Here is a 70,357-nt window from a genome sequence, read left to right on the forward strand (position 1 = left end):
GTTTCCTTGTCTCCAGTTTCTTCTCCTTCCCTCCGTCTCTGAAAAAAACCAGTTGTTGCAGACATGCTGCAATTCAGCCCTTTCCCTCTGCTTGCATATTCCCCGCAGGCAGCCAGAAGCCAGAAGCCAGAAGCTAGCTGACATGAACAGACCTCTAGCTCCCGTGCTCTCCTGAGAGGCCTCAGTTCATCCCAACATACTGTTCAGCCCTTTCTGTTAGGAATCAGTCACACAGGCACCAACTCCCAGGCTCCCAGGAGAGAGACACCACTCACCTCAGGTACAGCCTTGCTCCTGTGGCAAGGGGAGAGGCAGGAGAGGAGGAGCAGGGAGGAGAGTAAAAATATGTCAGTGTGGAGAGAAACCCCCCCCCCCCATGTTCTGATGTAAGACCAGCGGGAGCAAAAGGGAAGGCTTAGGGACTGGCTGAAGTTGCCCCAAGTAGACAAACAGTTATCAGTGCCTGTTAGCCAAAGACCACCAGGGACACACCTGAAGTTGAATAGGTAGACTTACTGCTCTTTGGAGAGAGGAAAAGCTTGTACCTTGGGAAACTGGGGCATCTCGGTAAAAGGGTGAGGGAAGGACTTATTACAGATTTTTATTTTTATTTATTTATTTATTTTAGGTGATGTGGGAGGAAGGTTCGAGGAAGCAGGGCTTAGCTCTCGATTGGGTGTTCTGAGGAAGTAGGTGTAATTCTGACTGAACATCTGTAATAGCTTGCTCAGGTTCCCATAACAAAATACCACAGACTTGGTTGCTTAAACAATAGATTTTCTCACAGGTCTGAAGGCCAGAAGTTCAAAATCAAGGTGTCAGCTGGTGTGTTTTCTCCGGAGGCCTCTTTCCTGGCTGGCAGAAGGCTGCCTTCTTGTGGTGTCCTCACACAGCTGTCCCTCTGGGCCTGCATGCCCCTGGTTCTCTGTTGTGTGCCCAAATTTTCTCCCCTTACAAGGACAGCTGTCAGGCTGGATTTGAGCCTACAGTCACCATCTCATTTTCATCACTTCTTTAAAGACCCTGTCTTCAAATACAATCACATTCTAAAGTACCGGGGTATGGGTTTCAACATTTGATTTATCGGGGGATGCATTTCAGCCCAGAACAGTATCTTAAAATCTCTTGTCTATAAGGTGGGGGAAATCATAAAGGCTGAAGCCCAGACTGGGGGAGAAGCAGCAGTCACTCATTAGCCAGGTCAGGGACTGTCTGTTCCTTTTTTGTGGTTTGGACAAGGTTCATGTCTTGTCTGTGTGGAGACATGATAATGAAGTCATCTGGTTTTTGTCTTCTTCCACCACAGTCTCAGAGTGGCCTTGTCAGTTGTTGATATACTGTGAAATTGTTTACGTTCAATAAATAACATTCAGTAGGAAACCACCATGGCCTGGCTGTGGATATTGCCATCTTGTAGCAACACCAAGGCCTCACAGATAAAGGTAGACCACTCCCTGCGCCAGGGGAGGTTCTCTCCTTCCCAGGATCTAGGTACAGCGTACTTGCTAAGTGAAAGCACCTGTGGAATGATTACTACCCTTTCCCACTTACAAATTCTGGTGCCAATACTGGGTGACCAAGAGACTGTGGCAGAACTCTGGTGGCCCTTTGGGAATGCCTAGAGCCCGTAGACCTAGACATGCCGGAAGTGGGTCTTTAGTGACTCCCTTTGAGCATACACACTGATGCTATAACTCCCGGCTGGAACACCTGGGAATTCCTGGCCCTCTGTTTCACCTGGTGTATGAGTTTTCTGTTGCTGTGTAACTAATCACGAACCCAGTGGGTTAGAACTGCACCCATTTAGTGACTCACAGCCTCCCTGGGTCAGGAGTTCAGGTGTGGCTTAACTGGGTCGTCTGTGTAGGGAAACACAAGGCTGCATGCAGGCCTAGTGCTGCCCAGGATGGGGCTCTCACCAGAGGTTCTACTTGGGGGAAGGATCCACTCCTGAGCTCCCTCAGGTTGCTGGCAGAATTCATTTCCTCACGGCTGTAGGATTAATGACAGCTTGCTTCATCAAAGATGGCAATGGAGAGACTCTAGCAAGACTGGTGCCACGTGCTTGTGTAAGCTCATCCAAGAATCATGTACATTCCATCATCTTTGTCACCTTCCATGGGTGAGAAGCAAGTCATAGGTCCTGCTCACACTCAAAGGGAGGCAATTCAACAAGGGTGTGAATACCAGGAGGCAGGATCTAGGGGCCTACCCTCCACACCTGGGCTGTTCTGAGCACCTTGGGAAGTGTGCAGTGTGTTAAGTGATCAGGAGTTCGATGGCTGCAGGTCAGTCAAAGCAGGCTGGCCAGGTGAGGCCAAACAAAGGCACAGAAGTGTGGTGGAAGCCACAGAAAATCCTCTGTGTACCCTGAAAACTTTGTTTCTGAGGGAAGATCTGATTTTGGGGAAAAAATGAATAGGCGTCTAGCATATAATTTCCTCAGGTGACTGTTGTGAAGGGAACAAGCCTCACAGATTTGTGTAAATTCAAGAATCCATTGCTAGGGGCACAAAAAGAACTTACAACTAGGTGGACATAGGAAGGACATATCAACTGTATATGAAGGAGAAACAGAAGCAGGGAACAGTTTAGGAACATCCAGGTTGCTGGCAATGGGATACAAGAACAACACTGAAGTGAGGAATTGAAAGGACACAGAAACACCGTGGATAGGCAGCAAGGAGGCTAGGGGGACGTTTAGCGTCTCCTTCCTAACCACCAAGGGGAAGCCAGGAAGGCCAATCAGCCTAGAAGGTAGGTGGGGACCCGGTCACACCCACCTGCCTGTCACCAGGCCTGGGCCTCACTGTGAAGTCATAGGCACTCAGGAACATCTGTATAGACAATGTATATAAAGTAGATGTGATTCTATTGAATGTATGGACATTGAGTATCTTACAGAATAAATTTCACTTAATAATGAATCTGACTAAATAGGAAAAAATAGTCTCTCTGGTTGTGAGATGAAAGCATCAAGAACTGTTACTGTTTCATACTCTTGCCTCCACTGTACAGCCCCCCCAATATTAGAACCAAACAAAATTGTACATACACTAGACATTTTCAAATTCAGTGTATGATCATATCCTGGGCCATAAACAAGTCCCAATTAATATAAAGTAATTGCAATCATACAAGGTATGTTCTCAGATTATAGTGGAGTTAGATCAGAAATCAATAACAAGGTATCAGGAAAAATCTATAATTTGAAAATTAAGCAACATACTTTTAAACTACCCATGGTCAAAGAAAAAAGTCACCAGGGAGATTAGAAAGTATTCCATGGGTGTTTGAGGCTCAGTTGGTTAAGTGTCTGCCTTTGGCTCAGGTCATGATATTAGGGGTCCTGAGACTGAACCCCCCCAGCAGGCTCCCTGCTCAGTGGGGAGTCTGCTTCTCCCTCTCCCTCTGCTGCTCCCTCTGCCTGCACTCTCTCCCTCAAACTCTTTCTCAAATAAATAAATAAATAAATAAATAAAATCTAAAAAAGGAAAGTTTTCCAAACTGAATGATAATCAAATTACAATTTTTCAAAAATCTGGCCAAAGCAGCTAAAGCAGTGGTTAGAGGGAAATTTATAGCTTTAACATGCTTATATTAGAAAAGAAAGGTTTAAAGTTAAGGACCTACATTGCTCCCTAAGAAGCTAGAAAAAGAAGAGCCAAATAAATTAAAAAAAAAAAAAAAGGACATTATAAAAAGCAGGAATCAGGGAAGAGGGAAGAGGCAAACAGGAGAAAATTAACAAACTCAGTCTCATTTTGCCACACGTTTTCTCTCCCTCTGTTCCCTCTAGCCCCAGTTGATGGGTGGAGACCTCATCTGTAGTGGAGGCAAGAGTATGAAACAGTAACAGTTCTTGATGCTTTCATCTCACAACCAGAGAGACTATTTTTGCCAGTAGGTGGCAGTGCTGGTAATCTGAAAACCAGGACAGGCTGTACTTTCCAAGGTTTGCTGCGTGGCTGAAAGGGGGCCGTTTGAGGACCTGAGAGTCAACTCCAGAAAGCAAATCCCCCTTGAGACTTCAAACAGTAAAGATTTAGCGATTTCACAAAAACACCTGAGACTTAGACGCCTGTGGAACAAAAGCTCGAAGAAGTTGGCTTTTTTAAAGCCAGGGGTTTTTCACGGGAGTGCTATAGATGGGCATCTGCGGTTCAGAACACTCCTCCCATCGTGTGTAAATCTGGGCCACTGAGCCTCCCTCCAAAACCCCCCAACCCCTCCCCGCCTTTGCTTCCAGTTTCTATCCGAGTCTCAAAATGGAGCAACTTGGAATTAAGAACCCCCGCTACACCCCTCAGAAGGCGATCCCGTGCAAGTCTGGGCTGTACAGAAGGGCTGGTACAGTGCACTCAGGCCTGGGGAAGGAGGTGGCAGAGGCTGGGGACCGCTAGGTGCTTTGATAATCCCCCCCCGCCCCCGAAGGATCAGTGCTGTGAAAAGGCCCTTGATTTTGGGGCAGAAAGGGAGCAAATAACATTTTGGAGGCCTCCTATGTGCATCAAACATGATGTTTTCCATCAATGTTTCTCATCTAATTTGTGAAGTAATCCGAGTTTGGTGTTCACATCCTTAATATTATTACCCTAAATCCCTTAAGAGGATACCTAATGGAGGGCCGGCTTTTGCGGTTCCGGACTTTTAAGCGTATAAGCACATACTGACTATTCCTCTCTTTTGCAGACAAAACTTCTGTGCCATTTCCTTTGTTTAAATGAGTTTTCTTTTAAAAACAGCCTATCGTTTGTTTCTTCGGACTGTCTCCTTCAACCCGGGGCCACCCTCAGAGCTGGAAGCCTAAATACAGACGCGGGGGTAGGAGCCGATAGGATTTCGGCGTGAGGCTGGGAGACGGCGCTGCAACTTCACTTTTCCCCTCTGGCCGCCGCACCCGGTGGCCCGCGGCCTGGGCCGGGTTTGGGCGGGAGCAGCGCGGCGGCGACTCCCGCGGCCGCCTCCGCGCGGGGCTGAAGGGCAGGGGAGAGGAGTGGGGGTGGGAGGTCAGGGCCCCGCCCCACGTGGCTGCCAGGGCCCGGCTCGCCCCAGCCCCGCCCGCCGGCGGCCGCGAGAACTGCAGGGGGAGGCCGGCGCTCCCGGTCCCCCGAGCCCCCGAGCCCCGCGCGCTATGGCGGGCGCCCCGCTAGTCCGCAGCTCCGCGGCCGCCGGCTAGCCGGGCTGCGCGGTCCCTGCTGCCCTACTCCTTCCCCCCGCGTCCCGGGCCTCGGAGCCGCGCTGGGGAGGATGAGTCCCTGGAGCTGGTTCCTGCTGCCGACCCTCTGCCTCCTGCCCACGGGCGCAGACCCGCGGCGCGGCGCGCCTGCCTCCGCCAACTGCGAGCTCAAGCCTCAGGTAAGGCGCGCGTCTCGAGCGGGAGAGGCGGCTTCCCCGCGTTAGCCCCGCAGGCCCGCGAAGAACCGCGCGCTCGGATCCCTAGCCACCTCCCCCGGCCGCGCCTTCTTGCTGGGTTCCCCTTTCTGGCGGGGGTGCAAGCCCCCCGGCCGCATGAGACCCTGTTCCCAGCCCTCTCCATTGGGCAGGGCAGCCAAAGAGAGTCCCAGCGGGGTCTCCTGGGTCTCTCCCGTCTGCTTTGCGGGCTTTCGGGAACGTCGGGCGGAGGAGTCTTCGAAGCCCGAGGTGTGCAGGGACTGTGGCACATTGACTTTGGAAGTTTGTTCTGCCCGCTCTTCCCCGGCGTTTATTTCTCCTGCGCTTATCGAGATGGTAAAAGCGGCCTGCAGCTGCTTGACTTAACCGTCATATATTCAGTACCCGAGTTAGAAGGGATTTGGGGGAGCTGAAGTCAGTCCCCTTGTTTTACCGATGTGGGAGACTGGGGTAACTGAGGCTCAGAGAGGGACCTTTGCGCCCCAGGTCACACAGCGCATTCGCGAAGTAACCGCATCTGACAGCCTCTGGTTCACGCACAGGCGCTTCCATAGATATTCTCATCGGCGCCTTGCAGGTGAGGGGATCCCCGGCGAGGGAGTCCCGGTGACCTACCCGGGTTCACCCAGCCCTCCAGGAGCAGAAGCCGAGCGGCAATCGGACAGGTCTAGCGTCTCCGAGGCTGGCCCGCCTTTAGAGATGAATGTTTCCTTCTTCCGATTTAGTTTTCTTAGGCTCAAATTTTCTGTCGTTCTCCAGTTCTTTCGAGCTCCGTGAAGGCTGTGTTTGTTTCGGTGGGTCTGATCTCCGGATCTCTGGAGTTGAGGAGGGTGATACTAGACCCTCGGACCTGAGGTCGGCCCACCTTCGGTGACACCTGCGGAGCATCGTGGGCCCTGTCACCGTGGTAATTTTATTCATCGTCCTAACCACACCAAAGGAGAGGGAGACCTAATTGAGCCTTTCTGGCTCGCGGGGCTGAGCGGGAAGTCACACTGAGGTCCCTGACGCGTCCTGGGCTGCGGACTTGCGGAGGGTCTCCCTTTAGGAAGGCGGGAGGCACAGTGGCAGGAGAGGAAGTCGCAGCAGGGAGAAAGTTTCAAACACCGCAGGACAGCTGCGCCCGTGGTCTACAAAACAGTCTATCCTTTCCTGTGAAAGCAAACGTTTTTCACTGCTGCAAATCCACTCGTAATTATAGTCTGACGAGTGAGTTGGTAAAGTCTCTGTTTCTCTTGATTCTTGAACCCCTCTCCATGGCCTTTTTACTCTCGCAGTTCTCAAACATTTGGTCCCAGGACCGCTCTACGATCTAAAAAAGTGCTGAGGACTCCAAAGAGCCTTTATGCATGTGGGTTAATGGAAGTTTTAGTAAGGACACACGCTCTTCATCTTCAAAGCAGTGATATTATCCCACACATGTAGCCTCTAGAAAAGTCTGTATATGCTTGTGAGAGAATGAGAGCATGAGAGGAAAATATCTTAGCATTATTGTTGAAATAGTTCTGACCTTGCACACTGCTTGGAGGGGTCTTGGGGACAGCCACAGGTCCCTGGACCACATTTGAGAAATCTCTGTTCTTTTCCGTGGGCAAACTGTCTTATCCCCTGCCGAGGTCAGATCAGTCAGCCACAGGACTGTATGACCTGCTCTGTGGGGGACGCTGGGGGTGGGTGCCCCCCCCCCCCCAGGCTGGGGTCTTGAGATTGTAGAGTGAAGCTCGGGAATCCAGCCTCCAATCCAGTGCAGCAGCTTACTGGGTAGCATTCTGCGATTTGAGAACTGGTTTGGTGTCCACTTTCGTTAATCATTACAGAGAGGTCTTCTAAGCTGATCTGTCTGCAGATACTGCAGATTTTGCGCTGAGCATCATGGGGGTCATCTCTTCCTTATCTACACTCAAACAGAACTCAGTGAGTGTTCTTTATTATTCCTGCCTCTGTTCTTTCACCTGTGCTGTTTCTTCCCACAAATATCCACATGCTTGCTCCTATACTTCTATCCGGTCTTTGCTCAAACTCTTTGAAAGAGACCTTTCCTGATTGTCTGTTGAAGATTATGTCAACCCCTGACCCACCTGCACTCCTATCTGCCTTTCCTGCTTTATTTTTTTCCGGAGCACTTAACTGATAAAAATTTGTTTGCTGCTGCTCTCCTACTCACTCCACACTCCCCGCCCCCCTCCCCCGCCCCACACACCATGTAATCTTCATAACGGTAGGAATTTTTGTTTGTTTGGCTTGCTTTGTCCCCAGTGCTTAGAAGAGCGCTTGGGCACAGTAGATGCTCAATAAATATTTGTTGAATGAGGGCTGTTAACGGAAGCTAACTCACTTTGGTATCATTCTAATTGGTCTGCCGAAGAGTACTTTTGGAAGAGTGCCGTTATCACAGGCCCCAGGAGGCTGGGATGGAAGGAGCTCAGGGGTGCAGCCGCTAAGGGACTTAGCCCACATTGCACAAGTTGCCATTGAGCTCCTTTGTTTCATTGCATGGATTAAAGATACATGGTTTAAAATCGCCAGTGACTTAGCGGACAGAGCTTGTAGCTTCTTGCGCTTGTCATCCATGGCTGTGTCTTTTTTCTTCCAGGCCAGTTGCAGCAAGGTTCAGAAGGACGTGTGTTTATGGTATTAAGTTTTTATTCTAATCAGTCATAATGGTTTTTTTTTAAAGTTTTTTTTTTTTTTTTAATCTATTTGACAAACAGAGAGAGCAAGCATAAGCAGGGGGAGCGTCAGGCAGAGGGGGAAGCCGGGTCCCTGCTAAGCAAGGAGCCCAATGCAGGACTCGATTCCAGGACCCCAGGATCATAACCCGAGTCGAAGGCAGATGCTTAACCCACTGAGCCACCCAGGTGCCCATCCTTCAGTGAAATATTAAAACACGAGGCTTCAACTAGTAGCTTGTGGTAGCCGCAGTTACACTGAAATGGGGGTGGTAGAACAATTTTGTTCTTTTCCTTTTGTGGAGACGAAACAGCCCCATCCCTGAGTATAAGGGTGGGGGGGGCAGTTGCACCCCTAGGACCAATGCAGCGGCCTGGGGGCTTGCTGGTGGGCAGGGCAAGGGGAGAGGTCCCAGATCAGAAGCCCTGAAGACTTTCTTCCAGTTGATGCTCTCCCCAAAGCACCCCTGCCTGAGAGGGCACTGTCAGTGGCCCCAGGAAGGGACTGCTGGTACTGTGAGGGATGAGCAGAGCTCCATTTATTGAAGAAGCTAGCTCTCCAAGATGAGGAACACTTCTTTAAAAACTCTTTAAGACCCCTGGCTTAAAAAAGTGGGAAGCTTCCCCAAATTGTGTTATTTTGAAAAGACAGAGTGGGAAAAGGTGGAATTTTGGAGATTTAAAAACGGTGTGGGGGCGCTTGGGTAGCTCAGTCAGTTATAGAGTCCGACTCTTGAGTTCAGCTCAAGTCGTGATCTCAGGGTCGTGAAATTGAGCCCTGTCAGGTTTCATGCTCAGCGCAGAGCTGGCTTGAGGTTCTCTCTTTCTCTCTCTCCCTCTGCCTCCCCTCTACGACCCTTGGCTCATTTTCTTTCTCTCAAATAAGTAAATAAATAAATAAAATCTTAAAAAAAAAAAGAGTGGTGGTGTGGATTTATTTGGGGGGGTGGGTGGGTCATGGGGCAAAGGGAAGGGGACCTGGACAGAGCCTTTTCTTCAGAGTTAGGAAGCGCTCCTAAGCAGCCGCATGCCTACTAGCCTATCCATGGAAAGAGGACGCTGAGTCAGGAGTATAGTGTGTTCCATCTTAAGGTGGCATCTTGTGGTGTTTTAAACCCAAGATTCAGGGCACCTGGGTGGCTCAGTGGGTTAAGCCTCTGCCTTCGGCTCAGGTCATGATCCCGGGGTCCTGGGATGCAGTCCCACATCGTGCTCTCTGCTCGACAGGGGCCCTACTTCCCTCTTTTTCTCTCTCTCCCTCTGCCTCTCTGCCTACTTGTGATCTCTCTCTGTCAAATAAATAAATAAAAATATTAAAAAAAAAAACAAAACCCAGGATTCAGGAGCCAGCCTGCCTGGCTTCAAACCCACTCAGCAGTTCTGGGACCTTGGATCACATCATAATCCTCTCAAGGTCTCAATTTCCGCATGTGGAAATGGCCAGCGTCTTAATTAATGGTGTATCTTCTCAACTGCCTTTCTTCTGATTCTGTCCTGAATGGGGGGGGGGGGGGGTGGTGCCTGGCAGGCTTTCGTCCCCAGCATGCCACCGAAACTCTTCTTGTTTCGGTCCCTAGTGTCCTCAGTATTGCTCCATCCAGAAGCCAGTTCTCAAATCCTTGTGTGGCACCAGCCACACTGAGCCCCTTGCTCAAGTTCTCCTCCTTGAAGCACTGTCTTCACTTGGCTTCCTACCCTTTCGATTTTCTCTGCGACCACGACTGTCACTTCTCTCATTCTCTTTCGCTGACTGCTCTTCTTTCCCTTGACTTTGCAAGGTGAGATCATTTCTAGACCTTTTCTTTCCTAATTGATACATAGTCCCTTGGAAATCTTATTCAGTCCCTTGACTCTAAATAACATCTAAATGGTGGCCGTACCTCGTGTTTATCTGTGGCCCAGGCCTCTCCCAAAGTCCGGACTCCTGCAGCTCAGCTTCCCCACTTGGTGGCTTACTGGACATCTCCACTCAGCAGGGCCCAAGCCAGACTTCTGACCTTCCCCTCTGCTCCTGTTCCACCACCCCCCTCCTTTCTCTCAGTCGATGGCAACTTCTTCCTCCTTTTAATTAACCAATTCATCAGCAAGTCCTATTAACTCTAGCTTCTAAAATACACCCAGAACCTGATCACATCTCAATTCTGTCACTACAACTCAGTTTTCTCTCTTGGATCCTTTTGGTAACTTCCTAACTGACTTTCTTGCATCTGTCCTCATCCCTCCATAGTCTGTTGACGGCCGTCAGAGCAGTCCTGTTCACGCATTTGGTTGGCTTGTGTTGCTCTTCTCACAGAAACCTGCTGTAGCTCCAGTGTGGCCTGGCCATGCTCACCTCTCTGACCTTTCTTCCTGCTTTCCTCTTCACTCATCCTTGCAGTAGTTAGGATGGCATCCTTGCTGGAACCTTTCTGCCTTGGGGCCTTTGCACTGCTCTTCCTTCTGCCTGGATGGAATACTTTTTCAGATATCCCCCTGGTTTGCTCTTTCACCTGCCTTCACAGCAAGGCCTAAATCTTCTACCAGACGTTCCGTGATCTCGTTCACCTTATTTAAGGCTGAATCTTTCCTTCACCAGAATTCCCTGTTCCCTTGTCTGCTTTCATATTTTTTACAACAGATATCACTGACATACCTGAGGCGGGGGTCTGTTTTTTATTTGCTTATACTTCTAGTGCCCTAGAATACCCCAGTATCTCATGCCTACAACAGTCCCTGACACCCAGTAAATAGTTGTGGGATAAATGCAAATTGAACAAATGAAGTAGGAGCATTCGTGTGCAATGCTTGAATGGTCCCTGGTGCACAGTGAACATTTCAGAACAGCTGGCTGTTCTTAGTGTCATTACTGTTATTACGTGGCTGGATGTCAGGACGTGAGTCTTGTTATTTTTGTGTGTGTGTGTGTTTTTTTTTAAAATATGAGCAGTTTTCAGCAAAAAGACTGTAAAACAACTCCATTGCTAGACTAATACTAATTGAAAAGGAAGAAATAAGTAATTAAATAAAAATGGATACATACAGTTGAACAGATTTTGTTTAAAGGCAGTGTAAAGATGAGCCTGGGGGGCTCAGTGGGTTAAGCCTCTGTCTTTGGCTCAGGTCATGATCCTGGGGTCCTGGGATCAAGTCTCTTATCGGGCTTCCTGCTTGGTGGGGAGTCTGCTTCTTCCTCTCCTCTGCCCCTTCCCCTGCTTGTTCTCACTCTCTCGCTGTCTCTGAAATAAATAAATAAATAAATATTAAAAAACTAAAGAGAAGTATAGGTATTTTGAGATAGGATGAGAGTTTAGGATGATTAAGAGTATTGGGGAAAAACAAACCCAAATCCAAGTGAAAGGAAACCACACCTCCTGCTCTGCCCATCCCCCAACCCTTGACCACAACCCTGCAGTAGGGGTTGCCTTTTCCTGGGAATATATTAGTCTGATATCACAGTCTCCTGGTAGATGACTACAGTTAGGTGCCCATGGGTTTAATAATAGCATTTTAGCTCTTTGCCATGTCTCCCAGTTGGAGGCTGTGGAGTCCCAGTTGGTGGACTATGTGGAACGTGTGTGAGCAGATCCTGTCCATTGGTCTGGGGTGCCCCGTCATAGCACTCCCCAGGGCCCTTCAGTGAGCAACTCTTCCCCATAAAATGAATAAACCAAACTCAACCTGTGCCTCAAAGACCACCTCGACCGAATGAGTTGCCTTTACAGGTACTCATTTTGTGACCCATTTTAAACGAACCAAAGTGTAACTGTCAGTCTCAGCTTTTGAGTAGCATCTGTTAACCAGTGTTTTTCTACCAGCTCAATTTAATTTTAACAATGAGGCATTTGACTGCTTAATTAGCCTTGGCAACCATTGTTTTAGACAGAGTTTCAGTTTGGCTTTTTGATGTATTTAAATAACCCTGGGGACAGTCATTACTCCCTAAAAGGATGCCAGAGGGCTGGCTAGAGACCTTGGACTTGATTCATCTCTTAATATCAATTCAATCGTTAATAAGTTTAAAAAATACATTCTTACTTTCATTTTTCATTCATTTAACAATTACCTGCCTAGTTTGTTTATTCCCATAGCCTGTGGCAGATATTATCTAACTTTTAAAGATGGGGAATCTATATTTAAAAAAAGAAAAGAAAAGAAAAGAAAAAAGGGTGCCTGGGTGGCTCAGTGGGTTAAAGCCTCTACCTTTGGCTCAGGTCATGATCCTGAGGTTCTGGAATCGAGCCCCGCATCAGGCTCTCTGCTCCGCAGGGAGCCAGCTTCCTCCTCTCTCTATGCCTGCCTCTATGCCTAGTTGTATTTCTCTCTGTCAAATAAATAAAATATTAAAAAAAATAAAGATGGGGAGTCTGAGGTACAGAGAAATGAAGTGGCTTTTAAAAATCTCAGGGAGGTCACTGAGACAAGCAGAATTTAGACTCTTGTTACCAGTTAGTGCAGTCTTGAAAAGGTGTGTGTGTGAGCAGAACTGTAACTTAAATACTTAAAAAAACAACCAACCAACCAAGGTCACAGGCTGGGGACTAGGGTTAGTGAGATATGTTCTGTTTGGCTTGGATGGCATTTAAGAAAATGGGGGCAACATACTCCAACTGGATTTTTTTATTATTTTTTTTTTTTTTGAGTGAGTGTGGAAGCTGGGAGGGGCAGAGGGAGAGAGAATCTTTTTTCTTCTTCTTCTTTTTTTAAGGTTTTATTAATTTATGGTGGGGGAAGATCAGAATCCAGGGGGAGCAGTAGAGGGAGAAGCACACTTCCTGCTGAGCAGGGAGCTGGATGCGTGACTCCGTACCAGGACCCCAAGATCATGATCTGAACTGAAGGCAGATGCTTCATCAACTGAGCCACCCAGGCACCCCTTCAACTGGAATCTTTTATTTAAACTGAAGATTTTTAGTTGCTTTTGAAAAACCTGTTCTGGAGCGCTAGGCCTGCTCCCCGTGTGGCCATGACTGGCTCAGGCTGCTTAGGCAATAGTGTTTATCCAGAGCTGTGAGCCTGTTTGCTGCCAACTGTCCCCCACTGTTACCTCATGCCCAGCCCTTGCGTCCTCTGTCCTCGTCTGAGTGGTCAGAAGGTTTTTTTGTGGAGGGTGGCCAGAGGGCAGGAGAAGAAAAGGTTAAAGACTGTGAGAATGAGGCCCCTGCGTCAGCCAGCTTTTGTCTTAGATTTTGAGATTCTTTGTAACTCTTCACTGGAAAATAGGTAGCTGCCTCTTACTGAAACCATTAACACACAAATGCAAATATTGCTGATCCTCATTCTTTGTGGATTTCGAAACCATTTGTGAATTGGCCTGCCTGCTAAAATTGATTTGTAACCCCAATGCTTGTGGCATGGTCATGGTCATGTGTAGCCATTTCCAGGACTGGAAAAATTTGAGGCCCCCAATGCATGCATACACTCTCAGCTGGGGTCAAATAAATCAATGCCGCACTTTGTTTCAGCTCTCAACAAATAACAGGTGAACAAGTGTTCTTTCAGTGGTCTGCTGAATACTATGTTTTTTGCATTTTTGTGCTGCTTATGGGTGATCTCACTGTTTAAAACAACCAAGCCCAGGTACCACCTAGTGTTCCTAAGCGCAAGGAGGCTGTGACGTGCCTTAGGGAGAAAATGATTGGGTTGAACGAGCTTTGTTCAGGCATGAGTTGTAGCGCTGTTGGCCATGAGTTCAGTGTTCGTGAATTAGCCACATGTATACAATATGAGCTTTTCTTTTCTTTTCTTTTTAAAGATTTTATTTGTTTGTCAGAGAGAGAGAGAACACAAGCAGGCAGAGTGGCACTCGGAGGCAGAGGCAGAGAAGCAGGCTCCTCACTGAGCAAGGAGCCCGATTCAGGACTCAGTTCCAGAACCCTGGATCATGACCTGAGCCGAAGGCAGCAGCTTAACCCACTGAGCCATCCATGCGTCTCAGTACGGTGCTTTTCAACAGAAGCATTGCTCTGTCAATGAAAATTTTATGTTCAGGGGCACCTGGGTGGCTCAGTGGGTTAAGCTGGTGCCTTTGGCTCGGGTCATGGTCTCGGAGTCCTGGGATCGAGCCCCGCATCGGGCTCTCTGCTCAGCGGAGAGCCTGCTTCCTCCTCTATCTCTCTCTGCCTGCCTGTCTGCCTGCTTGTGGTCTCTCTCTGTCAAATAAATAAATAAAATCTTTAAAAAAAAAATGTTATAACCAGAGGCTTTTAGGAACCTAGCCCTTGCATTTCTCCTAGGAGCATTATTTGGTAATTCAGTGTTTGTGGTGACATTATAGAACATAACTATGACAATAATGATAATAATGAGAGACAATAATAATGTAAGTTGAAATTCTGCAATCCAGGAAAGCATATTATTTAAAGGGCTGCTAAAATTAAAGCTTTTTTTTGTAAAGAAATGTCTTTTCTGTAAACCTGGACTATCACATTTTTGGGCTGCTTGATGCATGGTTCACCTCAGGAGTCTGACCTTGAGAAGTTCTGGAGGGCTGCCTTGTGCACATCTTTGTACGGGGTCTCTTAATAAACAGACACTTCCTAAATGCCTGCTGTTGAAACTGAGACCCTCAGGGTACTGTGGTTTGCCGTTGGGTGAATGGGTACCGTGGCTCAGCCTGTAGCTGTTGGGAGACAATGCGTGGCCCTTGAGAGCCACTGCTTCTGGGAATGTTGGATTCGAGATCTGAAGATGCAGACACCATCAGTCTTCCTGCCTGGGAAGTACCAGTGGTCTCCAGAGGCGTCCCCTCATCTCTATCAGGTGTGTCATTGCGAGTCCCTTGAGAGTCCCTGCTTTGCCTGAGGCCCAGTTCATTACTAGGGCAAACTCAAGGGCTGCTATTACTTTTTTCACTTCAATCAGCATTTTGGTGGAAAAGGGGAAAATGCTGCCTCAAGGACTCCTGCTGCTGTCAGGTGAATCTACCTGGACTCAGAAGTCTAAATCGTACTTTAATCATCTTTCTCCTGCAGTGTGGCCTGTCTGTCCTCTTCGTTTTCTCCTGTCAGGTTTCTGACCCTCCATATAATACCTTAATGTCCTTTCTCTTCCTTTTAGCAAACTGAATTGAATTCCTTCTTGTGGACCATAAAGCGAGACCCGCCATCTTACTTCTTTGGCACGATCCACGTTCCGTACACGCGGGTTTGGGACTTCATCCCGGACAACTCCAAGGAAGCTTTTCAGCAGAGCAGCATTGTGTACTTCGAGCTGGACCTCACTGACCCCTACACAATCTCAGCCCTCACTAGCTGTCAGATGCTGCCACAGGGAGAGAACCTCCAGGACGTGCTCCCCCGGGACATCTACTGCCGCCTCAAGCGGCACCTAGAGTATGTCAAGCTCATGATGCCCTCGTGGATGACACCGGACCAGCGTGGCAAAGGCCTCTATGCCGACTACCTCTTCAATGCCATTGCGGGGAACTGGGAGCGGAAGAGGCCCATCTGGGTGATGCTTATGGTCAACTCCCTGACGGAAGTGGACATTAAGTCCCGTGGGGTGCCTGTCTTAGACCTGTACCTTGCGCAGGAGGCTGAGCGGCTGAGGAAGCAGACTGGGGCTGTGGAAAAGGTAGAAGAGCAGTGTCATCCACTGAATGGGCTGAACTTTTCACAGGTAAGACCCTCTTTGTGTGAAGGACTTGGCCTTTGATTATGTGTAAATCTACTGAAGTATAATTAGGAGGTAGACCAGAAGCATCATTTATCCAAAAATTGTCTTTGCTCGAGAATGTTATTCTGAAGATTAAAAAATAAGCCCAAGAGTTAGTTATATCACTTAACATGTATATTACTAAGAGAGAAAAAGTTTTTTTCTCTTGTCATCCCAACAAGTATTGGCATACATTTGTCACTTGTTTTAACTTAGGTTATTTATTAATAAGCTGCATTGAGAGGATGGACAATGTGAAAGTCAGACTGACTATCAGAGGGTATGGCCTGCTTTGAAAATGATACAGCCATGGCTATTTTAGGTCATCCTGGTCCCTTTCAGATCAGTGTTGTGCCTCTTCAGGACACTCTCCCTAGGAAATCCCTTTGTGAGGCAGAGGTATGTTTCTCTTTTCCATAGGTTTTTTTTTTTTTTTTTTTTTAAAGATTTTATTTAGTTTTTTGACAAAGAGAGATCACAAGTAGGCAGAGGCAGGCAGAGAGAGAGAGAGAGGGAAGCAGGCTCCCTGCTGAGCAGAGAGCCTGATGTGGGACTTGATTCCAGGACCCTGAGATCATGACCTGAGCTGAAGGCAGTGGCTTAACCCACTGAGCCACCCAGGTGCCCCTTTTTTCCATAGTTTTTAACCCCCTCCCTCAGGACACTGGAATTTAGGTTCATGTTCAAGAAGTTCTTCATTTCTCATAAGACAAGTGCCACTTTATTAAAGTGCCATTGTTTAATTGGTTTGGTGAAATTTGTTGTTGTTAATATTTTAAAGTACGTTAGATGCCTCTGGGGGCCAATGGGAATTTTACAGTATGAAATAAACAGTTTTTTACTTTTTAAAAATGTTTAATTGACGTATAGTTGACATATAATACTACATTAATTTCAGGTATACAACGTAGTGATTTGACAATGACATACATTATGAAATGTTCACCACAATAAGTATGGTGACCATATAAAGTTGTTGCTATTATTGACTGTACTGAAATAACTATTCTTGTTTTGCAGATATTCTCAGTGGTTGGCCTTGGGAGGCTGGACCTCAGAATAAAAGTCAACCCTCTAGGCCTTAGCAGATCTCAGCAAGGCTGGACTGGGGCTGTTACTTAAAGAACTTAAGGGCATTTAACAGCCTAAAAAATAGTGTTTCTGAGTTGATAAAAAATTTATAGGGTATTTAATTTACCTTGCTAAGATTTTATATTAATAAGTAGTCAAGTGCTAAAATATAGTATTTGTTTGGCACATTGAGATTTATAGACAAATTAAGAGACCAATAATTTTCCCATCGATCTCTTGGGGGAGTTCTCTTGCATTATTTTGGAAACCCATTGTCAATATTCTAATGTTTTGAATGTCTACATTTAATACAATGTTTTCTAAAAGGCAAATGCTTTGATTTAAAGGCTCACTGATTTTAACCTTACAAGCTTGAAATCTGTGAGAATTTTTGCCTGAGCTAAGCCTTTTTTCATACTTCCAGTTGGGAAGGAAAAAGGCTTGGAAGTAAAATATTATCTTAAGGTATCTTTGTTTTTTTGGTTTTTGTTTTTGTTTTTAAAGATTTTATTTATTTACTTGACAGGGAGAAATCACAAGTAGGCAGAGAGGCAGGCAGAGAGAGAGGGGGAAGCAGGCTCCCTGCTGAGCAGGGAGCCCGATGCAGGGCTTGATCCCAGGACCTTGAGATCATGACCTGATCTGAAGGCAGAGGCTTCACCCACTGAGCCACCCAGGCACCCCTCTTTGTTGTTGTTGTTTTTTAAAAAGTTTTATTTATTTATTTGTGAAAGAGAGTGTGCACAAGTGGGAGGGGAGGAAGGGGAGAGAATCTCAAGTGGACTCTGCACTGAGCAGGTAGCAGGTCATAGGATTTGATTCCATGACCCATGAGATCATGACCTGAGCTGAAGCCAAGAGTCAGACGCTTAACTGAGTATACCACCCAGGTGCCCCAAGCAAGGTATCCTTGAAGGAAAGTGTGTGGTACCAACTCTTAAGATAATAAAGATATTTAAGAAACATTTTAGAGCCATATAGTTATATACTAGAGTGTCATTTGATTTCATAATACCTTCTTAAGTTTCAAATAGGTATCTAATATTTATAAACTAAATTTTTTTAATAAGACCTTGAGGCTAAGCTAGAGAGTTAGAGTTGTTTAAATTTAGAAGGGACAATTATATGACGTTTCTGAGACTCTTTTTGGGGTGTAATTTCCTATGGTTTCACTTGTAAACAGTAAAATACAACCTTAGCAAACAGGTCAATGACATTTAACATATATATCTATACCCATATAACCACCACTTGGATCGATTTATTGAAGATTTCCATCACCCCAGAAAGTTAGTATGAAGTTTTCTTGCAGCATAACTATACAGAAAAGTGCACATGACAAATTTTCACAAACATAGCCATGTTTTCAATGTCAGCTTTCGGGGCCAGAAACAGAACAGCACCAGTCCCCCAGAAGCCCGTTGACTCCCCCATCTACCCCACACTCCCCAACCAAGGATAACCCCTCTCCTGCAAATCTTTGAGCATAAATTAGTTTGAACGTTTTAGAATTTCACATAAATGGAAGTACCCCATCTGCTTCCTTTAGGGGATTAGGCTGCTTTTGCTTAGCATTCCCCTTGTGATTCACCACGTTGCTGTGTGTAGTTGTCCATCATTCATTCTTGCTGCTGTGTGGCATTGAAGAATCCCACCAGAGGCTTTGGGGTGGTGGCTGATGGAGTCTCCCTTCTCAGTAAGTCCAGAGAATGGTAAGATCATCTGCATTCGTTTTGATAGAAGATGAGCCTAACTCATTCCCTTGGGTCCTTTTCTTTTGCCCCTTTGAGGAGTGGTTGGTTCCTTCTGTTCTCTGCAGAAGGACGTCAGAGGGGTCCTGACTATGCACTGAGACAGGGAGATGGCCAGGCCCTGCGGGCTCCTGTGCTATAGGCAAGAGGCAGAGGAGAGCCCGTGTCTTCCTTAAAGCGGGGGAAGGCTGCCTAGGAGGAGTCCCATTCCCTATACTCCAGGGCTCCCCACCCTCCTCTTGGATTAGTAAGGAGGAGGCAGCTGGAGACTGAGGCACAGCTGGGGCTGGAATGCTGTGCTGGCTGTGAGAGAAGCAGTGGACCCCAAGGCAGATGTACAGGGGTTAGAATTCCTGTACCATTACCAGCGTAGGACTTTGAGTTGTTCCCTTAACTTCTCTGAACTTTGTTGTCTCATCTTTTTTTTTTTTTTTTTTAAATTTTTTTTTTTTTTTTTTTAGAGGGAGAGAACACAAAGGGGGAGAGAGGGAGGGGGAGGGGGGGGGGGGGGGAAGAAGGCTCCCTGCTGGGCAGAGAGCTCGATTCAGGGCTCGATCCCAGGACCCTGAGATCATGACCTGAGCCGAAGGCAGAGGCTTAACCCATTGAGCCACCCAGGTGCCCCATGTTGTCTCATCTTTAAATGGGGGTAATGATACTTATCCTACCATCCTGTTGTCGGAAGCAAATAAAACAGTAAATTGGAAAACACTTCATAAGTACTCTATAGATATAAGGGGAAGAGAACTAACATATAGTGTCTTCTGTGAATCAGGCCTTTAATCTTCAGAATTTCACAAGATGGACACCATGACCCCTTTTTTATAGATGAGAAAACGGAAGCTCATTGAGCATAAGAACACAGCCCTGACTGCACAACCAGCAGATGGAGGAATTTGGGTTTGATTTCAGCTGTATTAAAGGTCATGGTGACTTTGAGTCTTTAGCAGCTGTGGTGGTCAGTGTGAGACCTTAGGGGTTTGAGTTGCAGTGGAAGATTCTGGACTTCTGTTGTCTAATTTGTTAGCCTCTGGCCACATGTTGGGTTTTCAGCACTTGAAATGTTGCTAGTGTGCCTTGGGAAATAAATTTTAAATTTTAGTTGGTTTGAACCATAATTGGTCTAATTATTGAGAAACTTTTAAGTTGTTTGGAACAACTTGGGCATGTGGATCTCTTTCCTCAACTATAAATATTATGAAATTGACCTACAAATCCAATGTCTCTGATGAAAATTTAGTATCCAAATTGAGATGTCAGACAAGTGGAAAATATATAACTGATTTTGAAAACTAAATATGAAAAAAGAATGAATAACTTTTTATACTGATTACCTGTTGAGATGATAATGCTTTGGATGTGTTGGGTTAAATAAAAATATATCATTAAATTTAATTTCACCTGTTTTTTTTTTCTTTTTTAATGCTTCTGCTAGAAAACTTTGATCTAGATTGTTTTATTTATTTTTTATTTATTTAAGATTTTATTTATTTATTTGACAGACAGAGATCACATGTAGGCAGAGAGGCAGGAAGAGAGAGAGAGGAGGAAGCAGGCTCCCCGCCGGCAGAAAGGCCGATGCGAGGCTCGATCCCAGGACCCTGGGATCATGCCCTGAGCCGAAGGCAGAGGCTTTAACCCACTGAGCCACCCAGGCGCCCCAATCTAGATTGTTTTAGATGCATGTGCCTGAGGTGGGTCCACATGGAGTCCATGTTGCCTGTGATGTGTCTCCTCCCTGTACCCTTTGTCCCGTGTGCCTAGCCAGGGCTGGACTCTGGGGAGCCTCTAAAGGTCGATGGCCGCCCCTTCTGGTGTAACTGGCCAGGGTCAGCTTTTCTTCATTAGCTTGTGATGCTCTTTGTTTTTAGCATTGCATTACACATACACACTCTCTCACATGCACCACCGCACGTACCACACACATGCCCACACCACGTACTCATGCAGTGGACGCACCACATGCACACACGCACTGCACGTATGCATTGCACACCACATGCACACACACTGCACGTACCACGCACGCACTGCACGCGCCATGCACACTACACATACCATGCACACACCGCACGTATGCACTGCACGCACCACATGCACACACTATGAGCACATGTGTGCCCTCCTGTTTTTGCAATTCCCGTTTTGTCTGTGGATCTGTTTGCCTCTTGCGGTGTCTCAGCATCTGGATTTAAAGATTGCCTTAATGAGTTTGATTATCATGTTGATGATGATTTTATTAATTTCTGCATCAGTGTGGGCAGAACTGACATTTTTTCTCCTGGTAAGCCCAGTAGTCCAGGAACTTGCTCTCCTTCCCATTCACCTGATTGTATTTTAGTCTTTTTTCTTATTTTGTAGAATTCTTGATCTAGACTTTGCTCAAGTCATACATTTATTCATTGTTTTTAATAAAAATCGTGCTGGTGTAAAGATTCTCTTCTCAATATGTTTTCTATCTGGTAACTGATTTTTATGTATTAATTTAACCACTGAGTTGCAGTTGTGTATTTTAACAATGGTAGTTGATCCTCTTGCTTTCATCATGACCATCATTGACAAATAATTATTTTGTCTTCATCTTTCCTCAGTTTTTCTCATTTCTTCTTGTTCTTGTGTGCTGCTTAGGATACCTAGAGCAGCATTAAGTAGTAGTGGTAACAAAGGGCATTCTTTTCCCCAACTTGAGTGAGAATGGCCTTATTATTTCACCATCAAATACAACACTGGTAGTTTAGTCTTTCTGATGTGAATGAAATGTCCTTGAATTTCTGTTTTACTAAGAATTTTTTAAAAAAAGACTTTATTTATTTATTTGTCAGAGAGAGTGAGAGCGCTGAGCAGGGAGCCCAACACAGCTCGATCACAGGACCCCAGGATCATGACTTGAGCCGAAGGCAGACGGATACCCAAATAAGTCACCCAGGTGTTCCTGTTTTCCTAGGAATTTTATCAGAAGTTGTTGTTGTTAGTGGAAGCAATTGTTGAGTTTTATTAAGATCTTTTTTTGGTCTCTGTTGTGATTTTTTTTTTTATTGAGATGTAATCGACATGTAACATCGGTTTCAGATGTACATCATTATTTGATGTTTGTACACATTGTGAAATGTGTACAGTAAGTCTAGTTAACATCTGTCACCAAACATAATTAACAAAACTTCTTTTCTATTGATGAGGACTTTTAAGATCTCTTCTTTTAGCAACTTTCAGTGATGTCTTGATCTTGTGGCTTTCTTTGTCCCCCTCTCTGAAAACTTTTCAGTATTAAACTATCCCTGCCCTGCTGACCCTAAACTTCAAAACCTAGGGTGTGAGTTCACAAAGAATTACCCTTGAAGCCACCTGTTCCTATATTCATTTAGTCAACACATCCATTGAATTCCTGCTGAGCATGGTGCTATGTAAAAAAAGGATCAGCTGTAATCTGGTGGTTGCTCCCCAGAACTCGGGGTCTTTATGATGCAGGTGGTCAGGTTTTCCAGGACAGGATTCTTCACCATTTTCCTAGGGACTTAGCACCATGGCCCGCACTTGGTAGATGCTCAGTTAGCTTCTGTGTGGTAAATGATTGGAAGCCTCTCCCTGTTCTAGATCCCTCATGATTCCGCTATTTTTCATACTTCTGTCTCTCCCTTCATGTGTCCACTACTTCCTGAGAGCTAATTGTTCCCTCAACTTTCTGGATTTGGCATGAGGGAAAGGATGTTTTCTGTCTGGGGATTTGATCTTGCCATCTCAGAACAGATGCCGTGTTTCCTGCTCGAGGATGGAGTCAGGTTATAACGCCTGTTCAGTGCTGTTAGCTGCAGTCCCCTCCCTTCCCAGCTGCACAGGTGGGTCCCAATTAAAGACTTAAAGAGTTCCCTAGAGAAATGATCTTCCTGTATTCCATTGGAATGGAATGGTCACACATCACCAGATATGTGTGCACGAGCTCCAGGCATGGGGCGCTGTCTGTTTCCTCTGAGGGGTTGACCAGAACAAATCTGGCTGAACGAAGAGTTCTCCTGCCCACTTCCCAGTGATGGACTGGATGTCATGGTGGGATGGGGTGGGAATTTGGAACAGCCCTGATCTTCTCAGCATTGAATTCTGTCCATTAGGACACAGTCACATCTAGGTTTGGGGTTTGAGTCACGGAATCCAAAAGCTAACATGAATGAAGCCAGGAGGCCTGGAGTTGCCCTCTGCTTTCCACACGTAAAGCCTGCATCTTTGGGCTTTCTGGATCCCGAGATACTGAAGTTAGTAAGATGTGAACGTCGCATGCCAACCCCAGAGCATTTTTAGATGATGCGTAAGGGTTCTTGTGATCTGAATGGCTGTTCTGCGGAATCATTTCTGGTACTGTTTACTCTTGCCAATAGATGGCACTAACATATTTCATATTTGCCTTTTCACCTGTCACTTCTGCTGTCCCTTCCAGCAGCAGGTGTCACTGCCAGTTCTGCCCCTCTGCCCTAGGACCCTAACGGCTCATTCTCTCTGCTGAAAAGCCATTTTACCCCCACAAACTAAAACCTTAAACAATGGTTTGGGCCCAGTGGATGTACCTTCTGAGTCTTATGAAAGAGTGCATTTCTTGAGTCCCAGTTTCTTCTTCTTCTTCTTCTTCTTTTTTTAAGATTTTATTTATTTGACAGGGAGAGAGAGATCACAGGCAGGCAGAGCAGCAGGCAGAGAGAGAGGGGAAAGCAGGCTCCCTGCTGAGCAGAGAGCCCAATGCAGGGCTTGATCCCAGGACCCCAAGATCATGACCTGAGCTGAAGGCAGAGGCTTTAACCCTTTAACCCACTGAGCCACTGAGGTTCCCCTGGATTTTTCTTCTTTAGAGCAAGTTTTCTTTAGATGGATCAGTTCTTGAATAGAAGATACCACTGGCTCAACGATGGGGCTCTGGTCCAGGCAGGGCAGAGTGGCGGAGGTGGTCCCTGGCAGGGTGGATTCCTAGAAAGATGCCATCTGTGTGTCTACATCTCTGGCTGATGAAGGAGAGGTATGAGCTGGGGAGGGGCTGGCTGGTCTGAGAAAGCCTCCTGAGCACCTAAGGTCAGATTCTTAGGAGGGTATGGCCCAGGGTAGCCCAATCCTAGGATAGCATCGGGTGCCGTGTTTTGTCCTTTGCAGGCATCTCCACAGGTCTCTGTTCCCTGAGAGAGGCCATAGGAAGAGTGCTGGTGGGTCAGCGAGCAGATGCCCCTGGGGTCAGTTTCCTGTTGGAATAACCCGGATGGACAGCTTGAGGGTCACAGTGAGACTGAGCAGACCTGGTCTCTTTAGTCTCCTGTTTCCTCCCATCCAAGTACTAGCCAAGCCCAGCCCTGCTTAGCTTCCAAGATCAGCAGAGACCAGCAACTTTAGGGTGGTATGGCTGTAGACTCCCATTTTCTAAATCCAGTTCTGCTTCTGAGGGCTGCCACCTGTTGGATTCACAGGTCTGACTTGCTGAGGAGTTGCTGCTCCCTAGTCATAAATTCCATAAAAGCAGATGGTCTTATCTTTGAAGTTGATCATATACTGATGGATGACTTTTTCACGTTTTCCATAATGGAAATGGAAGGTGCTTGAAGGTGGTGATCTTGACATTTTGTTTTTCCTGGGTAGGTTTGGCTTAAAATAAGGGCCTAGACAAAAATATATGCGCTCTTGGAGCACCTGGGTGGCTCAGTTGGTTAAGTGTCTACCTTTGGCTCAGGAAATGAACTCAGGGTCCTGGGATGAAGCCCCCAGAGTCAGGCTCCCTGCTCAGCAGGGAGTCTGCTTCTCCCTCTCAATCTGCCCTTGCCTCCCAACTTGTATGCACGTGTGCTCTCTCTCTCAAAGAAATAAATAAAATCTTAAAAATATATATTATATATAATATATATGTTACATATATATATAGTGTGTGTGTATATATATATATGTACATATATATATATATGCTCCCTGAAAGGGAAGTGGTTTCTAAAATATGGGCAGATTTGTTGGTGAGCATAAACACTCTTTGACAGTGACCTCTTCAGGGCCTGTACGTTGTCCCTTGTGCCGGGAACCTTTCCTCATGCTGTTCCTCAGGCTGGCTGATTAAACTTACACATTATTTCTTCCATGAAGAATCCCAAGGCCAGACTCTACTGTTCTGAGTGTCCCTTGTGGAAACCTCCGCCAGAGCCCTGATGACTGCCTTTCTCAGAGGTGCAGCCTTTTCTTTTTCTTTCTTTCTTTCTTTTTTTTTTTTAAGATTATTTGTTTGTTTATTTGAGAGAGAGAGAGCACAAGCGTGAAAGGAGCAAAGGGAGAGGGAGAAGCAGACTCCCCGCTGAGCAGGGAGCCAGGCGAAGATGACAACAAAGACCATGGAAGGCTTCATCCCAGGACCCTGGGATCATGACCTGAACTGAAGGAGACCGGTAACCAACTGAGCCACCCAGGCGCCCCTCAGAGGTGTAGGCTTCTTGAAGGTTGGGCCACACTCTGGACGGTCCTTGCGCCCCGGTTCCTAGCATGGTGTCTGGAGCACAAGAGGTGCTTGTGAGTGTTACGGGATGATAGACAGGCCACTGTGGAACGTGTCCCTGAAGCCCATGGGTGACAGTGGGCTCGGTGATACCTTGGCCAAAATGGGACACAACATGAGTGTGTGTCCATTACTTCGAGGAGTTGAATACAACCTTTCTAACTGTGTTAAGACCAGCAGGTTAAAATACACACTATGTGCAGTGTTTTCGCTTTCTGCTTTTTTACATTCTTTCCTGCCCTTGCTCTGTGATACTGTGTGTTTTTCTGCATGGCGGGGTGACGTGCTGTGGTAAGTGTGCACGCCCTAGGAGCCTGTGGCGTCTTGCCCCGGAATCAACCTTGGGTTTGCTTGCACACAGAGCATCAACATAACCCTTGTGATAGACACTGTCTTCAGACATGGGAAGTCCAGGCTGGGCCATCAGGCCACCCAGCGAGGTCTTCCATGGCATTTCTGCATCTTGGTCTTCTCTTGACTTTCTTATTTTTGGACCAGAAGTGGGAAATGGAATCAACTGTGTACCTCATGGCTGGCTGTGATTCTTCACGAGCTTCCAGACAGAGACTTGAACTCTGTGTTTCCACCTGGGGACAGGCCTGCTCAGGATTTGAGTCTTCCTCTTTTATTTTTTAATGACTGGTCTTTATTTGGGACACATTTCTTCAGCACTCAGCATGGGCTAGGTGCTCTGTTTCTCATTTTGGGGACTCAAGAGACAAAGCTGGTGGTGATCCTGCCATCCCCTGGCTCTGGGCTGCCTCTCTAAAGTCCAAAGTGAAGTTTAAAAAAGGAGGTATTTTTGTACCCTTGCATGGACACACCATGTGCTGTGGGCTCTTCTGGCCCTGGCCCCATTCTGCTCCCTTTGGAGTCATACAAGAAGCACTTCGAAGGATGCTGCAGTCTTGTTTCTGCCCCATGTCCCTACCTCCTACCTGATGAATTAGGCTGGGAGCAGAGCCCTTTGACACCGCAGCAGCCAGTTCTTTCATGGTGGATCAGCTCCAGGATACCCCTAGACTCTAGGAATAACTCTCAGCATCTCTCTGTGGGAGGTATAGGAGAGTGTGAGCCCTCTGTCTCTTGTCCACGGTCCACCTCCCAAGCAGGGGGGCTGGGGCAGAGTCTACCCTGCTTGGAGGAGATGGGGAAGGAAAGTAGAAGGAGCCGGTGGGACTGGACCAGCTGTTCCCTCGGGCCCTGCAAGGAGCCAGAGTCTCAGCAGGGTGACATACTCTGTGGCCCAGCGATGGAGCCAGGCTGCCCTGGACTCTGGAGGGGAACATTGGTGGCATTGTATAATGTCACATCTTGGGCATCATGGCATTTCTCTGCTTCTCCACTGTCCCTCCTGACCCATTCTTGTGCTGCCTGCCCTTTCTCCCTACACTTTTCCATGAGGCCTTTCCTTTCCCTTCATGATCATTCAGGCTTCCAAAGAGAGTGAGTAGGGCTTTGGTGCCAGCCTCAGCAAAAGTTATGGAATCACAAAATGTGGATGACGACATGAGAGACCTGAGCGGTCGCCTTACCCCATCTCTGGGGGCCCTGACTCCATTCCAAGTGAGTCTCTGCTCTTGGCAGGTACGTTGGGTAGAGAGGTTGCTTATCACTGAACAGAATATCCTTGAGGGGTGCTGTTGGTTGACTTCTCAGGGTGGAGATGCTCTCTGATGCTTTCTGGGGCTTCAGTGGGGCCCCCAGTTGGCCCGGGACCAGACAGCCATGTTTGCATTTGCAGTGGTCATGGTCACAGGCTGGATGCCATCTGATAAGACTGCTGATGTTGCAGACTCAGCCCAGGCCCAGAAGTGATTCTGAGATGCTGTAGGATCAAAAGTCCTATGGTGCTGGGCAGAGGGAACATGTTTGTAGACATTTGAGACAATCTGTGACTGAACCCGAGCTGAGGGGCCTGATACGGGCCTGTACCCTTCCCCACCCTTCCTCTATTCCCCAACTCTCACACTTCCCTTCCTGGATTCGGACTTCCAAGGTCCTTGTCAGCTCCTCCTTTTGGACTACTGTTCTTGTTACCGTGCCCAAATTCTGCAACTCTACACTGGGTTTCTGTTATGCACTGAGTTGTGTCTCTCTGCCTCCATTCATATTTTGAAGCCCTAACCCCAAGGACCTCAGAATGTGAGTGCATTTGGAGACTGGGTCTTTAAAGAGGTAATTAAGTTAAAATGAGATCACTGGGATGGACTCTAACTCAGTATGACTGGTGTCCTTATAAGAAGAGGACATTAGGACACAGACACACACAGAGTGAGGACCATGTGAAGACACAGGGAAAAGACAGTGGTCTGCAAGGCATGGAGAGAGGTCTCAGGAGACATGAACCCTATGACACCATGATCACTGACTTCCAGCCTCTAGAACCAAGAGAAAACACATTTCTGTTGTTGAAGTCACCCAGTCTGTGGTACTCTGTTATGGCAGCTCCAGCACACTAATGCAGTCCCTTCTGTCTGGGCTTTCCACTTCATCTCCTAGGAATAGACCAGAAAGGCAAGAAGAAAACTCCAGTCTTGTGCTACCAGGATCCATTTACTCATCGTCCCTTCTTCTGTTTATTCTCTTCTCTCTTTCTCCTTGTCTTCTGTTTCTCTCTCTTTTTTAGATTTATTTATTTTTTATAAATAAATAAAGAGAGAGAGATAGAGCACAAGCAGGGAGCAGCAGGCAGAGGGAAAAGCAGGCTCCCCACTGAGCAAGGAACCCAGTGCAGGGCTCGATTCTAGGACTCTGGGATCATGACCTGAGCTGAAAGCAGACACTTAACTGACTGAGCCACCCAGGCGTCCCTGTCCTGTTTCTCTTTTCTACCTTTGAGGGAAGAATGCCTGCATTCTGAACTGTCACATCCCACCACAGAGCAGGGAAAGTGGGGGAAAGGAGGAGGGTTGGGAGAGGTGAAGAATGTGTGAGGGAAAGGGGAGGGCCAGAACCACAGCCCTAGAGGAGGAGCTGACAAGGACCTTGGAGGGAGGGAGAAATAGTCTCAAACAGACTCTGGGCTGAGTGTGGAGCCCATCTCAGGGCTCGACCCTGAGACCATAACCCTGAGCCGAAACCAAGAGTCAGATGCCCCCCAGGCTACTTTAATACTGAGCTGGGTTTTCAAGGGGCGGCTGGGATTGAGACAGGCAGAGGAAATGAGGGAGGTAGTTCAAACGGGCCAACAGTGCAGGCCAACCTGGGGACAAGCACACCAGGCTGGCCAAATGGTGGCAGGCTGGGCGGGCCCCATGAGCCTTTGTGTAGGGCGGGATGGAGGCCGATGCTGTAGAGGGCTTGAGTGTGAGGCTGGGGAATCTCTGTGCCCACGGAGCGGTTTTTGGGGTACAATGGGAGCCCCGAGAGCAGGGTTGCTGGTCAGTGCCTCTGGCAGCCGAGCGTGGGCTGGATGGGGCTGCCACCCTGGTCACTACTGCAGGCTCTGGAGTCAGCCTCTCAGCTAAGAGCTTCGGCCATGTTAGTCCAGGCCCCGGGGCCAGCAAGGGAGAACTGCGGGACTGGGAACTGGGCTCTCTGTGGACTGGAGTTCGTTTGTCCTTCAAGGGAAACCTGCCAGAGAGCTGATAGTGGATATTGGATACAAAATAAGAAACATCCAGGAGCGGGCTGGACTCCACAGAGGTAGTGCAGTGTGTAGCCATTGAGATGACTTGCTTGCCACTTAGGCCTAATGAGCCCCAGTAATAGTTGTGCATGTGGCTAAGTGGGTGTGCTTGGCTTTATTGTGCTTTTATTTATTTTATTTTAAAAGATTTTATTTATTTGACAGACAGAGATCACAAGAAGGCAGAGAGGCAGGCAGAGAGAGAGAGGGGGAAGCAGGCTCCCTGCTGAGCAGAGAACCCGAATGAATGCGGGGCTGCATCCCAGGACCCTGAGATCATGACCTGAACCGAATGCAGAGGCTTTAAACCCCTGAGCCACCCAGGTGCCCCTTTTGTGCTTTTAGTTCGGTTCTTCATAGGACTCTTCATCGTCTGTGGTTCCTGAAGCTTGTTTGTCTTGTCAGAACTTGAAAAAATGTAAAGGAAAATTACCTTTCAGGGCAATAGAAGTTGAAAAAGGAGATTTCTGGGGAGGGGCTGAGATGGTCTGGAAGTGCTTAGCGGAGGTGGTAACTTTCACTAGGCCTGGGGGATGAGAGGTCGGTATTTGTTCTTACTGTCACCTCAGCATTGTGTGGGATTTGGGGGAAGGAGGGGTATTAGATAGCCGGGGGCGCCCATCCCAGAATACTACATGGGGGGAGTGTAAGCAACGGAAATGTGTTTTCTTGCAGTTCTAGAAGGTCAAAGAACAAAATCAGGGTGCTGGCAGGGTCAGTTTCTGGAGAAGGCTCTCTCAGCTTGTAGCTGGTCACCTTCTTGCTGTGTCCTGATGTGCCCTTTACTCTGTGTGTGTGTGTGTGGGGGGGCACTGGGGTTGCTCCAGTGTCTCTTCCTCATCTTATAAGGACTGCAGTCCTATCAGATCAGGGCCCTACCCTTAACCCTAATACCTCCTTAGAGGCCCTGTCTCCAAATACAGTCAGATTGGCAGTTAGGGCTTCATCCTGTTAATTTGGGGGTGGGTAGCACAGTTCAGTTTGTGACAGGAGGCCCATTGGACATCAGGCAGGATGCGGACGGGGTGGAAGGGAGAGAGAATGGTCAGGAGGCCTGACTGAGAAGAGAAGGAGAGGAGAGACGTGGAGGGTGTTGAAGGGGTGGCGGGCCTGGAAGAGAGGGAGGGCCTGGTGCATTCTCCCAGGCCTCTCCGTGGGCTCTCCTGCTCCTCAGGAGCCGGCATCACTTACAAAAGGACAACCTGCCAAATGACCAGTTGGAATGTCACTGAAGATGAGTTTCTCTCGTCCTCATGCTTGAGTCCTTTGGCTGCGAAGAGCTCAGGTCCAAGTGCTTGGGAGCGCTTTCTCCACCCCCTGGAAAGCAGACCTCAGTGTCCGGAGAAGTGTGCAGTGTGCGGAAGCCTTACCTCCTGTGTCAGCACGTATGCACACGACAAGAAAAGGAGCAGGATTTCTCACCATCTTGCTTTGAGGGGCCAGTCTAGACTATTCCACGAGAATAGTCCCCTTTCGGGTACAGAAGGGGGAGGGGTTTTCCGGAGTGGCTGGAAGGGAGAAAATAAATGAGCTTGAGGAGGACATCCCCACGGCCTGGATACCCAGGTGAGACGGGAGAGGCCAGGACCAGAAATCCTCAAGGGGGGGCTCGAAACAATATTGGGGCGGAATGTTCTGAGGACAAGGAAGACCTTCCCCTACTGCTCTCCAACTATACTTCAAGGGGCTGAATGGTTCTCAAAAGTGAACTAAAAAAAAAAGACCCAACAACCCACCGCCCCAGAAGGTGAGGCCTGCGCCTGAACAGATGCGAGCCCCTTTGTTCGGGGAGCTGGGAGGCTGGTGGGGTGGTGCGGGCTAATGGGAGCCGCATAATGGGCGGTGCCTTTCATATGCAGAGCAGCCCTTTGATCTGAGGGGGATGAAAGTGCTGGAAAGTGGAGAGGCTCGATGGGGGGCCTTTGTCTTTGACAAAAAAGGCATCTGCCGGACTCGAACCCCCTCGCCTGCTCCTTCAGCCCAAGGGTTCCCACAACAATGCCCGGACTGGGACCTGGGTCTCCTCACAGCTGAAGAAGTCTCAGGAAAGAGAAAGAAGCATGCTGCAAATGTTGGACAGGGAGCTTAATCGATTCTTTCCACAGCCCAGAAAGAAAGGGAAAGAGAAGCGCTGTAGGGAAGCAAGGGGAGAACGGAAGGGGAGACATGGGGGGGAGCAGGACGGGATGGGGGGTGGGTAGCAGGACGGAAGGGTAGCATTTGAACACTGGAGTAAACTGTCAGGTAGTAGCCGGGTTACTTTTCTGAAGACAGTGCAGATGAGGTGAGTATGCGGCATTGGAGGGATGAAGAACAGTACTCAGTTAATAAGACATGTTTTGGGGTGGACTGGTACTGCTTTTTAAATGACAGTATAAGGCAAGCACAATATGAAAGCAGACATCCATCTGGCTCACTCTGTTTCCAGAGGGGAAAAGAAAGTCCCTTTAAGTCTCTGTACTGTCAGAAGCTCTAATTGTGTAATAACTTCCAATAGTTCTTCCTTTCTTCCTGTCTCTTACCCTTCTTGGAATCTTAACCAATACTCAAAACAAAGCACTTGGCATTTGGCTTAGAGGTTTGTTGCTTGTGGATGCTTTTTGAGTCTCTTCTGTGGAGTAGATGGCCTCCTGGGCCACAAGCCTGGTGGTGCTGTGTCATTGAAGGGACATCCATCTGGTTGTCATGCGTGTGGCTTGGGAGGGAGTGGACAGGCATGTCCTGTGGAGGGCTGTCCCTTCAGGGGCTGTGGTTGGGTAGGGAGTTGGGAGAGGAGGGAGCATGATGGTTTTGGCATGTCTCACTTCCCTAGCAGGAGAGAGGATCTGAAAGACGAGGACTGACCTGACATAGTGATCTCTGGGTGCGGGGCACAGAGAGTGACTTTGAGGCTGTCTCTGAATCTTTTTACCTGAGCAGTACTGTTATAACCAGGACAGGGCCAAAAGTAGGCATACTGCCTGTCCTTGCTGAGAGGTGCCTGGGCCCTAAGCAGTTGGGCCTACCCTTGGGAGAAGTGGGCTTTAGACACCTGGGAGAGGTCAAGGCTGGTCTTGCTGCCCTCCTGCTATCCTACCCAGCTTCTCATTGGAAAAAGCATGAACTTAGGAGGCCATAGATCTAGGGTCAAATCCTGGCTCCCTGCTCACTTCTTACCTTTTTGACCTGGGACAAGGTACTGAACTTTTCTGAGTCCATTTCCTCATCTGTAAAATGGGGTTGATGAAGCAGACACCTTAGGACTGTAGTGAGGAATGAAGGAGAGAGCCTCTGTAGAGGACCCAGTGCATAACAGACTTCGGCTAGAAGTGCGCGGTTACGTTTACTCCTATCACCCTAAGTGGTTGGGCTTATTTGTACCGACTCAGTACGCTCTTATACCTCATTCCTGTTGACACATCTCTACACGTTTTTTTCCCTCTAGCCTCCTTTTATTCATAGACATTCTTTTCAATCTGGCAGGAGAAACTGGGACAGCATTGGGGGTTGAATTTTACTTCTAAGTTCAGTAGTTTGCCTCCTTACTTGAATCTTGTCACTGATTGGTTCAGGATCCTGGTTTTAAGCCAATCAGCATGCAGAATTCTTCTGGCTTCTCTGATTGGTGTAGGTGTGAGCATGTGTAGTAATTTGGCTCAACTAGATGGAAGAAAAGAAAGGTTAGAACCCCGGTGTTGGCTTGCCTTGGCTCATTTTGAGTTTTCTAGTTGTAAGAGTGGTCCAGAAATTAAGCAGGTGCATAGACCAGGGGAGCCCTAACCTTACTTCGCTCCTTGCTTTTGGCTTTCTGCTGTGTGAGAGTCTGTTTCCTTATGATTTAAACCGACTTAGGCACTGTTCATCTTGATCCCCACTGTCGCTGTAACTGCTTTGTAGAAACTCCCCATCCCTTACCTGAAGTCACCATTTTTCTTTACCATTTTATCAAATATGTGTTTTTAACAATATGGTGTTTGGTCTTGTTTTCAAATTATTATAGAATTATATTTGAATATATATGTGTGTGTGTATACATATTTCTATAAATGGAACTATACTGTATACTTAATTCTATGTCTTGCTGGTTAACCAAAATTGTGTGTTATTATCCATGCTAATGTGCATGGCCACTATTCATTTTCACTGTTGTGTGGCATCTACTGCAATTTTTTTAGTTCTCTTCTTGATGGACTGTTTCCAGGGTTTTGCTGTTTCAAATGACTTGGCTATAAACATTCTCATAGGAGTCTCCTAGAACACACATGCGAGAAGTTTCATTCCCATGTGCTATCATTTTGCTTTCTATTTAATTAAACTGTAGTAAGGAAAGCTGGGTTGACTCTCTAGGGACATTTCTGTGAGCCTTGGTCTTCCTGCTCTGACTCCTCTTTAATTGGCTTCAAAGGTTATTGTCTCCTTGGTGTCAGGAATTAGGCACCCTTGATCTCCATCCACTTGCCACCTTCCGCTGGCTCCAGGATGACCCCTTTGCCACTCCCCAGCACAGTCTTGGACACGCTATTTCCTTCTACCAAGAGATGAGACCACTGTTTTTATAGTAGGACTGGCTTCTTCAAATTCTTTGAGAGACAACGAAGCTGGGTCTGTCCCCTGCAGAACCTGACTTAGCCATAGATTGGCTCCTCCTGTTCATGAGAGGCTCTAGATCCTTCCTGGTTGGGCTGTGGTGAGGGCAGGAGCTGTTGCTCCTGTGTTCATTACACTAAGTAGGGCTTAAGACTGGGGCCTTAAAATAACAGAAATGTATTCTCTCCTAGTTCTGGAGGCTAGAAGTCCCAAGTCAAGGTGTCAGCAGAGCTCCGCTCACTCTGAAGGGCCTAGAGGAGAATCCTCCCTTGCCTCATCCAGCTTCTAGTAGTTTCTGGCAATTTTGGCCTTTCTTGGCTTGTGGGTGCATCCCGCCGATCTCTCTCTGTGTTGGTCATCGCTTGGCTGTCTTCACTGTGTATCTTACAGTGTCTTCCAGCTGTGCATGTCTGTATGTCCACATTTCCCCCTCTTGTAAGGATATCATTCCTGATGGATTCGGGCCCACCCTAATGACCTCATCCTAGCCCGATTACATCTGCAAAGACCCTATTTCCAAAAGGTTCACAAGTAATGGGGATTAGGACGAACATATCTTTTGAGGGGAAAAAAGTCAACCCGTAACATCATCTTTTTCCCCCCTCTGCTGCTTCTCTGGCTGATTAGGGAGATGAACTTTGGACAGACCTGTCTTGCCTGACCTGTGGGGACTTACACTTGTCTAGTGGGGATGGGAACTCCTTCTACCAGGAGCTCTAGCCTCTGTTTTCCTTCCTTCTTCCTGGGCTTTGGTACTGGTCTGGGTGACTCTGACTTCCATCTCTTTCCCTCGTGGAGTCTTCATTCTGCCCCGATGAGATGCTCACTGGATGTTTAGCTGTTCCTACGTTGGGCTTACTGGTTGTCTTTGCAGTTGCCACACTCCTGCTGCCCCCCTGGGGAGGGACTGGCTCCTGGTGACATGCTGGAAGCAGCCTCCTAGGATGAGCTTATAGTACCCTCCTCCATCCTGTTCGGACTCTCTGTGGCCATGCTGGTCCCCCCCCCCCCCCAACCCCTTTGGTCATGCTGGTGGTGCTTCTTTCTGGACCCTTGTCACTCCCTTTGTCTGTCCTGGGCTTGTAGATTTGGTTGCTGCCACACGCACAGCTCTTGTTGAGGTCCTGTGGCTGCCAGTGCTGCCACTGCCCCTGTCGTTGTCCCTTTGGCAGAGCCTGTAGGCCCTGTGACTGCAGGAGAGTATGTGCTCGGGGTGGATACACTGGCCCTTCCATGAACAGAGGGTCTTTGGGGTACATTGGATTCCCTCACCCTAGCATGAACTGAGGAGGTGGCTCAGACACCATGGGGACCATATGGAGGCTCCTCATGGTCACCTGACCTGATTCCCTTCTCCGTGGAGCCCCGTGGCCTGTGCCAAGGGGAGGAGAAACAACAGAGACAGAGAAGACAGACCAGAAGGGTCTGCTCCCCTCCCTCCCTGAAATGGAGCAAATCAAATGCTTCCAAGTGGAAGAGCGCTTGAGGTCCTCATGTGCTGTCTCCCCTTTAGTGCAGCATCACCGCCCCCATATGGACATTCCAATTTTGATTGAACAGTCTTAGTGCCAAGGAGAGCAATATTACAGGTCCCCAGGGAACATCCTTGTATTCTTCTCTGTTGGACATGTAGGCTTGTATTTCTGTAGGAGAGATTCCTAGAAGTAGGACACATGCATTTTCTGTGTGGATGGCCGCTAACAGATTGTGCGTGTATGGAAACACACATTGTATTGTTATATACAAAAATGACTACATGACAGTCATGGAGGAGACCGGGAGCTCAAAAAAAACAAAGGACCTTCTAATAGTAAAAATGTCCCACAGTAGAGCAGAGTGCCTGACTTGAGATAGCAAGCATTCAACAAGAAGAGCTTGGTATATCCTGGAGAAGCACTGGGAACCTCTCCAAGGTGGCAGATCCCCTAGTGGTGGCTTATTTGGCCTTGAGCCCTTTCAAACATCACGCATCTTCCAAGGGAGTCCCAGAGAACAGCAAAGGTTTTTCAGGACCTGTCCTGAAGCGTTATGAGCCTGTCTCCTTGTGTGTTTGCAGAGACCTGCCACGGGGCTCTGCTTGTCCTCTGTCATAAACCCAGGTCTGTCCATTGTATCCCCAGCTGTGTTGGCCTGAGTTCTGCCAGGACCCTCCACGGGTGGCCTCAGGAGATAAATGAGCTTTTCCCAACAGGCAGGAAGTCCTCCTGTGTACCCTGAAGATAGCAGGAATGTTCAGTTGCAAGCTTCAGGCATAGCTGCTGTTTCTTATGGTCAAGGACAGAAGTTTTGACAGGTTTCAAGGGAAGTAGCCTGCTTAGCTCTAAGATCTTGGATCTTTAGATCTTTAGATCCTTAGCTCCTTCCTCTGGTGGCCTCTGGTGGCACGTGTAGCATGCTTCTCTTGGCCTGTGGCTGGGCAGGCCAAGAGATTGGTGCTAGGTTATGGAGGGTGAGCTGACGGGTGCCAAGTCCATGGCCCCCATTTGGGATGTGGTTGTGTAAGTTGGTCACTTCTCTTTTGCTGATCAGGGTGATGTGCCCTCAGACAACCACATGTCCTTGAATACATGCTCTCCTTGTATTCTTGCTGCTGCAGTGCTCCTGTGAGGTGCTGAGTGTGCCCGTGGTGTGGCTGCTATGGGACCGGGGAATGCTGTAATAGATTTGCTGCTCTTGGCACCTCCTGTTTTTAACAGCTGGGCAAAATGTAGCTTCGGACCGAGATAGTGACTGTGATGGCCTGTCCCCTTCTGGGGTTTCCACCTCCGCCTAGAGGTGCCCACTGGGTGTTTCTTAATCCTTTACTGCCCTCTGTGATCTGTTGCCGTCATACACTCTTTTGTCCTGTCCCACTCCCAATGGGCACCCCCTCGGGATGGAGACCAAATCTTCATCCCCAAATGCAACTCCGCTTCCCAGATAACAAGCTGATGCTCTAGGGGGTGGGGAAGGGCTGCTGCTGTTACTATATTATTATTATTATGTATGTACATCACGCTGATGACTTTGCTGACCACCTTCAGCTGCTCAGAGTTTTAAGGTTCTACCACCTCCCCCTCTAGTTCTCTTTTCCCTGGAGCCTCTTGCTTGGCCCTCAGGTGAAAATATTGACAGTGAGAGACAAGGACCTGTGTGAAGTATCTGTCGCTCAGGAATTTTTAAGAGAATTTGTTATTCTGCATCAGCCCAAGTAGCTTGGCAAGATGGTAACCATACAGGAGGCATAATTCTTGGAACTTCCTTGTGCATTCCAAAAGCAGAACTTGAGAATTTAGAACATGGCTTTCTTCTGAAATGATGTTTTTGGGGATAGTTTCTAGGTTTGGCCACAGAGCGTTTTGTTTGCATGCAAAACTGCAGAAGCCATGCTGTTTCAGAAGCATGCCGGTCCCTTAGCCCACATCCTTCCTGGTGAGGATATGAGTCAGACTCCAGAAGCTACGGTGCAGAGAATTGTCATTCAGGGTCAGAGAACCGAGCCAGGAATTGACTGCAGGGCCGTGCACACCGCGGTCTCTCTGGAGATAGTTCAGATTTTAAAGAGCTGGATGTGTTTGCTCTTCATTTCTGCAGGTTCCTGACGCTCTCACCCTAACTTGATTCCATCAGTGACTCCCAGCCCTGCCAGCACAATGTGGGTGGTGGTTTGCGCTAGGGTAGCTGTAATTACAAAATGTGCCTGGGTGGCTCAGTGGGTTGAGCGTCAGCTTCTGCTCAGGTCATGCATGATCCCAGGGTCCTGGGATTGAGTCCCATGTGGTGCTCCCTGCTTGGGGGAAAGCCTGCTTCTCCCTCTCCCTCTGTCTGCTGCTTTGCCTACTTATGCTCTCTCTCTGTCAAATGAATAAGTAAGGAAGTAAATAAGTTAAGTAAGTGCATGTAAGGGGGCGGTTGCACGGGCTCGTCATGGTTTATGTGCTTCTGTTCTAAAGCATGGAGTAGCCCTAAATGCACTGTATGGACGGACTCCCGAGATTAAAAGAAATAAGCAGGCTCTGGAGCAGTGGGCAGAGTATGCCAAGATTTATGTCAACAACGAAGTGGTGGGTAATGAGTTACAGTCTGGGGTTTGGAAAACACTGGCTCCAAAGGTTCCTGGGAAAACCACGCCATCTGGGTATCTGGAGGAAAAGCCTTATCTGATCTTGCAGAAATGAACCTGAGTCCTTTTAGGATTGTCTGAAATCTTCATCTGTAGAATTCTGCCAGGGTTTCTCCTTGGGGCCTGCCTGCATCTGCCTGAGCCCAGAGCAGAGGTCCTGGGGACAAGGGAAGCAGAAACATGTTCACCTTTAGCCCACAAGGCTGACCTATAGCTGGCATAGTTCCAGTAAGGATCAAGAACGTGCTAGTTGCTATATTCATAAAGCGTCCCGCGACTGCCTGTAAATCTCACCAATAGTTAATATTGAATGGAATGATGAGCACCATAGAAATTGTGTGCAAGTTTTGTGAGTGTTAATTCAAAGAAGACATTTATGATCTTGTACTCCCTGCATGTCACCTCCCCGCGTGCGCACTAAGTATATACCCACCAGCTTCATATAGTGCAGCTCCCCGTGCTCGGGGGTCCCATCCCTGTGCTACTCACGTATATGTACTAAGTTGCACGGTACAGCAACTTGCGCTCGATGTTCCTGCCATACTAGGGCAGCTCTGGGTTGGGGGTGGTGGGGCCACCTCTTGGGGTGACCCCTGGGCTTCTGCATCCAGCCTGCTATCTTATTGGAAAGGTTGTAGAAAACCTTCATTTTGTCCCTTCTTGCAGCCAGAAAATACCCTTTTCCTTTTTTGTGATTTGCTGTAGTCACTAATGTTATCTTAAGGATAAGGGTAAGTCTCAGGCTGCATGTACTTCAGAGACCACGGAGGAGAGCCCTGTTGGCCAAACCCTGGTGTTTTATCCAATGATTGTTTTGTCTTTCATTGCAATGGATAGCTTCAGTTTGTCTGCGGAAAGGCATTTATTTGAGTGCTTCAAGGCCAAAGGAGCACAAACAGAAAAGTGCAGGATATCTGTACATTTATTTGTCTGTCATGTATCACCTATCTGTGGGCTTTCACAGATAGAGATTGTCCTTGGAAAGATACACAAGGCAAGGACCCCAGTGATTGTTTTTCGGGAGGGGGATAGGGGTACAGGAATAGGAGGGAGCTCTTTTTCTTTGTACTGTTTGAAATTTTTACCACATTCATATAAACTATTAAAAAAAGAGTAAGCTGAGACTGACATGTTTTGACTTGTGTCTCCAAATCCTTACGTTGAAGTCCTAACCCTCAGGACCTGAGAATGTGACCTTATTTGGAAATCGGGTCTTTACAGATGATTTAAGATGAGGTCACTGGGGTGGGCATTGATCCAATATGACTGTGTCCTTTTACAAAGGGAAAGTTTGGACACAGACCCACATGGGGAGTGTGCCACATGGAGCTTGGAGTTCTGTAGCCACAAGCCAAGGGAGGACCGGAAGCTAGGAGAGACTCCTGGAACAGATCCTTCCTTAAGTCCTTCAGAGGGAGCATGGCCCTGCCAAGCCAGCCCCTTGATTTTGGATTTCTGGCCTCCAGAACTCTGCCGCAATACATTTCCGTTGCTTAAGCCTTCCAGGTTGTGGTCCTTTGTTATGGCAGCCAAGTGAGAAACTGTTAGCAGAGTCTCCAAAGAAAGGGATTGATGGGCTAGAGAGGAGGAGGGGTGGGGGGAGGGGGTTTGTTAGGGATGAGGTGTGTGTGGGGGGCAGCATGCACGCCCCGGCCTGCCGGCCTGGACCCTGTGCTTGCTGCTTTGCCCTGCCTTCCCTTCCTGCTTGCCTGCCTCAGTTCTCAGCTGGACAGGCTGCCCGGGAACAGATGGGATCCTGCGATGCCGGGAGGCTAGGTCGGTGACAAGCCTCCTAGGAGAGGCCTCTGTGCTCAGCGTAACAGGACACAGTTGTTTGGGAGGAGTTTGCTAATCTGTGAGTCAGATCCTGACACCTCAGATTTCTCAGATGGGCTCAGACTTCACCAAGCACAGCAAGGAGAGTGAATTGCCTCAGAATGACCCACAGTCATGAAGTCTGTCAGACTGTGGGGCCTTTCCATGTGCCACAGTAAGTCTCTGAGGAAACCGGGTCTGGACCTCCATGGTGTCCGTTGGCTGAGTTTGGGGCTGTGTATTGTTTTTGTGGCTCTGCCTTGTGTTCCCTGACTCCTGCTCCGGGGCCTTGAGACTTCCTGCAGAGGACCCGGGGGGAGTTACCTCCTACAGCTGCGGAGGCTGACACAGAAGGCCCCCGCCTGGTTTGCCCCAAACAAGGGCCCTCCAGAAGGGCCTCAGGGCCCTGCTCTTGGCTGCATGGAGTTTGATCATCAAAAGTAAATTAACATCCCAGCGAAGCTTTGGAAGTCTGTTCCAAATAGGTGAAATGTCTTTTGGGTAAAAGACATTTGACCACATCGAGAAGGAACTGAATAAACAAAGGCCTGGTTTAACCTGCCTGACGGGCCACACAGACTTCTCCATTTGGCAGATCGGCCTGTCCAGTGGGATAGGTGGCTCTGTCTTCTCTAAATACCAGGAACGCCTTCAGAAAAGCATTTCAAAGTCAGTGGGAACTCTTGGAGGAAGGTCTGACACCTGGGCTTGTCCTGAATGCCTTTAGGAGAGGGCAGGCTCCATTAGCACAGGTTTGTGAGCCAAGCACAACTTGGTTCAGAGGTGTGAGACCTTGGCCTGGGGCTCCACAGACCTGAGAGGGGCTTCATTCTGCCCCTCCCCTCCTCTCCATAGATTTGTTCCTCCAGCTAATCCAGAGAAATTACTCAGCCATTCCCAGTGGTGGTGGAGAGGTCCCAACTGTATGGCTTTAGAACCCAGAGACTCATCTTTGTGGATGGCCAAGTTTCCTCACTGAGATCATAATTTGTGGACATGCACCTGGGTGTGTCTGTCAGCTCCTGTCATCAGAGAGGGGTGGGGACAGGGCCTGGCCAAGAAGGTCTGGACCCAACAGAGAGGAGGGGGACATTTTGAGAGGAGAGGAGGGGATTCTACAGAGGGACCTGCCCCCACTGCCTTGGGTTCAAGCCTCAGGACACAGCCAATAGTGTAACCAAGGGAGACTGGGCCACTGGAGGAGGGTGTACAGCAGGCGTGGGTCACTATGGCCTATGGGAAGCAAGTCACCGAGCCCTCCTGCCTCTTTGCCCTCAGAATGAGGGAGATGTGGACAGGAGGATGTCAGGGGGTTGGGGCTGTGCAGGGTCATCTGCTGACTGGAGACACGTAACATGTTGTCTCCAGAGAACCAAAAACTTCCTGCTGAAGACCTCATCGAGTGCTCAAGTGTCAGCACCCGCCTCTCTGTCAGCAAATGGGGAGGGAATATTCCAGCCAGGCGGTGTCTGTACATGACTACTGGGGCAGCACGTGGAAGGGCAGCTGTTGAAGGTGATGTGTCTGCGTTCCACAGACACATCTGCCTGTTCCACACCTGGGAAGGGCAAGAGAGAGAGAGAGTGCCATGGCATCTTCACTGTGGTCAGGAGCCCCAGTCCCACCTGGTGCCAGAATCCCCCCTCCCCCTCTGTCCCATCTCTCCAGTGCCACAAAGAATCCAGTTTTGTCAAATTCCTTGAGGCTGGATTTTCCCAAAAGATGTGCAGTGAACCCTTCTCTAGTGATGTGTGGCCCAAATAAACTTGGGAAACCCGCCACACTCTCTCCCTTTGGAAGAACCCACATTAGTGGGTATCAGAGACTCTGAGAAACCCATACAGATAAAGCTGTTTGGTTTTGTTTAGCCCTCGTTTCCTCCTTCTCTATAACTTCTATTAACTGTAACTTCTATTTATGTCCCACCGACCCAGTGAACCCATTAGGCAGCAGACACCCCATTGGTGGTTAGAACAGACTCGTGGATGTTGTGTATAGGTTCCTCTCCAGTCCTTTGTGTAAGTGAAGCTTTCATCAGTATGTGCCTATCTGTGTGCCCAGCCGCCTCCTGCCATTCCTCCCCAGCTTCTTCAGACATTCATCGCAAGCCATTCTCTGGTCTCGTCATCTCCTGGGGACTCTCATGGGATAGCTCCTGGTGGTCTGTGTTTGTTTTAAGACCTTTCCTCCTGTGTGACCCACAAGGGGCCAACTTGGGTAGGACAGTCCTTTCCTTTGGACACTCTCCAGGGATTTGTGTTCCTCTTTTCAGCAGCAGCATCCGTGTCCTTGCACAACAAACCCAGAGGTGAGGCCATTGCCAACCTTGGACAAAAGAAATAAGATGGCAGCTAATGATTGCTGTGTCGGTGAACTTAAAAGGGGTCCTGTGTTTTCTTCCCTTAGGTCATCTTTGCTTTGAACCAGACCCTCTTGCAGCAGGAGAGCCTTCGAGCAGGCAGCCTTCAGATCCCCTACACGACGGAGGATCTCATCAAACACTATAACTGTGGGGACCTCAGCTCTGTCATCTTCAGCCATGACAGCTCCCAGGTGAGGGCCTTGGTCCTCTGCCCAGCTCAGCGTGCATTTAAGCACAAGAGAAAGACATTACCTACTGACACCTGGACCTTCTGTGTACAGAGGATCAAGGTCATAAATGGCTCCAAAATAAAAACTCCAAAAATAAAACTGGGCAGGTTTAGATGTTGAAGGAGATGCTGCAGCTAATAGAGGCATTCTTTATGCTACTGGGAACTGGGGGTGTTGATGAGCGTTAATTCTCAGATTGATGCAAAGAATGAAACTTCGAGGGATCCAGCAGCCGGGGCGGCCTCTGGGGCATGGAAGGAATCTGAGGGCGAAAGCCCCCTGGCTGGCGTAGGCAGTACTTCTGGGAAGTGATGGAGCAGAACTTCAGCTGCACCTCAGCAGTGGCTTCTAGGGGCACGTGAGCAGGATGGGTTGGATTGTGCCGGTGACCGAGCTGGTGTAGTGAGTGACACACGGGACAGGTCTTACCTGTGGCCTCTCAAGGGGGAAGGAAGCTCAGAGTGCAGCCTCCCTACGGGGATGTTTGTTACTCTTTTATCAACAAGCTTCCTGGGGACAAACCGTGGCTTCCTACCCTCCCCCCCACCAATACCATATGGCGGGGCCAAGTGCCAGCTGAGCTTCTGAGATGGGGAGTGTGTTGTTTCCAGCCCCAGGACCAGCGTCCTCAAGCGGGAGGAGGGCGAGAGTGATGCTCGTGGTCTGTTAGGTCTGGGGACCCTGTTGTAAGGCAATGTGCGTGAATATAAGAGGTGAACAAGGAATGGCAGCCTGGGGAAGAGGGACAACAGCCCCACAAGCGTCAAAATAGTTAATGAGTCTAGTGCTGGAGGAAGTAAAACCCAGGCAAAGCAACAAGGGGAAGGGGAGAACAAGGAATGCACTACAGAAGGAATAGTAGAGTTATGGTGATGACAGTTCTTACTGGCACTTGTAGTGGGTGTGGGGTAAGTGGGGAGACAAGTCACGGTCAATTGGGACATATTAAAATCCGAAATGGCAGGAAAAGCTAATACGGACAGGGGATTTGGAAATTAGATGGGTAAATGCGAAGGCTGGTGGGGGCGGTCAGAGAGAGGCTCCTTATGATTCCCTTTCTGTGGCTCCTTCATCCCTGGCCTACTCACAGCGCCCCCACCGGTGGTGTGGGGTACTGAGGAGGTGGTGCCAGGAGGGCCAGGCTGGTCACGCTGAGGGGCACAGGTCAGGGGGCACGTTCGGCATTTAGAAGGGACAGCAGGATGGCAGTGGGAGGCTGCCCTGCACACTCTGGGCTGCCTGTGGGGGAGGGGATGGTACAAAGGAAGTGCTGTGCTGAAGAGAAGGGACATGGAGAAATGGACAGAAGGATCGCACATAAACGACAGGATTTTTGAAAAGACGATAAAGGAATAGATGAAGGCTTTAGATTTGGAAATTAAAAAAAGTATTCCAAGTAAATAGCCAAAGGGGATCTGTTGTTGGTGAAATGGAAATTGACGGCTGTGCCACAGAATAAGGACATTCAGAAGGACTTGGAGGGGCCACTGCAGGTGGGAGAAGCTGCCTGGGAGGATATCCTGTTTTATAAGCTTGCAAATGGTGAAGCTTGTTAAATCCCTGGGTAGAGGAGAGAGCACCGCACCCAGGAGGAGGGGATCCACGTGGGGTGGGAGAGAACCTGCGTGTCGCCTCATCTACAGCCGCTGGGCTGCAAGTACCACCCGGATGGTCATAGTTTGGTGTAACGTCACCCTTTTGTTAGTCCAAACACCGCAGCTGGCCAAGATGTGTGCTGGAGCCAGGTGAAACACTTGCCAGGAGGGCCAAGAACACCGGAGAAAGCAAGAGGAAGACATGGGAATTGGAGTCGTAATGACAATGAACATGTATGGAATTTAGAAAACAGTCAAATGGCAATAGGCGTTCCATGTGTTTGGTGGTAGAATCATAATTATTGGTTCTAAACTATGTATTTATGTAAAAGTATTTTCCTAAAGAAAGCATGTGTGAATCTGACAAGTACAAACTCGGGATGTGCTAAGGCAAAGATAGGGTCTCCTTGTACAAACACATGGTGCCAAGCACTCTCATTTAAATGGAAGAGAAGCGCTGTCTAAAATAGCCCAAGGGTTCTTTCAGTGCTTCATTTACTGTGTTTGCACCTGGGTTACAGACAATGATATCCCAGTTTGAAAAAGCAGGTGGGGGGCACCTGGGTGGCTCAGTGGGTTAAGCCGCTGCCTTCGGCTCAGGTCATGATCTCGGGGTCCTGGGATCAAGTCCCGCATCGGGCTCTCTGCTCAGCAGGGAAACTGTTTCCCTCTCTCTCTCTCTCTGCCTGTCTCTCCATCTACTTGTGATTTCTCTCTGTCAAAATAAATACATAAAAAAATCTTAAAAAAAAAAAAAAGAAAAAGCAGGTGGGAGACCCCAAGAGAGGTGGGTCCGCCCCCCCCCCCGCCCCACCCCCAGCGGTTTGACTGTCTAGGCTGGGTGATTTGGCGCTCCAATTAAGCAACTTACTTCGTTACTCTGTTGCCCCTAATTTTTTCCTTTTCTCTCTCTTTTGGCGGAGGTTCCCAATTTTATTAATGCCACACTGCCGCCCCAGGAGCGCGTCACGGCGCAGGAGATCGACAGCTACTTCCGCCAGGAGCTTATCTACAAGCGGAATGAGAGAATGGGGAAGCGGGTGAAGGCGCTCTTGGAAGAGTTTCCTGATAAAGGCTTTTTCTTTGCCTTTGGAGCTGGTGAGTCGTAGGTTCCCGCTGCTGGGACACTGGGCTCGGATGCTCCTTCCACGAGGGGCCTGCTGGGGTGGCGCCTGGAGGAAAAGAGCTGAACGGCAGGCACCTTCTTTGCCGTAGTTCACTGGCCAAGAGGCTCTGCTGATGCCCCAGCGCCCCGCAGGGCTGCAACTTCGCTGGAAGGCCCGGGGCGGATAGACCCCGCTGCTACCAGCATACGGGGAAACAGACTGGGAAAATGATTTCCTTCTGTTGGCTTTTTGAAAAAATTATCCCCTCTTCTTGAGTGATTCTATCACTTTCTATCTTTGCCCCCTCCAGAATTAAAGATGGAAGTGCCAGAGCCTGGTAGGGTGCAGAGAGACCATTTGCTGGCCTCCGCTTTCTCCCTTCATTTCTTCCACTAGCTTCATAGACTTGGGCAAGTCACCTCCCTCAGTTTTTCTTAGGAGTAAAATGGGGGAGGGGGGGTTGGAGAGAAGCTCTTCCAGAGTGGCTGGAGGGGTCCGGTATAATTATTATCACTTGACCTCAAGATCCTGCTTCATTACAGCAGCGAAATCTTTTTTTTTTTTTCTTCCCCCCAACGTAACATAACATTCACAGGTTCCAGGGATTAGGGTGCAGATTTCCGGGGGCCATTTTCACAACATATGAAAATTAGTCAACATGCTAACCCCATATAAGTAGACTAAAGGCTAAGCATCAAGTGATGCTCTCAATAGTTGTAGAAAAAGCTGTTGATAAAATGCAGTATTCTTTCATGATAAACACACTCCTCAGAATTGGGCTAGAAGGGAATTTACTTAATCAGCCTGTGAAAGGTCAGTATGAAAAATCCCACATTAATGTTTAATGGTGAAAGCCCAGAACAGTTTCCCCCTAAGGTCAGGAGTAAGACAAGGATGGCTGTTCTCACTGTGTGTCTCTTCAACAATGTAAAATTAGACACAGAAAAGGAATAAAAAACATTTAAATTGGAAAGGAAGAAGTGAAACTGTATTTTTTCTCAGGTGCAATGGTCTTGTGTATAGAAAATGCTAGGTAATCCATCAAAAAAACGTGAGCACTAATAACCAAGGGTGTAAGGAGGCAGGATACAAGATTAATATACAAAAAGCAGTCATGTTTCTATATTCTAGCAATGAAATTTTGAAAATGCGGCTAAGAAACCGGGGCCATCTATTTATTTATTTATATTAAATTTAAATCCAACTAATTTAAAGCACACATACAGTGTGTTGTTAGTTTCAGAGGTAGAGTTCAGCGATCATCAGTCTTATATAACACCCAGTGCTCGTTAACATCATGTGCCCTCCTTAATGTCCATCACCCAGTTACTCCTTCCCTCCACCCATCTCCTTTCCAGCAACCCTCAGTTTATTTCCTATGACTAAGGGTCTCTTATGGTTTTTCTGAAGCCAGTTCCATTTAAAAGCATAAAAAAATGCTTACTACTAAATTTAACAAGTGACATGCATGGTGTATAATGAAAACTAAAAATGTAATAGAAAGGAATTAAAGAAGACCTAAGTAAATGGAAAGACATCTTATGGTCATGAATTGGAAGACTTGATAAATACTGCTAAAATGACAGTATTCCCCCAAATTGATCTATACATTCAGTGTAATTGTTATCAAAATCTCAGCTGATGAAAATGTTTTAAAATTAGATAGTGGTGATGTTTGCACAACTTTATGAATATTTCAAAAATCTCTGAATTGCACACTTTAAAAGAATGTATTTTAGGGGCACCTGGCTGGCTTAGTCGGGAGAGCGTACGACTCGATTTCCAGGTCATGTGTTCGAGCCCCTCGTTGGGTATAGAGATTACTAAAATAAATAAAAAGAAGACAAGTTTTATATTATGTGAATTATACTCAAATAAAGCTGTTGTGGAGAAAATGAGAGGCTGGGCTCCTATATTTTGTTCATTGAAAAATGAACAATTTTGCCTTTGGTAGCTGGTTCCTGTGAGCTGGGTGAGCGATTTTCCTCTTCCCTGAATCATTCTGTATTTGGATTGTGCACTCTGCCAGGTCGTACTGTGCCCACAACTGGCCCGTCTCTAAAGCTGTTGGCTCTGGTCCTGTGGCATCCTATAGGAGTTAGGTCCCAGAAGCCCTCATGGTGTCTGGTGGTGTGATGGTGGCTCTCTCTTGGGATGCAGAACTGGTAGCTTTGTTCCAGTGGCTGGCTGTTCCAGTGCTGGGTCTTCCAGGAGGGAAGGTGGCAACCCCTGAGCATGGTCTTTTGCTTTCCACTCCTGCCAGACTCAGCTGATGTCTCCCGAGCTTTCCTGATGTTCAGTGGTAGAGTAGGGCACTGGGTGCTGGGGGAAAGGTGGATGTTTTGAGATGACAGTGACTTGCCCTGTGGTGTGAGGCTGGGCAGCACACCAGGTTGGTGGGCAGATTGGTGGGCAGGTTGATCTGAGCAGATCGTGGGGCAGGCCCTCTAGTTGGGGACTGTGCTGGACAGAGGGCTCAGGTGAGACTGCAGCACCTGGGCTAGCCTCATTCTCTGGGCACAGCTCGTCGTACTGCTGCAGCTCTGGGGAGAGGCCTCGCAGCCGCTGGGCATTTGGGGATCGGGAGTGCCCTGGGCAGCTGCTAGTGCCAGGTTCTCTTCCCTGGAGCTTTTTTCTCCACCACTTGAATCCATTTCTCCGTGCCTTCCGAAGGCTGTGTTGGCTGAAGGAACCCCAGAAATTGCTCCTGACATGTAGTACTAGTGCTTTAAAATTTAAAAAATCTGCGGTTAGCAAACTTTTAATTGCAAAGTGAGGATAACCAAAAACTAAAAGCTCCAGCATTTAAAAGCAAACAACAGCTTTTGCTACAGGGGCCTGGAGATAAAATTTAGAGATGAGAAATGGAGTGTGCCTTTAGAGTAGGAGGAAAATTAAGTCAAACAGAATAGCTCGGTTCTGTGATGAGAAAGCATTGTAATGGGGGCAGTTCATTGACTTGACAAATATTGTTTGCCTTCCTGATTGGTGGAGAGCGTGGACTCTGGAGCCAGACCCCTGGGGTTTGAGATGCTATCTGCTTCATCTCTCAGTGCCTCTTCTCACCTGTAAAATGGGGATACTACTACGCCCACCTTATAGGATTGTTGGCATGGGGGGACGGTGTCCAGTGATGTGTAAATCATTTTACCTTGTAATGTTCAGTGACTGTTTATTTTTGTGATCACCCCTGCTGTGTGGGCTTGGCAATGGCTGGGGGAGTGAGGTCAGGGCAGCACTTGGCAAGCTTATTAGCCACACCCCCTTCCACCCAGCCCAGGCATAATCTTGTATGTATGTATGCATGTATATATAAGCGCATGTGTGTGGGGGGGCAGGTAAGGTGGGAGAGAATTGGGGGGGAGGGAGAGGGACAAGCAGATTCCCCTGAGATCATGACCTAAACCGAAACTAAGAGTTGGACGCTCTACTGACTGAGCCAGCCAGGTGCCCAGGCATAATGTGTGCACTTCTGCACCGGGGTTAATCTGGGCCTTGCCAATGCCCCTTTCATCTGAGCCAGTTGCCTCTCATCAATATTGGAGTCATAGACCCTACAATTGAACCCAAGAATGGAGTAGGGCCCAATATCTTCTGCCATAGTCCCTGCCCTTGGCCTTCCTAGGGTCACAGAGGCTGATCCAGGTTCCTTCTGTGGGACCAGGACACGGGAGAGACCTACAGACCACTTGTCGTCTCTTCTGCAGCATGGATGGACCTTAATTTGCTGTCCCAGTCTCTGGTTATCAAATACTGAGGTGTCAAAATTGCATAGACTCTGCCGCTGCTTAGACCTTAAACAGGTCCGGAACCTGTTTTACCTGTTTTCTAATTTAAAGTGGAGATAATAACAATCCCTCTAAAGTTCTATGCCATCACGTGATAGACTGCTGCAATTTAATGGGCCATTTAGGACATTAAAGTGCCATACACTGTCACAGACAGGGTCATGTCAGTTCTGAGCATCAAAACCAAAGGAGGGGCACCTGGGTGGCACAGTCTGTTAAGCAACTGATTCTTAATCTCAGCTCAGGTCTTGATCTCAGGGTCATGAGTTCGAGCTCTGTGCTGGGCTCCATGGATGGAGCCACCTAAAACAAAAACAAAAACAAAAAAACCTGAAAGGAAAGAAGGTTAATCTCAAGATTTACTTTTGGCCTTTAAAATGTTTATTTGAAGATGTCACCACAAGCTTATCTGTCTGATCTTTGTTGTTTTTTATCAAAAGGGAAAAAGTGAGGGGAGCCTGGGTGGCTCAGTGGGTTAAAGCCTCTGCCTCAGCTCAGGTCATGATCTCAGGGTTCTGGGATCAAGCCCCGTGTCAGGCTCTCTGCTCGGTGGGGAGCCTGCTTCCCCCACCCTCTCTGCCTGCCTCTCTACTTGTGATCGCTGTCTGTCAAATAAATAAAATCTTAAAAAAAAAAAAAAGGGAAAAACTGAAATAAAATTCAAGCTGAGGTTTCCAGCTATGGCGGCTTCTGCTAAACAGAGGTTTTAACTGTACATTTATCTTTATGTGTCGGACAGAAGGGGGCTTGGGTCTTAGAGGTGGTTGGCTTGTATAAATAAGGAGAACTGTCAGGACTGTTAACAGTGCCTTCAGAGGTAGAAGGTTGGGATTTGGGGTCTCGGCTGTCCTCTTACTGTGTGACTCTGGGCAGCTCACTGCACTTTTCTCTGTGTCCTCATCTCTGAAATAATGGTTACTGCTCCCTGTCTAGACACTCTGGAACTCTCCTGGGCTGGACAGAAGGGATGGTGGGTTGCTCAGGTTATTTCTTTGATCTGGGGTATATGTTTGGGGGTATGTTTAGTAATCATGGGAACTGCCGTGTTTCTGATCATTTTTCTTCCCACAGGTCATTTCATGGGCAACAACACAGTACTTGATGTCTTGCGGCGCGAAGGCTATGAGGTAGAACATGCCCCCGCTGGACGACCCATCAACAAGTAACCTTCCTGTGCTTCTATCCTGGTTGGGGAGCAAGTAGGGGGACCAAGACCCCCACAGGGCTGCCTGGGCACCGAGGTGGGCTGTCCCCTGAGGGGCTCCAGAGGCCCCCAGCAATGCTCTTATCACCTTTCCCATCTGGTGGCTAAATGGACACTTGGCACCCAGCTCAGCTGGCATCCTGGTGTGGCTGCGGCTCTGTCAGACGTGGGTTGGCTGCAGGCACTTTGGGCAACAAAAGACTGTAGACTTTTCCTCACAGTCTTGAAGCAGAGAATTAGAAGGAGAGACTGTTCCACGGTCCTGGGGGCCCCAGGACGGGTGGTTTGGCTTAATGCTCAGTGCCCTTCCAGTGGGCATTTGGGAGGTTTCAGGGAGGCAGATGGTGGAATCAGTCATATTGTCAGGTCAGAGGGGCTAAAGGCGCAGGATGCCCCTGTGAGACCCATCTTGGGGGCAGGAGCCAAACCTCTTTCCCTAAGCTCCCCCCGCCCCCAGGTCAGTTTATTTCTAATTTTGATGGCCGTGTGGATACTTCCTTCCCTTTTCATACTAGTCAGCTTGGGCTGCCATCCCAGAATGCCACAGACTGGGCACTTGAATAACAAAAATATATTTACTTCCAGTTTTGGAGGCCAGAAGTCCAAAATCCAGGTGTTGGTAGGTTCGGTTTCCCCTGATGTCTCTCTGGCTGGCAGATGGCGCCTTCTGTGCACACATAATCCCAGCGTCTCTGTCTGTTTAGTTTCCCCTTCTTACAAGGACACCAGTCAGACGATCCCAGCCCACCCTAACAGCTTCATTTTAGCTTAATCACCTCTTTAAAGGCCCTGCCTATGAATACAGTCACATTCTGAGGAACTGGCCGTCAAGGCTTCAACATAGGAATTCGGCCCAGAGCACATGCCATTCCTCCCTCCACTTCTTCCAGATCGTGGTCACCAGCGCCCCCTCCTGGCAGAGATCTCAGCGGTGCTGAGGTGAATGCGGAGGTGGGGGGGTGGTCCTCTGCTGAGGGGGTAGAGAGGGGGTAGGAGGTGGTGCCTGCTTATGGCTGCTCTTCCCCAGGGACCCTCTCTCTCTTCAGAATCTCCCTTAACTCATGTTGTTTCAAGCCAGGGCCTCTTGCTAGCCCCTTACTCCAGAGGGTCCTTCCTCAAAGTCCAGTGACCCCCCAGGGGTGGGGGGCGGGGAGGTGGGCCAGAATTCTAACAGTCTCCCTCAGTACAGCCTGGGCCCATCTCCCCCCGCTACTTGATACCTACACGCAGTGCATCAGTAGTAACTGTTCTGCACTGGCACCCTTACTCTGAAAAAGCCCTCACCCGAGACTCCTCATTTCTCACCTTTATCACACCTCGGGCCTCCTTTCTCCGGTTCCCTCCTCTCCTTTCCCCTGGCCCTCACACTCTGATCCATTCTTTCCTTTCTGTGGGACTAACCTTGCAAGTGTCCCTTCCTCAGAAACCTTCAGTGGTTTCTCCCTGTTCTTTTCCAAAGTCCGATTTCTGTGCGCTGATGTCTCAGCTCCCAGTCCCTACCGTTTTTCCAGCACAGGTAGGCTTCTTGCATGGGAAAACCTCCTGTCCAGGCTGCTGCCTGTGCACCTCTCCCTGACAGGGAAGACCCTGCCCCTCCTTCAGCCAGCTCTGCTGATGGCCCGAGTGTGGCTCTTTCTCTCCCTCATCTCCTCCGTCAGCCCTGGACGGAGAACCCAGCCCTTAGTGGTTCCTGCTTGGTTTGGGGGGACTGGGTCTTTCCTCACCTACGGGCTCTGTGCTCCTGGATAGCAGGGTGGGCTGGGCCTCCTGGTCCCTTCTCAGCTCCCCGCCCTGCTGCGGGGCTGACTCGGCTGGTGTTTGGCACCCAGTGCTTGTGGGTGCTGAAGAGGACCCTGCCGTGCCTGTGTATGTATGTGTATATGTACATGGGTGTGCATGTACGTGTGTGCATGTGTATGTACGTATGTGCACTTCCTACTTCTCTTTCTAACCCTGAAACCTGCCTCTGGGAGGAAGTAAGGTCAGGAATCACAATTTTGAAAATCTCTCCGTGATTCTGATGCACAGTGAGGGCTGAGAACCATGCTGACATGCAGCCCGGCCGCTCACATTTCCAGGGGAGGAAAGAACATTTACTGATAGATTGTCAGGTGTCAGCCAAGTTTACACGGACTCTCAGTTAATCCTCAAAGCCAGCCTGTGAGGCAGGTGTTTCTTCTCCTTTCCTGACGGACAAACAGAAAGATCACACAGGTCATCAGTGCCATAGTGCCGGCTCAGAGTGCCCCACCTGCATGTCCCTTCTCTTTCTGCCCTTTCTTCTTCTATGTTTTACTTCCCAGATCTTTTGTCTTTGCTCAAGCAGCTTCCTCTGCCAGAGGGTCAGTCGTCATCCCCGCCCCTAATTCTGTCAGTATTTGTGAGGTCCAGTACAAATGCCCTATCTTCTTCTCTGCTCCAGCCAGGGCCCACCCCCACGCAGGAATTCCCAAGGGGTTTGGTGTGTGCATCTGTGGTAGCTGTCCTGGCGTCTGGCACACCCTATGTGCTCCATTTGGGTAAATGTCTATGACTTCTCAGTGGTGAGCAGTGCTCCCAGGGGAGGCCACAAGGGAGCAGGAAGTCTGGAAAGGAGCTTCTGTTCAGGAAGAGGAGGGGGTGGGGGGAAAAAGGCCTAGAGCTGGGGGGAGGGTGGGGGGAAGTATCCACAGTGAAGGTATTGGTGAGGGCCAGTGCAGTGGCTGTGAACACACCCACTTCCTTCCTACTCTCCTTAGCAGCGATCTGATAACCCTTGAGGGATGATTCTGATCATATGGAACTTGGATCTGGGACAGGCTGTGTGAATGAGGGGGCAGGAGGCCTTCCAACTGGTGACCTAGCTTACTCCAGCCCTGCCAGCCCCTTGGGGTTTGGGGTAGACCAGTACAAGATGGACAGAGAAGGGCTGTATTTTGGAATAAGGGGAGGGCAACTGGCAGCCACTCCCCTCCACTGTCACCTGGAACACACAGCTGGAACACACAGGAAATGCCGCTGGCAAGGCTCCTACTGAGCTGATCCCAAGGATTTAGCCAGTCCCCCACACCCACACCTCTTCCAGGATAATGGATGCTGGAGGGTTTTTGTTTGTTTTTGTTTTTGTTTTTGCTACCACAACAAACTACTATAAACTTCAAGCAAGATTATTTTACAGTTCTGTAGATGAGAAGTCTGACATGTCTCATTGGGTTGACATGATGTTAGTGGGGCTGTATTCCCTTCTGGAGCCTTCTGCATTCCTCTCTGGAGTCGGAGAGGGGAGGATCTGTTTACTCACCTTTTCCAGTTTCCAGTTTCCATGGAATGCGGACCCTGAGCTCAGCCCTTTGTGAAGTGACTGAGTCGTTTCAATCCTCACAGCAGCCAGGCGAGATAGCTCAACTTCACAGAAACAGCAAAGGCACAGAAAGGCTAATTACCTTGCCCTGGTTTCCAAGCCTGGGCTCTTTCCTGGATACCACATGTCCTCCTGTGTGTGTGTGCCCAGGAGAGGGGCCACTGCCATCCAGTGTTTCTTTCTTGGAGACTTCCATGGAGTGAGTAGATTATATGAAATTCAGGCAGGGGACAAACAGTTTCTCAGCCCAAGAGTCCTCTACTGTGGCCAGAATGACCATGGGCCTAGGCTTCATACATAACTAGAGGTTTTGCTAAACTTTGGGAATTCAGATGGACCAAAACATGGTAACCTATAACCTCAAGCTCTGCTGGGATACTTAAGCTAGCCCAGAAGTTCTGGGATGGATTGGGCTGTGTTCAGCCCCTGGGATTTTCTGTTCCTGGCAGAGCAGCAGCCAGAAACCTTGTGAGCATTTGTCTGTAGGGTCTCTCCCAGGAGATTATAGCGACACCATGCTATACTCTCCATATTTTCTATAATGAAATAGATTAGCTTTATAAACCGAAAAAAAAAAATCTTAATGATGAATGTTATTTGAAAATGGCACTGAATCTTTATTGGGACCTAGGGTAAGGAAGTTTATTTTCCTGGTCCTTAGTTTCCTTAAATTGTAAAGTGGATGTTATGATCCCCCAGGACATCTCAGCTGTGAAATATGAGAAAGATAAAAATCAGGAGAAGTAAAACCAATTTCTTTTGGATTAATCTACCCTCCTCCCCCCAACCACGTGCAGGGGCAATTAACTTGGTTCTCAAGCCCTGGCCTTGGCTACCTGCGGTAACTGGACTGAGGTCTTCTTGTGTCTGTTGTGATGTGATTTGAACAGAACAGAAGCTGTGATTTGTCCCACTGTGAGGATCCACTGCTTGAAGCCCTAAGAGCTGAGCCTTCATGAATTTGAGTTCATGTTCTTTGCTAAGTAAAAGCAACAGACCTCGTTTGGAGTGCCTACTGTGTACCAGAGCCTGTTTGGGTTATATGGAGGTCAAGGATGACATAGACATAATCTCTGCTGGGGTAAAGGGCCTTGGCATGGGGTCTGCCTGCCCATCTGCTCCTAAATCCTCTAGGAGGCCACCAGAATCTTGGAGAGAGAGAGGCAGGACAGTTTTCCTCTCTAGGCTCCAGTTTCTTGGCATAATGAAGAGGTTCATCTAAGTGGTGTCACACTTACAAGTCAGGCATTGTGCTGGGCTCCAGAGATAGTGATGAATCTGGCAGGTCCTGTCCTCCAGGGGTCTTGTAGCTGTCACTATATGTTGCTGGGATTCCCAGGCTCAAGTTCAGAATAGGGGCCTTTCTTCTTTGCCATTTGAGGAATTCCCCTCTTTTACCTTTTTTGCCCACCCTGAGTCTTTCCCTTTTTCATTTTTTTGTCTCTTATACCTCCTCCATCCTTGCACAGGGCCATGAATATTAGTTGACATCTCAGTTCTGTTGGGTTGTGGGTCAGAATTGAGCCCTGCTTCTGGCTAATGGTTAGTTCATCAAGGCTGAATCAGGGCAGAACGACCGAGTTCTTCATATGCTGGTCTGCTACAGGCACATTGTTGGAGGATGCACTTGGCACATCCACGGCTCCCTTTTCTCAGGTGCATGGGAGCCTCAGGGCCCTCAGTGCCTCCATCAGGAGACAATGGGATTGGCCTCTAGTAGCTGGGATTCATCTCTTACTGACCCTTCTCAACCCCAACTAAACCCTTGACAAAAGTCCTGTTGCAGGAAGAAAATTGGTCCTTCTAACAGCTTATTTCCCCACCAGAAGAGATTCTTGGGGTGGGTGGGGGGGACTATAGTCACCTTTAGGGGAAGACTAGAAGCAAGTCTGAGTTTCTCATCAATTGTGAACCACATGTTCCCTTTGGGAAGGATGGCTTATGGTGAGGCCTGGGGTAAGGTGGTCAGAGGCCAGCGCTGTGAACAGTAGCAGTCATTCAGGTGGGGATGGGGCTGCTACAGACTCATTCTGAGTGAAGCCCTTAGGAGGGTAAAGGAGGGATTAACATGATTAAGGGCCACTTCAACTGTCCTAGGTAAATGGCCTTTAAACATTCTTCATGTTGCTTTCAATGCTGTAATCTTCAGTGACTTTCTAGACACTGGGACCCCTTGTTAGGGAAGGGGAGTAATTATACACAATTTAAAAGAGATCTTCTGTTTCCTCCCCAGCTGGGGGATTTGGAACGACTATGGTGACACTATGGGTGGGAGAAATTAAGGCGTCAAAGGGATCAGTTCTGGAGGTGGCTTCGAGAACCCTCCCTAGGCAGCTTGAACTTTCACATTCTCTCTCCCTTTTGAGGCCCTGAGGGTGGGGAGGACGCCATGCTGTGCGACTGTCCTTCAGATCCATCTTCCCTCCGCCCCTCTTCACAGAGAGAAGCGCCAAACTCCGTCCTCGGGGCCCCCCTTCTCGTCGGTCTTCGCTCCGGAAGTGGCCGCTGGGGACGTCCGAGCTCCGGAAGCTGCGTTGGTGGCCCACTCGCGGTTTCTGCCTCACGTGTCCCCGCCCGGAAGGGCCGACCTGGGTGGCGGGGCGGAGCCGAAGTATCGGAAGAAGCGGAGGCGGCCACGCCCACAGCGAAGGCAGCGGCTTAGGCAGTTCAGTGATCTGTGGGTTCGACTGGAGGAGCGGTGAGATGGTGGTTTGGGCCGGGCTGGGCCGGGCTGGGCCGGCCTGGGTAGGGCCTGGCAGGGAGCCCATTCCTGTCATCCATCTGCCCCCTGGGAGTGTGAGTGGGGAGCAGCCCAGGAATGCTCACTACACTGCTTGAGAGTGAGGGGCTTCAAGGCTCTGGTGGGGTTAAGTGCCCTACTGGTGGACCAGCCTTTCCTGTTCCTCACAGTCTTAGGCACTGGTGTTCCGGTCACTGTGATACAGGTGAAGCCAGATTAAAGGTAGTTGCTTCAAGCCGGAATAAGGGCAACATGTTTATCTTTGTTAAAGGATAGTGGTGGGGTGGGGGAGCTGGTGTAGGTATGCATGAGCTTATTGGTTTGCCAGTCCTTTCTGCACTGCAGATCAGGGATTTCATAGTTTTGCAGAGTTGGAAGCATCCTTGTAAGAATGGGCCTGTTCAGCCCCCACGTTTGACAGGGAGTAGGGTGACCACAGAATGTACTCTCAGAGATGCTTAGGGGGTAGATCAGAGGTGGGCAGAGGAATCAAAGGTGATGACTCAGCCTGGTCTGCAGGGCATAAGGCTTCTGGAAGAACTATATCAGAGAGGCCTGGGATCCAGGATCCAGTTCAGCCTGAGTGTATTGAGTTCCTTCTATGTGCCTGCTTTTGTGTTCAGGGCTGTGGCTTTGGAGTAAACCAGGCATTAGCCGTCTGCCTCCATGGAGTTCACATTCTGGGGAGAAAGCCAGATCTTGAGTCGATCGTCTCTGCAAAGGAAGTATAGGGTACTGTGGGAATGTGCTTTTGTGTGTGTTGGAGGATTGTGTGTGTATATAGGGCTGGGCACCAGGAAAGGCCTCATGGAGTGATGGACCTTTCAGCTGATACTGAGTAGAAGCCTGACAAAGTGAAGTCCAACGAACAGAACTTTTGAGTCTGGATCGGGAGATTCAGGGATCTGATGCTTGCATAGGTGCTTAATAATGTTGACTGAGTAGCAATTGAGCAAGGAGGGGAAGAAGTTCCAAGCAAAGGGAACAACTTGAAGGCCTGGAGAGAGTGAGCGTGTTGAAGAAACCAAGATGAAGTCATTATGGCTGGAGCCTGGGAAGTCAAGAGCAGTGGGGTGGGGTGGGGTGGGTCCAGACAGGAAGTGGGGTGGAGTGACGTGAGAGTCTCCTGCCTGCAGGAATGAGGAGCCACTGAAGGCGGGAAGCAGGCATCCAATGTGTTGTGGAATTGGCAGCTTCTTTGTTTTTGTTTTTTAAATTTTAAAAAGATTTTATTTACCTATTTGAGAGAGAGAGAGAGAGAGTGAGTGAGTGGGAGAGGGAGAATCTGAAACAGACCTCACTCTGAGTGGGAAACCTGACCGAGGGTTTGATCCCGTGACTGTGACAGCATGATTTAAGCCAAAATCAATAGTCAGATACTCAACTGACTGAGCCACCCAGGCAGCCCTGGGATTCGCATTTTTATTTTTTCACTTTTTAAAGATTTTATTTATTTATTTGACAGAGAAAGAGAGAGAGTATAAGCAGGCAGAGGGAGAGGGAGAGGGAGAGGGAGAAGCAGGCTCCCTGGTGAGCAGGGAGCCAGATGTGGGTCTCAATCCCAGGACCCCAAGATCATGATCTGAGCTGAAGGCAGTCGCTTAACTCTCTGAGCCACCCAGGTGCCCTAATTGGCATTTTTAAATGGAGGGAAGCTGGGTGCCAAACGGGACCTGGAGAACAGGGACAAATCCTGTTGTATACGTGTTCCACAGTACCTGACAGAGGACAGCCCTACAACCATCCTTCCTTGGTGGAGGAAGAAGTCAACCTATTTGGTACTTTTTCATTCTGGGCCATTTCCTTTCACAGTGGCCCGGAGTTGGGCACTTTACACCTGAGCTGAGCTGAAAGGTCCAGATGGGCCTGAGACCATGGGCCCCTCAGCTCATACTGTCTTGACTTGGGCTGTCTGCATGGTGTTCACACCAGACTGAGCTGGGGTCGGGGAGAGAGCCAGATCCCAGGAAGGATACCTCGTGGCTTGGATGTGCCTCTCTGTGTGGTCAGTGAGGAGGGTCCCTGCCTGAGATCGCCCAAAGGCTAATGATAAGCAAGTCTGAATTGGGCTGTCTTGCACCTAGAGTGTTGATAATCTCTGACCCAAGAACCATATTGCTGCGGGACATGCACTGGTCTTAGCACTTGTATTAGCTCGGTTTGTTGTAGCAGTGGTATTAAGGGACAAAGACACAGGAAGCCCATTAATATACTAAATCCATTCCCATCTATCTTTAAAAAAGGGAGATGAAAAGAAGCTGTGTGGGCCTTTCAGGGCCTTGGAGTAGCCAGTGGCTCCTGCTGTGCTCTGAGACTCTTGTTTTTTTCTTTTTCTCCCAGTGTCATGGTCCCACAGCTCCAGGTCCCCATTCTGGATAAGTCCGTCTCCGCCGAGCTGCAGCTCCTTCACCGTGGGCATTCCCACCACAGCCAGATGGTGGCCAGCAGTGCCGGCCTGTCTCTCTGGACTCCTGTGTTCTGGGTGCTGGCGCTGGCTTTCCAAACAGAGGCACCCCTCCTGTAATGACTGGAGGGGCCAGGCCAAGCCCCTGATCCCATGAACTTGAAGGATGGCCATTCCTGTACTCCACACTCTGGTCTAGCCTTGATAGGCCCAACCCAAGAAAAGAGAGTAAAATGCCGTGTTGGTTCTTCTCTGTCCAAGAATTGACTTTGGGTTATTCAGCAGTGCTTGGGGTAGGTGTACAGTTTTGTAATATAATGAGTTGTATGAAAATAATTATAAATGTATTATATGAAAATAATTAAATACATTTTCTCTGTAGACATTTTCCTACAACGTGTATATATTATGCAAACAACTCTTGCTCACACCCTCTGGATACTATCACCGCTTCACTCCTGGGCTCTGCTCCTGGCCTCCTGCCACTTTGGATCCTGACCCTGTTCTCCTTCCTGCTGCTGCTCTTCCTACTCACTGCGGGTTCTGGATTCTGGGGAGTCAGTAGGCCACAGGACCTTTGTTTACTCCTATTTCAGGTCTGTGATTAGGGTGCTTCCTGCACTCTGGCAAGCGCTTTAATTACGTATAATGGGTCTCACCGGCATGCTGAAGACTGGGTGAATGGGTGAGTTTTGTCAAAGGGGCTGTGCAAGAAAGTGGTTTCCAGGGGAGCCTTGGTGGCTCAGGGGGTTAAGCCTCTGCCTTCGGCTCAGGTCATGATCTCAGGGTCCTGAGATTGAGTCCCGCATCTGGCTCTCTGCTTAGCGGGGAGTCTGCTTTCCTCTCTCTCTCTCTCTCTCTCTCTCTCTCTTTCTGCCTGCCTCTCTGTCTACTTGTGATCTCTCTCTGTCAAATAAATAAATAAAATCTTAAAAAAAAAAAAAAAAGAAAGTGGTTTCCAAACACTCCCTCTTCCTGTCTTGTTATTTATTATTTATATGTCTGTGTCTTACAGGGAATCTATAGAAAATAAGTAAGAGTAGAATTGTCTTGGTTGAGTCTGAAATGGGAACTTTTATCCCTACCCCCCACCCCTTCCTGCCCCACTGCAAGGTTTCCTTAGGGGCCTTCAAGAAGCTCACAGAAACCCGGAGGGTCTGCGCAGGACTTGGATGGGACCAACAGGAAACAGATGTGTTTGTTTCTAACGTGGTTTGGGGAAAGCCTGATTGCCTGGGCTTGCGGTGCTGTGACCTTCTCTTCCTAGACTTTGTTGTGGGTGCATTCACAGTCATTTCCAGGGCCCAGAAGATTCTGGGGTCTACTGAAAGAGTGGCGTGGCGTGACTCAGGATGCCATCCTCCACCTTTGCTCCATTCTGCACCGTGCACCCTGTATTGCAGGGGTAGGAGGGTTCAGTGTTCCCGGATTCCCTTGCTGCTAATGAGCTAGATATATGTGCCTTGGAAGGTGAAGGGCTCAGAAGACCTTTTTCTTCGGGAGTGGTGGCAGATAAGTGGAGGCTCCAGGAGGCACGCGTTTGTGCAGTGGCCCAGCGCTACATTTCCTTGTCCAGATAGTCGCCTGCTCCACGAGTGTGGTACAGCTGTGAGGTTGGCAGTTTCCCACAACTCTCTGACCTTGGGTTACAGCTGCTGTGGTGCCCGATACCCACCTCTGACTTCTGCTACAGCCATTCCCATGGCTTAGTAAGCACCTTTCCCGCTTGGAACGCCAAGAGTAGTCTCGGATTCCTGCTCTGAACTCTTAAGGTAATAGAAGTGCTCTTTGCTTCTCCGGGACTTGAGTCTGTTTTTTTAAACTTGGATAGGAATGGGGATGAAGGTGGAAGTAAAATGGGAAGGCAGGATTACTGGGCCTGACCCAATTCTTGCAAATTTCTGTTACGGGGGTGATGTAGCTTTATCCATCCTAACCAGGTGATCCCCAGTTTCTTGGCTCGTGTTATGGCTGAGGAGGCAAACAGACCCTTGTTGGTTTGCCACAGTGACTGCCCCATCTTAGTACTGGCCCAACAACCTCTACTTGTGGTGAGGAGGCGGGCTCAGACCATCCTGGCTGGGACTTGGCTGCTTTTCACACAGGCTCATCTAAAGTGGAAGGAGAAGCTCTGTACTTGGGCAGGACCAACCTGCACTTCGTGAAGCATAGCAGCTTTTTCTGAGGATTGTAGTATAGCCCCGTAGGGTGGGGGAACAGGCATCTTGGGGTCAAGATCTTGTTATGCAGCTCATTTGCTCATCAGCTTCCCCTGTGCTGGGCTCTGAACCTTAATCATTTCCCAGAAATGGAAACACCTGGAACCATGTGACTGCAGTGGACACAAGACCTTTTGTATTAGCGTATTAGCGTGAGGAGGAAGGAAGCCCATGTGGGTAAGGCATGGCTGAGCTCTGACTCGCCCAGGCTATTGATGGGAAGCTGCCTGACTCACCTGGGGGAGGGGAGCAGGTTTAAGAGGTGAGTGCTGAACCCACTGCTTTCACATCAGAGCTTGAATTACCAACAGGAAGAAACATTCAAAGTTTATTTTAGGTTGGAAGAGAAAAACCACATTACTACCCTCTTAAGTCAGATCCAAAGTAAAGCTGTTTTGCTCACATATAAGTTCTGCAGACCTTTGTCCCCCATCAGGAAAGATCTCTGGCCTGGTTCTTTTTTAGCAGGAGGTGGCAACTTTTCACTCATTTAGCTGGCAGAGCAAAGCTGATCCCTTGGCAATCCAGTAATCTTTGGACCGCTTCGAAGGTAAGAGGACAGTAACCACAAAGTTGGTTGAATGACCTAGTTAAGGATACAAGAACAAAAGGTTTGTTAAAGAATAACCCCTTGATACAGAGAGCACTATATCAAGACACCTGGTTTCAGGCCTGACTCAGTCTGTAAAGATAATGGGCAGCTAGTCCTTTACAGATTTTAGTTTTCTGCTCTGTAAGATGAATATGTTAGGAAGTGATCCTTTAGGCCCTGTCTAGCTCTGACTTTGTATAATGTTGTAAAGGATGTTCCAGATTCTCTGCAGTCTGACTGAGGGAACACTGGACTACAATTCAGCCCTGAGTTTTTAGTGGGACTTGGGATGCATTTGGTAGGTTGGGCATCTGTTCACTTGTCCATCTGTCTATCTGTGCGTGCTTTGTTTCACCCTGCAGTTGGGCACCAGGGCTCCTGAAATGACTAAGCACAATTGTAGATATCTGGTCCTCAGGTGTGGGGCATCTGAAGTAAGAGGTCACGTTTGCACTTTTGCACCAGGACCAGTGTGAGAAGTAGAGCATTCTGCCCTCAAGATGGCACTGCATTCATGGCAAACCCCATCTGTGTGGAAGTTGGAGAAGGTGGTGCTGTCTCCTACAGAGAATGCCTATGTCTTCCCTTTCCTTACTTTTGTATGCCATGCCCTGCATGGTGCCTGGGCAGTGTTTGAGTGACGTTTTGTAGTACAGATGCACCACACACACACACACACACACACAGCCCTATACACATATACCTAGACACACACATACACACATTTATATATATATTTAACTGTTAGTTTGATTCAGGATTCGAATGAGGTCCATGCCTTGCAGTAGTGATGGGTTTTTATTTGAATTGATCTGAGAGTCATGTGAGTGGGGGTGGAGTGAGGGAGAGAGAGAATCCCAAGCAGACTCCACACCTAGCAAGGAGCCTGATGTGGGGATTGATCCCACAACCCTGAGATCACAACCTCAGCCAAAATCAAGAGTCAGATGCCCAATCTACTGAGCCATCCAGGTGCCCCAGTGATATGTCTCTTAAATCTCTTTCAGTTGGTAGGTTTCCCCCTCTGTTCCTTTTGCCATCCCATTATAATTGTTGAAACAACCAGACTGTCCTGTAAAGTTTCCTACAGTCTGGATTTTTGCTGACAGCATCCTCTGGTGATTTTAAATGTGTTCCTCTATCCCTGTAAAGGGGTGGTTAGATCTAGGCCATGATCACATTCAGGTTTGAGTGTTTTGGGGCAAGAATACTTGAATAGGTTGTGTGTACTTCCATCAGGAAGCACCTTATGTCTGATTGTCTTTCTTTGTTGGGATATTAGCTGTTGATAATTATTACTAAGAGCCATTATTTCATTAGGGTTAATAATAATTTTTATTTATAAAAATATATGCCCCCCCTTTTAAAATTTTATTAACACATAGTGTATTATTTGCTTCAGGGGTACAGGTCTGTGAATCCTCGGTCTTGCACAATTCATAGCACTCATCATAGCACATACCCTCCTCAATGTCCATAACCCAGACACCCTATCTTTCCCCCCACAGCCCCCGAGCAACCCTAAGTTTCTTTCCTGAGAGTCTCTTATGGTTGTCTCTCTCCCTGGTCCCATTTTGTTTCATTTTTCTCCCCTCCCTTCCCCCACCCCCTACAACCTCCCACTCTGCCTCTCAAATTTCTCATATCAGAGAGATCATATAATTGTCTTTCTCGGATTGACTTATTTCACTCAGCATAATACTCTCGAGTTCCATTCACATGGTGGCAAATGGCAAGATTTTGTTTTTTTGATGGCTGCATAACATCCCACTGTGTATATATACACATCTTCTTTATCCATTCATCTGTTGATGGACATCTAGGTTCTTTCCACAGTTTGGCCATTGTTGACACTGCTGTTATAAACATTCAGGTGAATGTGCCCCTCTGGATCCCTACATTTGTATCTTTAGGGTAAATACCCAGTAGTGCGATTGCTGGGTCGTAGGGTAGCTCTGTTTTTGACTTTTTGAGGAACCTCCATACTGTTTTCCAGAGTGGCTACACCAGCTTGCATTCCCACCAACAGTGTAGGGGGGTTCCCCTTTGTTTGCATCCTCGCTGACATCTGTTCTTTCCTGACTGGTTAATTTTAACCATTCTGACTGGTGTGTGGTGGTATCTCATTGTGGTTTTGATTTGTATTTCCCTGATGCTGAGTGATGTTGAACACTTTTTCATGTGTCTGTTGGCCATTTGGATGTCTTCTTTGCAGAAATGTTCATCTCTTCTGCCCTTTTCTTGATTGGATTCGTTGTTCTTGAAGTGTTGAGTCTGAGAAGTTCCTATAGATTTTGTATACTAGTCCTTTATCTGATATGTCATTTGCAAATATCTCCTCCCATTCTATCAGTTGTCTTTTGTTTTTTTTTGACTGTTTCCTTTGCTGTGCAAAAGCTTTCGATCTTGATGAAGTCCCAATAGTTCATGTTTGCCATGGCTTCCCTTGCCTTTGGTGATGTTTCTAGGAAGAAGTTGCTGCGACTGAGGTCAAAGAGGTTGCTGCCTGTGTTCTCCTCAAGGATTTTGATGGATTCCTGTCTCATGTTGAGGTCTTTCATCCATTTTGATTCTATTTTTGTGTGTGGTATAAGGATATAGTCCAGTTTCATTCTTCTGCATGTGGTGGTCCAATTTTTCGAACATATTTGTTGAAGAGACTATCTTTTCCATTGGACATTCTTTCCTGTTTTGTAAAAGATTAGTTTACCATAGAGCTGAGGGTCCATTTCTGGGCTCTCTATTCTGTTATGTGGATCTGTGTGTCTGTTTTTGTGCCAGTACCATACTATCTTGATGATGACAGCTTTGTAATAGAGCTTGAAGTCTGGAATTATGATGCCACCAACTTTTGCTTTCTTTTTCGGCATTCCTCTGGGTATTTGAGGTCTTTTCTGTCTGATAAAATTTTAATGTTATTTGTTCCATTTCTTTGAAATAATTATGGTATTTTGATAGGGGTTGCATTAAATGTGTAGATTGCTTTAGGTTGCATAGACATTTTCACATTGGGTCGAAAATGAGCATATCCATGGGTCTTTTTTTTTTTTTTTAATCCATTCTGAATCCCTTTGTCTTTTGATTGGGGCATTTAGGGTTAACTATTGAAAGATATGAATTTAGTACCTTTGTATTGCCTGTAAGGTGACTGATACTGCATATTGTTTCTGTTCCTTTCTGGTCTGTTACTTTTAGGCTCTCTCTTTGCTTAGAGGACCCTTTCAGTATTTCCTGTAGGGCTGGTTTGGTGTTTGCAAATTGTTTTAGTTTTTGTTTTTCCTGGAAGGTTTTAATCTCTCCTTCTATCTTCATTGACAGACTAGCTGGATATAGTATTCTTGGCTTCATATTTTTCTTATTTAGTGCTCTGAGTAGATCATGTCAGTCCTTTTTGGCCTTCCAGTTCTCTATGGATAGCTCTGCTGCCAATCTAATATTTCTACCATTGTATGCTACAGATGTCTTGTCCCAAGCTGCTTTCAAGATCTTCTCTTTGTCACTGAGACTTGTAAGGTTTACTATTAGATGACAGGGTATGGACCTATTTTTATCAGTTTTGAGGGGGGGTTTCTCTGTGCCTCCTGGATTTTGATGCTTGTTCCCTTTGCCAAATTAGGGAAATTCTCTGCTATCATTTGCTCCAATATACCTTCTGCCCCTTTCTTCTTCTTCTAGGGTCCCAATTCGTCTTTTTTTTTTTTTTTTAATATTACCAAATTGTACATTAAAAAAAAAGATTTTATTTATTTGACAGAGAGATCACAAGTAGTTAGAGAGGCAGACATATAGAGAGAGGGGGAAGCAGGATCTCTGCTGAGCAGGGAGCCCCATGTGGGCCTTGATCCCAGGACCCTGAGATCATGACCTAAACCAAAGGCAAAGATTTTTATCTTTGATCAAGAAAGGATGTGTATTCTGTTACTTTGGGATGGAATGTTCTAAATATATCTGTGATGTCCCTCTGGTCATCACTTAACCCACTGAACCACCGAGGCACCCTGGGGATCCCAAATATTCTGATATTGTTTCGTCTTGTGGTATCACTTATCTCTTGAATTCTCCCCTCGTGGTCCAGTAGTTGTTTCTCTTTCTTGCTCAGCTTCTTTATTCTCCATCATTTGGTCTTTTATATCACTAATTCTCTCCCTTGCCTCATTCATCCTAGCCGTAAGAGCCTCCCATTTTTTAAATAGCATCTCATTAATAGCTTTTTAAAATTTCAACTTGGTTAGATTTTAGTTCTTTTATTTCTTCAGAAAGGGATTTTATTTCTCCAGAAAGTGATTCTCTAGTATCTTCCATGCTTTTTTCGAGCCCAGCTAGCACCTTGATAATTGTCATTCTGAACTCTAGTTCTGACATATTACTAACGTTCGAATTGATTAGGTCCATAGCCATGGTACTGCCTCTTGTTCTTTTTTTTTTTTTTTTTTTTTTTGAGGTGGGTTTTTCCATCTTGTTTTATCCAGGTAAGAATAGATGAATGAGAGAACAAAATCCTAAAAGGGTAGCAAAGACCCCAGAAAAATATACACTAACCAAATCGGAGGAGACCCAAAACCAGGGGGCAAGGAGGTGAAAGGAAAAGAGGAAAAAATAGATACATATTTTAAAAATATAATACACACACACACTAGTGAATAGAACAGTGCTACACACTTGATTTTGGGTGTATTTTGGTTAGTTACAAGAAACTGTCTCCCAAAATTTTAAAGAAAGAAAAACTTACACACACAAAAATAAGGGTATACACAATCAAGGGATAGAATATGACCATAAAGATGAAAATTAAATAAGGTTCTAAAAAAGGAATTGATAAGATAGGAAGTTGGTTGGAAAAAGAACAAAAAAAAAGAGGAAAGAATGTGATCAGGCTGGAGACTAGAACAAAGCCATATGCTAGATTTAAGGTATATTTTGATCTGTTAGAAGAAACTGTATCCCAAAATTTTAAAGAGAGAAAAACCTATATGTATACAAAAAACTAGGTTAAATACAATGAAGGGATAAAAATGAGTATAAAAATGAAAATTTAAAAATATTTTTTAAAAAAGGTATTGATAGGTAAAATAGTTTAGGGGCACCTGGGTGACTCAGTGGGTTAAAGCCTCTGCCTTTGGCTCCGGTCATGATCCCAGGGTCCTGGGATCAAGCCCCACATGGGGCTCTCTGCTCGGTGGGGAGCCTGCTTCCTCCTCTCTCTCTGCCTGCCTCTCTTCCTACTTGTGATCTCTGTCAAATAAATAAATAACATCTTTAAAAAAAAGATAAAATAGTTTAAAAAGGTTAAGATAGGGAAGGGAAAAATTAAAAAAATAAAATAAGAAAAAAAAATTTAAGAAATTTAACTTTGAAAGACTAAAGAATCATGGGGAAAAAGCCATGAATTCTTTGTGGTGTATTCCTGTAGCTCTGATGTTTTGCAGTTCTCATTGATGGGTGAACTTGGTCTTGGCTGGATGTTCTTGGTCCTTTGGGGGAGATTCCTGTTGCAGTGATTCTCAAATGTCTTTGCCTAAGGCAGAACTGCATCACCCTTGCCAGGGGTTGGGCTAAGTAATCTGCTTGGGTTTGTTCTTGGTAGCTTTTGCTCCCTGAATGCTTTCTGTACAGATTTGGAGGAAGGAGTGAGGATGGTGGCCTCCCAGTCTCTAGCCCTTGTAGGAGCTGAGAGCTCGGGGCCCCACTCCTCAGTGCACCCTCAAGGAAAGCAGTCAATCACTCCCATCTCCCTGGTCTCTGGCCACATTTCGAGCTTACCCAACCTGTGACTGAGTGTTTCTATCTCTAGCACATGGCCCTGTTTGGAGTCTCCAAACCCAGCAGATTCCTGAAGCATGCTCCTGTGCTGCTCCTCCCAGAGGAGGAAGGGGGAAGGGTGTCTCTTCTGGATCTGCCACCTGTGGGGTCTTGCTAAAAGAGCAGTGGCCTTACTGTGCCTTGGACCATAGTTTAAGGTAGCCCCAAACTGAGAGCTCACTTGGCTCTCGGCTCTGTCTTTGCAGCCAGTTTCCCTGCTCCAATACCTGGGAGCTCTGCCAGCTTCAGACACCCCTGGTCTTTTTGTGACCCCACGGGTCCTGAGACCACACTCTCCCTGAGTTCTCCACCCTCTGCTTAGCCTCTAGAGTGATGTCCCTCAGTGGAGCAGACTTCTAAAAGTTCCAATTTTGTGCTCCGTTGCTCTACTGCTTGCTTGGAGCCAGCCCCTCCCTCAGCAGTCTCTCTTTCCATATGTTGCCTTGGGTTCAGTTCTACACACGTCCTACCTTCCAGAAAGGGGTTGCTTTTCTGTTCCTAGAGTTGCTGCTCTTCTTGTCTTCAATTTCCTGTTGAGTTTGTAGGTGTTCAGAATGGTTTGATAACTAGCTGAACTCCTGGGACCTGATGATATTTATGTCTACTCCTCCGCCATCTTGCTCCTCCAGTTAATAATAATTTTAAAATTTAGTGATGATTAAGTGTAAGGAATCCATTGGTGATTTAGTTTTTGTATATAGTATGACATAGGGTCTAAGTTTGGTAAAACCAATTGTCCAAGCACCATTTGTGGAAGAATTTCTTTCTTCCTGATCTATTTTATAATGTATTTTATTTTATTTTATTTGAGAGTATAAGAGAGGAAGAGAGAGAGAAAGAGAGTGAGCACGCACAGAGGGAGAAGCAGACTCTCTGCTGGGCAGAGAGCCCGATGTGGGCTGGATCCTAGGACTCTGGGGCCCTGTGCCTAATGGACATGCTTAACTGACTGAGCCACCCAGGCACAAAACAAGGTCTATTTAGTGATAACAAAGTGAGAATACAAAGCTTTCAAGGAGGGAGGGGACCTGAGAGGGTTGTCTGCAACATCATTTTAATTACTATCTTTTCTTGGTTTCTCTTGCTGAGAAGACAGAGTTCCTATTGGAATTTTAGCCAATAATAAGACAAATGACTTTTACAAAATAGGTAAAAGACTTGAACAGACAGTTCATCAAAGAAGATACAAATAAGTACCAGAAAAGATGGCTAGCATCCTTAGTCATTAGGGAAATGCAAAGTAAAACCACAAGAAGATACCACTATATTCTCTTGTCCACCTACCTGACATCTAAAATTACAAGGACTGATGATCCTAAGTGGTCGTGAGGATGTGGAGGAACTGGAACCCTTACATCCCGCTAGTGGAAGTGTTCAATGGTGTGGCCACTTTGAAAACAGTGTTTCTTCAATTCTGGAAAGTTATCAGCTATTATTATCTCTTTCATCCTCTTTCTCCTTCCAGATTGGAAAGATTTCTCCTTTCCAGAAAATGTAAAATTTGGCTCCTTTCATGACGTCACTTTTTTTTTTTTTTTTTTTTTTTTTTTAATCTCATTATGCTGTATTGTGAGGGATTTCCTTAGCTCATTCCCTGCTCACTCTTTAGCTGTGTCCTAACTCTGTATGGGGCAGATCTTCAGTCTCTGTTTTTTTTTTTTTTTAAATATTTTATTTATTTGACAGATAGAGATCACAAGTAGGCAGAGAGGCTAGGCGGGGCGGGGAGGGGAGTAGGCACCCCGCTGAGCAGAGAGCCTAATGTGGGGCTTGATCCCAGGACCCTGGGATCATGACCTGGGCTGAAGGCAGAGGCTTTAACTTACTGAGCCACCCAGGCACTCCTTCAGTCTCTGTTGATACAGCTTTCTACTTGGTTCCTTTTTTCAGGGCTATGTCTTAGTTTCAGGCCCACTCAGATTCTCCTTTCTTCAACATGGCATTCCATTTTTGGTTTATTTTCAAATCCATTTTCTATGATGAGTCTCAGTGGTTTTGGTGAGCAAGAGATTTTTGTATGTACTCAGGTCATCATTTTTTGAAATTAGAAGTCACTGTTCAATAAGCTCTATTTTCTACTTATTAGAATAGAAGAAAGTATTAGTTTTATACTGTCAATCCATTCTCAGAGTTTAAAGAAAGAGAATTTATAACATTTATAAATTAATATAAGTGGCCTCCTTTTAAGCTTTGCTAATTGGTTTAAGATCTCCCCTTGCATAGTATACGTTTTTTGTTTGTTTGTTTGTTTGTTTTTGACTTTGTAGTTTGTGTTTTGTCATCATCTGGGCCAGTGTTTACACATCCTTACCTGTGGTTGAGAGCGTTCCTGCTCGGGCCCCTGTTTTATAAAGTGGGGAGTGGTAAAGTGTCGGGTTTGGCACATAATTTTGTTGAGGTTCAAAATGCACCACGGGCAGCATTGGATTCATCTGTCCTGGCAGTGCATCCTCCATCACCATCTCCGTGTTGTCCCATCGAGAAGCATCCATGAACATCCCATGAACAAGAACGCCATCCTGAGGAGAGGGCAACTGAAAGACGAACAGAAGTTTTAAGGTGAGGAGAAGGGCCTTAGCTGCTGTGGGCTGTTTTCTGAGCCCCATATGCTCACCAGTTAGTTCTAAGAACCACTCTACAGATTGCTATTATTACTCACATTCTGGAGAGGAAAATACAGAGGCTTGGAAAGGTAAAATGACTTCTCAGTTTGACACCAAATCTCATACTTTCCATACTCCACTAAGATTTCTAATAGGGAAGCCATTGATGGGCTTCAGACTATCCTATATTATGTCCTGACTTTCTCCTTCTCATGGGAAGTGGGTGGGATAGGAGGGCTGTTTGGTTTAGCAAGGTCTTTCTGGGGTCTGGGTATCCTGCTAAAGACAGACTCTATATCTCTAATAACACAGAGCACCAATGGAAAGTTCCTTTTTTGTTTTCAGAAATTACTCTAGATTTTTCATGTTTCTCTTAAAGCGGGTGGAGGAGAGAGAGACAGAAAGATCCTGGCCCTTAGTGGCCCGTGACTGGATGCCACCCCTGGTGTACAATTTCGGACAGTTGTAGGCTTCCGTGTTGTCCTTCCTCAAACACTGAGTGCCGCTGGCCATTTGTGGAGCTAGTTATCTTTGGGACAATTGGAGCTTTGCACCTGCAGGCAGATGACCGAGTGTTTGGACACAGGTAGTATATTTTTATCATGAACAAAAGAATGGTAAGATCTTTTTGGCTGGTCTTTACTTTTTAGCATCCTGAACTTTGTCTCCTGGGCAGGTTCGGGGAGGAGAGAGGGGGCCTTCCTGTCTTGGGGGCTGCTGTGTACACTTGTGCAGTTTGCCTTAGGACAGGCTGGAAATCCAGCCTGCTATACATGTGCCAGGCCATGTGTGGGAGCCATGTGGGCATCCACCCAGAGGGAGTATGTTTTCCTAAACTGCACAAAGGTGGCAGATGGGCAGACAGTGGCTTGTTTGTAACAGAAATAAAGCTGTGTAAGCAGTCTCTGGGAGACAGGCACTGGGAGGACCACGAGGTGGGCCCATGATGTGACCTGCCCTCTCCACAGAAGGCAGGGATTCTAAGGCAGTGTCACATGCCAGGGCCCACAGTCCAGGCGGAGATGTGGTGTGGGTTGGGGCAGGGTGGAGGAACAGAGGCCTTGGTGGTCAGCATAAGCTTCCATCTGTTAGAGCCAGCCTCCTGGGGCGGGTAAAAATGTGCCAGGCACAGAGCAGGGCCGGCATCCTGGAAGGCCTCAGTGAGAGCTTTTATGTGGATGCCTTCCCGTGGCCTTGGTTATTCCTGATATGGGCCTGGGACACCCTCCTGGCTAAGAAGGGGCT

At 47.6% G+C, this 70,357-nt stretch overlaps 2 protein-coding genes across 4 annotated transcripts in view; one reads left to right on the plus strand and one right to left on the minus strand.

Moving 5' to 3' along the window:
* The first annotated feature begins 5,037 nt into the window (after window positions 1-5,037).
* Window positions 5,038-58,806, plus strand: TRABD2A (TraB domain containing 2A). Of its 3 annotated transcripts, none has more exons than XM_059405710.1 (7): window positions 5,044-5,358; window positions 15,099-15,659; window positions 41,537-41,683; window positions 44,241-44,415; window positions 49,283-49,338; window positions 55,196-55,453; window positions 57,836-57,923. In XM_059405710.1, the coding sequence occupies exons 1-6, from the start codon at window positions 5,251-5,253 to the stop codon at window positions 55,415-55,417; spliced, it is 1,269 nt and encodes a 422-aa protein (XP_059261693.1). In that variant the 5' UTR covers window positions 5,044-5,250; the 3' UTR covers window positions 55,418-55,453; window positions 57,836-57,923. The 3 variants fall into 3 exon arrangements, with proteins under 3 accessions (XP_059261694.1, XP_059261693.1, XP_059261692.1); XM_059405709.1 differs by having other exon boundaries at window positions 5,046-5,358; window positions 49,283-49,373; window positions 57,836-58,806; XM_059405711.1 differs by lacking the exons at window positions 55,196-55,453; window positions 57,836-57,923 and adding an exon at window positions 50,306-50,423 and having other exon boundaries at window positions 5,038-5,358; window positions 49,283-49,373.
* Window positions 58,807-60,432: 1,626 nt separating this feature from the next.
* The window catches only part of DNAH6 (dynein axonemal heavy chain 6), a 227,255-nt gene continuing 217,330 nt past the window's right edge, over window positions 60,433-70,357 (minus strand). The window contains exons 76-77 of the mRNA XM_059405712.1: window positions 68,821-69,043; window positions 60,433-60,704 (exon numbers count right to left, since the gene is read on the minus strand). Coding sequence (XP_059261695.1) covers window positions 60,601-60,704; window positions 68,821-69,043 — 327 coding nt within the window. The 3' untranslated portion in view covers window positions 60,433-60,600. The remainder of the gene's footprint in view (window positions 60,705-68,820; window positions 69,044-70,357) is intronic.

The sequence above is a fragment of the Mustela nigripes genome, chromosome 7 (genome assembly GCF_022355385.1).
Source record: "Mustela nigripes isolate SB6536 chromosome 7, MUSNIG.SB6536, whole genome shotgun sequence".
NCBI classification, from domain to species: Eukaryota; Metazoa; Chordata; class Mammalia; order Carnivora; family Mustelidae; genus Mustela; species Mustela nigripes.

Coding starts and splice junctions, on each gene's coding strand:
- TRABD2A (XM_059405709.1), top strand. CDS start 5,251: ATGAGTCCCTGGAGCTGGTTCCTGCTGCCGACCCTCTGCCTCCTGCCC. Junction 41,684..44,240: donor TCAGCCATGACAGCTCCCAG/GTGAGGGCCTTG, acceptor CTTTTGGCGGAG/GTTCCCAATTTTATTAATGC. Junction 55,454..57,835: donor TGGGTTCGACTGGAGGAGCG/GTGAGATGGTGG, acceptor TTTTTCTCCCAG/TGTCATGGTCCCACAGCTCC.